The sequence below is a fragment of the Cornus florida genome, unplaced genomic scaffold, assembly GCF_030987335.1.
Source record: "Cornus florida cultivar Cherokee Brave unplaced genomic scaffold, ASM3098733v1 CherokeeBrave_3.0.0_Hap2_Chr08, whole genome shotgun sequence".
Taxonomy (NCBI): domain Eukaryota; kingdom Viridiplantae; phylum Streptophyta; class Magnoliopsida; order Cornales; family Cornaceae; genus Cornus; species Cornus florida.
The window spans coordinates 21,593,467-21,664,079 of record NW_026775578.1 but is presented as its reverse complement, the minus strand read 5'-3'; the positions used below and the strand labels follow the sequence as shown (position 1 = coordinate 21,664,079).

The 70,613-nt window shown below is 32.8% G+C and overlaps 9 protein-coding genes across 10 annotated transcripts in view; 6 read left to right on the top strand and 3 right to left on the bottom strand.

Moving 5' to 3' along the window:
• Positions 1-5,294: 5,294 nt before the first annotated feature.
• LOC132268497 (BTB/POZ domain-containing protein At3g56230-like) lies at positions 5,295-7,025 on the bottom strand. Its single transcript, XM_059769336.1, has 3 exons — positions 6,633-7,025; positions 6,025-6,201; positions 5,295-5,921 (listed from the first exon to the last, which is right to left on the bottom strand). The coding sequence occupies exons 1-3, from the start codon at positions 6,819-6,821 to the stop codon at positions 5,457-5,459; spliced, it is 831 nt and encodes a 276-aa protein (XP_059625319.1). The 5' UTR covers positions 6,822-7,025; the 3' UTR covers positions 5,295-5,456.
• Positions 7,026-11,425: 4,400 nt separating this feature from the next.
• On the top strand, positions 11,426-16,823 carry LOC132270736 (SH3 domain-containing protein C23A1.17-like). Of its 2 annotated transcripts, none has more exons than XM_059771933.1 (4): positions 11,426-12,068; positions 13,480-14,452; positions 15,409-15,481; positions 16,052-16,315. In XM_059771933.1, exons 1-4 carry the CDS (start codon positions 11,738-11,740, stop codon positions 16,106-16,108), a joined length of 1,434 nt encoding a protein of 477 aa, XP_059627916.1. In that variant the 5' UTR covers positions 11,426-11,737; the 3' UTR covers positions 16,109-16,315. The 2 variants fall into 2 exon arrangements, with proteins under 2 accessions (XP_059627916.1, XP_059627915.1); XM_059771932.1 differs by lacking the exon at positions 16,052-16,315 and adding an exon at positions 16,354-16,823 and having other exon boundaries at positions 11,428-12,068.
• Positions 16,824-19,849: 3,026 nt separating this feature from the next.
• LOC132268496 (peroxidase P7) lies at positions 19,850-22,395 on the top strand. Its single transcript, XM_059769335.1, has 4 exons — positions 19,850-20,123; positions 21,037-21,228; positions 21,343-21,508; positions 21,834-22,395. The coding sequence occupies exons 1-4, from the start codon at positions 19,899-19,901 to the stop codon at positions 22,223-22,225; spliced, it is 975 nt and encodes a 324-aa protein (XP_059625318.1). The 5' UTR covers positions 19,850-19,898; the 3' UTR covers positions 22,226-22,395.
• Positions 22,396-27,395: 5,000 nt separating this feature from the next.
• On the bottom strand, positions 27,396-29,193 carry LOC132270734 (LOB domain-containing protein 15). Its single transcript, XM_059771930.1, has 3 exons — positions 28,647-29,193; positions 28,108-28,360; positions 27,396-28,001 (listed from the first exon to the last, which is right to left on the bottom strand). Exons 1-3 carry the CDS (start codon positions 28,658-28,660, stop codon positions 27,564-27,566), a joined length of 705 nt encoding a protein of 234 aa, XP_059627913.1. The 5' UTR covers positions 28,661-29,193; the 3' UTR covers positions 27,396-27,563.
• Positions 29,194-33,619: 4,426 nt separating this feature from the next.
• On the bottom strand, positions 33,620-34,770 carry LOC132270735 (uncharacterized). The gene has a single exon (XM_059771931.1). The coding sequence runs from the start codon at positions 34,587-34,589 to the stop codon at positions 33,960-33,962; it is 630 nt and encodes a 209-aa protein (XP_059627914.1). The 5' UTR covers positions 34,590-34,770; the 3' UTR covers positions 33,620-33,959.
• A 10,893-nt stretch (positions 34,771-45,663) lies between these two features.
• LOC132270733 (WEB family protein At2g38370-like) lies at positions 45,664-49,257 on the top strand. The gene is made up of 2 exons (XM_059771929.1): positions 45,664-46,109; positions 47,599-49,257. The coding sequence occupies exons 1-2, from the start codon at positions 45,936-45,938 to the stop codon at positions 49,063-49,065; spliced, it is 1,641 nt and encodes a 546-aa protein (XP_059627912.1). The 5' UTR covers positions 45,664-45,935; the 3' UTR covers positions 49,066-49,257.
• A 2,768-nt stretch (positions 49,258-52,025) lies between these two features.
• LOC132268495 (high mobility group B protein 3) lies at positions 52,026-54,596 on the top strand. Its single transcript, XM_059769334.1, has 6 exons — positions 52,026-52,227; positions 52,561-52,648; positions 52,761-52,847; positions 53,475-53,519; positions 53,653-53,741; positions 54,093-54,596. Exons 1-6 carry the CDS (start codon positions 52,058-52,060, stop codon positions 54,130-54,132), a joined length of 519 nt encoding a protein of 172 aa, XP_059625317.1. The 5' UTR covers positions 52,026-52,057; the 3' UTR covers positions 54,133-54,596.
• Positions 54,597-55,738: 1,142 nt separating this feature from the next.
• LOC132270732 (5-amino-6-(5-phospho-D-ribitylamino)uracil phosphatase, chloroplastic) lies at positions 55,739-64,754 on the top strand. Its single transcript, XM_059771928.1, has 11 exons — positions 55,739-55,891; positions 55,982-56,110; positions 56,406-56,474; positions 56,662-56,766; positions 58,636-58,690; positions 61,531-61,604; positions 62,637-62,720; positions 62,825-62,965; positions 63,465-63,530; positions 63,838-63,947; positions 64,244-64,754. Exons 1-11 carry the CDS (start codon positions 55,793-55,795, stop codon positions 64,410-64,412), a joined length of 1,101 nt encoding a protein of 366 aa, XP_059627911.1. The 5' UTR covers positions 55,739-55,792; the 3' UTR covers positions 64,413-64,754.
• A 5,509-nt stretch (positions 64,755-70,263) lies between these two features.
• LOC132270731 (uroporphyrinogen decarboxylase) overlaps positions 70,264-70,613 on the top strand; it is a 5,209-nt gene continuing 4,859 nt past the window's right edge. The window contains exon 1 of the mRNA XM_059771927.1: positions 70,264-70,553. Within this exon, the coding sequence (XP_059627910.1) occupies positions 70,433-70,553 (121 nt within the window). The 5' untranslated portion in view covers positions 70,264-70,432. The remainder of the gene's footprint in view (positions 70,554-70,613) is intronic.

Genomic DNA, 70,613 nt, shown 5'->3' with positions numbered 1-70,613 from the left:
TTGGATCATGGCTGTTTTGTCTGAATTGTTATGGAATTTTTGTTGTGCACGGTGTTACTATGTTTTTGTGCAAGCCTCTTTAGTTTGATCTGGTTCTGATTTGTATATTTGGGGTTCTTATACTCCTTGTTATGAATATTTGTAATAATGTATCAACGTAATGGTCTTTGTTTGCCAGGGAAAATAAAAATAAAAAAAAGGCTGCTAAGGCAGCATCCAAAAAGAGCAAGAAAGCTGGCTCAAACCAAATAAACTATAATTAACTAACAAAACTGCCTCCCAATACTAAGCAAAGTCCAAGAACCATCTAATGTAATAAACAAAGCTAGCACACCGACGAGTATTAAGCAAAGTCCAAGAACCATCTAATTACATACAACAAACACAATAAATCGGCAGCTTTGATTTGGAATTAAAATTTTTTTAGTTAAATTCAAAGTCGTCGATTTTAACTAAATTTCTTTCGAATTTAAATTTAATTCACTAATATGGTGCTTCCAAATACAATATTAGCTCAAAAAAAATAAAAAATGAAAAATAAAAATAACACCTTCAACTGCCCTATGTAATGGAAATAAAGTTATTTTTGTACAATTACTTGGCTAATTAGCTTGCTTTACATATGTTCTGTTAATGCCTGTCAAGAAATTAAATATGAAAGAAATTCCATCTTATATACGAAGTTCAAATAGTGCAGTTACCCAAAATACTAAAAAGTAATACTAATAATAATAACATGAGTTAGATTAGGGTTGAATTGATTTGGACTTTAGTTATGTTTGGATTGGCCCAATAGGATTTAGCCCAGACCATGGACCTATCATTCTTGTGAGGATTCCCTAAATAAATTTTGAAACCGTCTTAGCCACGTCAATTAAATAAGCACATTTTCAAGAGAGTAATTATTTAACTAATATAAAGACAAATTTATCTTTAATATTCAACCTATCTTCATTACATACCTTTATATTATCTGTAAGATTCAACTCTATCCTTGAGGTCTAAAGGGAACTTTGATAACGAATTTTTGCCCTTTACCTATATTTTTTTTTCTCTCTTCATTTTCTCTCTAAATTTGGATCTAAAATTTTCTCTGTTAAATTCTCGCAACTTTCTTTATCAATCTCTCTCTCAAACTCTATTTGGTTTCTCTCTTTAAGATTTAGGAAATTTCTATCTCTCCTCTATCTATTTGTTATCACCATTACCACCATTCCTTTGTTTTCAATCTCGTATCTCTTTCTTAAAAAACTTTCAAATTTGTCCATCTACTAGACGGAGTCAAAAAATTGTGTGAGAGGGAGCAATAGTATAATTTTTTAATAATTTTAATAGGTATAGTAGTATAATTTTGTAGATATATATATCAAAAAATGTAAATTAACAACGTATATTATTAATAAAACAAATTTAAGTGGGGGCAATTGCCCCCACAAGCTTGTGAATGGCTCCGTCTCTATCAGTGGCATCTCTCTTGCACAAATAAACTCAAATTTCCAAACTTTATCAAAGTGGGTCTATTTGTCTATGTCTATTAATTGGTGATCTGTTAACTTAAAAAAAAAAAAGAAAAAAGAAAAAAAAGAATTCAAAATCGTGAGAAGTTGAAAGGTTTTGATATATTAGATAAATTTATGAATTGAGAGGATGGTCGCCAAATGGAGGAGATACTTTCGAAGAGAGATTGGATAAATTTTTGAGAAAAGAGTATGGACCGTATGGAAGACATAGGACAAAAATTAGAAAAGTAGAAAGTGGTCATATATAGATAAATTAAGTAAAAAAAGATCTAGCAAAAATTTTAGAGAGAAAATGAAGAGAGAAAAATGAATAAATTGTTAGAGAGAAAAAGTGAAGAAAATGTAAGATAGTTGAGCCGTAGAGAGAAAAAGTGAAGCTATGTAATAAAGATAAGGGTGAATATGAAGGGTAAATTTGTCTTTTAATTAGTTAAATAATTACTTTTTTTTAAGAATATACTTACATAAATGACGTGACAAAAACAAATCACGTTTCGAAATTTATTTGGAGACACATGTTCAGTTACTCTATCATTATTTATTTATATTTTGTTAAAGTTATCTTCTTATAAAATATATAACTATCACTCGTTTTATTTTACTTTAATCATTCATCACCCAATCAAGTCAAAAATACTTTACTTTAACCATTGGCTACCAATCAAGTCAAAGATACTTAAGAGGATATAAATTCAGTATATATTTAGTTATTTACCCTTATTACACCAATGCATTTAACCTCATCACACCCGTGCACGACCACTTCTGTAATGGTACAACCATTATTAAATTTAGAGTTGAAAATTTATACCCAAATTTATTAACTCCGTCAAATTCGTTCATTATAATTAAATTATATAGGGTATCAAATTTAAATAAATGAATAATTAATAGATAAAAAATGGATACATATTATAATTAATGAGTGAATAATAAAATAGGTTAAGATGGGTATCCAATTTAAATTACTCAACAAAATCTTAAAATGTCTGTATTTTTAAATTCCTGTATATTGTCATACATTGTTTGATGGAAATTAAAATTTCAGAGTGATATAATTCATATAGTTGAAGTGTAATCTTCAGAAATTTAATCTAATTCTGGAAGAGAGTGATTAATCTAATTCTGAACCTGGTTTTTGTTCCTCTGGTATTAGAAAACCATCGAGTGACACATAGACGATTGATTTTTCTGTTCGCGTCTGGTAGAGAGAGAAAGATGCAGCATTCAATTAGGTCTATTAAACACTCAAGTTATTCTTTTTGGATGATTTTAGACACACACAGAGAGATGCTTATCTATTTGATCTGTAATCGATAAATATATATATATATATATATATATATATATATATATATATATATATATCCGAAACAATATTTCGTCTAAGCATGAAAACAAGATTATAGATTATTTTTATTTTATTTTATTTCTGCTCAAGTTTTTTTTGTTTCAGTTTTGGGGCTTAATTGAAACTATGGTGTGAACCTTTCTCTACTGAATCTTGGACTTCAAACGCTCTGATTCTCCATTTTTCTTGTTTGGAAATTCTAGTTTTTTTTTTTTTACCCATCATGTTTATTATAAAAACCTGAAAGATTGTAGTTAGTATTTGTTATTTGAGAGTTTGTCCTCTTTTCTCTGCTTTTGTTCCTCATCAAATTAAATTAGGTTAATCTTTCTTATTTTTTAATTAAGTTGTTTTTTTAAAGTACAATGTTTTGATTTAAGTTTGATTTAAGTTTGTCATTATGAGAAAAAAATAATCAAAATCTTGTCATTTTGAATTTGTTTTTCAAAAATATTGTAGATTGGTAATGAATTATTAATTGTAACATTCCATTCAATACCAGCTAAAACTCACCCAATTGGCCTGCTAATTAAACCTCACTTAACTTTTACTCTATAAATAATGGAGAATGGTTTTGGTGTAACAAACCGAGACTTCAAACTAAGATTAATGGAGTTTTAATTAATTCTACCTGGTTGCACAAGTTCACTGATACCTCAGACGCATTCATCTAATATTAATTATTGGTAATTGAAAAAAATAAAAATCAAATATTAATGTGATAAAAACATCCTTAACTAGTATCTTCCTCTTACACTAATATAATATTTCTCACAGGTCTTGTAGTGGTTAACTAATATTTTCTATACTCTTGCAGCTGATTTGTTACAACCTTTATACAGGTATTCTCGTCACTAATTCACGGTTTGGATGTAATACAAATCAACAGCTAAAATTTAACTTCTAAATCTGTTTAACTAAAACATTCTAGATATTTACCTACACTCTACATAAATCTCTCATGTTCTAAAAATTTCTTTACTCCCAATCTAAACAAATTCTCCTTATTCTATAGAACTATCCCACTCTCAACATCTACAATTTCTTGTGATTCTAAACCTCTACTTACATATTTAAGTTCAAAGAATAAATCATACATATTTAAGTTCAAAGAATAAATTTCACTAAGCTAGTTTTGTTTGGTACAAGCCTAATCCCCAAAAGCTCTTTTTAAAAATTAATCAAACACTACCCAAAAGAGTTTTCAATGCCAAAGAAGTAAAAGCAGCATTTGAAAAGCCAATTCAATCAGGCCTCCATCCAATAATAACATATTTAATTTCGATGTAGGGGTTTTTTATGCATAAAAACATTTAAATTTATCCGTACTTGATATATACACATATGTTACATGTATAATACTATAATGTACATGTGTGTATATTACATAATCAGCATTCAAAAAGAGATTTAAAAGAAAACAAAATTGAGGAAGACGGTTTGTTTGTTTGTTTGTTTTCTTTTTTTTTTTTTTAGTTTTAAAATCATAAAATTCCCACTATTTTTAAATTTTGATTATAAAATTTCAATCTATTTCAAAAGATCCCTACACTTTTAAAAAGTGATTACATTGTCCCAATATCCGAATCCGACCTGTTAACCAAGTTATGAAATAATAAATTTAACCTTACTATTTAATATTAAATTTAAAATTTTGAAACAATTTTAAAAAATTATAAAAATACCCTTAAACGAGTTCGAGTCATAAATGGGTTGACACGTGAAGATGCAATAAATTGCTCTCTATATTCAGAAATTAAATTCGTTTCAATTGAATCCTTTACATTTTTGCTCTTTCTTTTATTTATAGAAGTCTATTCTTATCTTAACAATTCCTTGGACCTTTCTAAACTCTGAAATAATATGGCCTTAGTCCTTCCTCAACGGGTTCAACCTTGGCTTGGGTCGATGTCTAGGTCAAAACAGGTGTTACGTGAGAACAGATCAGAAAGAATGGACTGGGAGGTTGCTGGACCTCCTTCGGTGGGCCGGGCTGGATTTGGCCTAGTGAGATTTTATGCCTCTTCAACACGATTAACCCATTTACTTAACCGTGTCAGGTTATGGTTGATAGGTTCAACCCGTATAACCCGTTTATGACCCGTTTAACTCAACATGTTATAATTGTAAATATGACTTATGTAATATGTTACATGTTTAAACCTAATTATTATAGATAATTAAGTCATTTCAACATAAACCTTCTCTACACCTTATGAATTTTCTTCTTCTTTTGAATATTTGTGTTAATTATGACAAATTTTTTCTATAATTTATTATTTGATTAAATATTAAATGTCTTGTTTTGATAAAGAACTCATTAAATGGGTTAATACGTTTATCCATTTAATAAACAAGTTAGGTTAGTGTTCAGAGTTCTTGACACAATTTTTAAATTGGGTAGGATTTGAATTTACGTGTTTAATATAATAATCTTAGACAAGACACGATTATAACCTACAAACACGAATTGTCACCCATACTTGACTATATGCTTATAAATAAGCATTACTTGGATTGGATAATAGAAACATAAAATAAAAAAATAAAAAAGCTTGATTTTAATCTGAATGGAGATCATCAAATCAAACCACATTTCTTCTATTTTTGATGTCCATGAATGATGCCCTAGTGATCTGTACAGTCAAATGGGGGTTCTTGAGTGCAAATGCATCGAACCTAGGCGAGAAAACAATGTCCTCCATGTTCTTGACAATGAACTTAAGAGCAGTCTCTTTCAGTGCCTGGTTAGAACACACATCTGCAATCTCAAGCACATCAAGAGCATTGGAGGAGCTTAATGACCCCAACATTTGTTGCTCGCAGAACTTGTGCAGGAATGGTATGTCGTACTTATCGGCCGCCACCGACAATGAGTAGACATGCTTGTCCACCTTCTCTTTAGGCAAGCTTCCACTGTAGAGGAACTCCAGGAGTGACTCTAGCTCTTCATAGTTCAATTCTGGTAGTGCTATGATTGTGTCGTAACTTGGCGGAGCTTTGCATCCATCCGAGTCTAGCATGTTCTTGAATATATTAGACCTTGCTGCCTGCAGATATAAATATCATGTTAAACGTTTAATTAAACATGGTTTGCCATTTGTGTTTGTATTGTTGTGTTTGTGTGTGTGTGTGGGAAAGAGAGAGAGAGACCAGTAATGCCCTATGTGCAGGTATAGGGGGTCCATTATTGCCAGGCTTGACTTGAATATCAGTGTGAATTTGATCTCTAAAAGCAGCAACAAAACCACCCAGGAAAGTCAACTTGTCATTCAGTTCCTCCTCCAACTCCTTCATTTCCTTCAAACATTTTAGTGCATTTGCAAACCCCTGCATACAAAATACAAGGCCAATATATAACGATGTTTAATTGTAGCTAGGACGATTATTTTGGACACCTTATGAGTATTTGCTCTGTAACAATTTTTTGATGAATAATCATTAACTTTTTGACAGTCATACAATTTCAGAAGATGATTCGGAATTGAGTCCATTACGTTTATTTAGAGTGGACAACAGAATTGTTGTTCAGTCCAAAATTCATTTACGAATCATTATGTTAGGTCCTCATGCGTCATGTTTCAATTTTTCTGAAAATAATTTTCAAGAAGTCAAAAAAAAAAACACTACAGAAAAATAAACATGCATCACATAAGAGTCAAAGAATTCTATATAACTCAGAACCCAAACAAAATTCAAACCACAATTTCACACGAACAAATAAATAAAAAATTAAGAAAAAAAATGAAGAGAGAGCTTGCCTTGGACGAAATTGATGGAGAATTAACAGTAGTGGCAATAGTTGATTTAGCGAGGACTCCATTATCACCACCTTCAAGCTTGTTAGTGAAGGTGATTAAGCTTCTGGCTGCCTCGTAGCAGGCTCCGCATATCGTATTCCTCGGAGGCCTTAGAATGAATGGCATCGCGCTACAGATTGAGCAATCCATCTTCCAAATCTCTCCTCACCTTTCTGCTTGATCATCACCTACAACAAACCATCAAACACGCAGAAGAAGAAGAAGAATGAAAGAAACTATTAATTTAACTCTTTCCTTTTATAAAGTCAGTCCCTCCACCTTTGTTTCTTTTAATGTCTCTATATGCTGGTATTCATTACACCTCCTTAATTATTTTATATATCTCGTTAGAGAATTGAAAATTGAACTATTATAACATGCTTATATATATAATATATATCTCTGCAATTTTAAAATGAAACTACTTATTTAGAAAGAAAATGCTTTAATTCCTTTATTGTGAAATGACAAATTTGTCAAAATCAATACCATTCCATTATTTTTTAATTTCATTTTTCTTGGGCTTAAATTAACATTGTCTTTGTAGCCACCTTTATATATCTTTCATTTTTTATTTATTTTATGAGCTCTCCATTTCAAAGAAGCTCAAAATATGAGGGTATTTTAGATTTTTTGATAGCATGGATAATCTTTTTTATTATCATTTTTTTTTTTGGGTATATATAAATCTTGATTAATACTCCAAATTAGGAGGGATTATTGGAAAAGTGAGGCTGTGATGTCGTTTGGTGGGGGATAGATGGTCGACAAAGGGAAAAAAAAAATAGCAAAGTTGGTTGGCCATATCTTTTGAGTGGGTTTCAAAGAAGCACCTTAAAGAAAACAAAAGCTTGGTTAGTGAAGAAGAATCAGAAAGGTGGTGGGAAGGAAAGTTGAAAAGGACTTTCCAACCTTATAACAGCAAATATGTGCCACCCAACCACGTCTTAGGAACCAATACTAGACTTCTCTCTGCCAAACTGGCCAATTATATATTAATTTCCACACAACTATATATATATTTATATATATATATATATATATGTATGTGTAAATTAATGAGTTTTATTGGGATTAATTAGTAATAAAAGTTTTGAGACATTCACTTTTTGAATATATACTAGAGGGATCAAAATATCCCGGATCATTGGTTCCAAGTTAATTATTATTTAACGCTTAAACAAATGTGTCATATTTATTTAATATTTTATTTAAGTGTCACTTGATAATTAACTTATTATCAATAATTTTGAAACTATTTGATAATTTCTTCTCACATAAAATAGTGGAATTGGTAATCGCTATACCATACTTACTTTTCAGCTCAAATGCTTAGTTGTGTGAGAGAGTCATGGGTATCACATTGGAAGAGTAGAAGAATGTTTACTTGGATTTACCTGCTGTTCTGTCTAGATCAATGGTGGATTATTCTTCTTTTTCTTCTTCATCAGATTCTTCAAAAGAAAAATGACCAATAAATATATTCGGTCCCACTTGACGTCATCTCACCTTTCGTTTTAAAAAAAAACCAATTTTCATACATACATAAATATACACACACACACACATGTGTGCGTGTTTGGTAGAAGCAATAATGAAGTCTATGAAATGCTGTCCATGAGATGATCTGCATTAATCATGTATGCATTGCCCAATTTATTCTTTACGTAGACAGAAAGCTTATCTGATAAAAAGGGTTATCATTGATCATGTTCCATTCTAAGACCATTTGGTGGCCAACTCATGAACGGAGCACAACAGACTTGTTTTATACATGTTTTTTTACCCCCAAATTTATCCAAACATTTCTCTCCTACTTGGACATGATATATATTTTGTAATTGGTTAATTTCGGTGTCAAAACAAGTCCAATCAAATTATAATTTTTAAGTTACCAAATCAAGATTGAGATCGACTACTGAAAAGTTGTTCAAATTTAATAAACTAAGATTTACGAAAAAGGTATGAACAACATTTTAGAAAGTTGTTTCACAGTTATGACACTTTACATGCATGGTATGTTTTTCGAAATTACCAAAATAGGGATTTTTCCAAGTTTTAAACCTTCCTTTAGAAATCTGTCCTTTGGGAACCGGTAACTTTGGCTAGCGGTTCAAGATCCTGTGCTTCGAAGAATTGTTTGTTACCGGTTCAAGTTGTCTAATACAGTTTAGGTAATTTTATGTTTCCTATTATATCTAAACTTCCTATTTAGTATAGACTTCTTTTCAAAAGCCTTATGCACAAAATTTACCTTTTCCTATGCATATCTAAATCTTTGAAAGTCTATATAAACCTTGATTTACATATATGTTGATACGACTTTTGCATTACAACTTCTAATTTATTAAAAGCCTATCTTCAAATCTGTTTTTATTTCTTGAACACACACATAAACACAATAGTGATTTTAGAGTGTTTGTTTAAATCCTGATAGTGTTCAAAGTTTACGATCAGAGAAGCAGATCTATTTTTTCTATATCAAATTCAAATCTTGAAGAACGGGGTGAAGCAATCACACTTTGAAAGGGTCAAAGCATTCGATGAGTGTTGTTTAATTTACCAGCAATCATTCTTCAGAGATCAAGAGTAAGCTTGGAGTCAAGAGCTGTTGGACGGGACATTGCAAAGACAGAAGATTATCAGCTATTGGTGTTTGGTAAAACGATATGGTGTGAGATTGAGTCAAAGTCCATTGTACTTTGTTTCAAACATAGTGGATCGATTTACTTTGGGCTACACAGTCCACGAGATTTTTTCCACAACAATTGGTCTGTTCTACCAATTGGAGTTTCCTCGCTAAAAATTTTGGTGTTATCTCTTAAACTCTATTTGCTTTACTTTACTTTTATTTTGCATGTGATTAATTGATTAATTGCTAAATTAACTAAAACTAATTAAAATAACATATTTTAATCTTTTATTAAAAACTTAAACTTTTCATATTATCTTTCGCTGCATAAACTCACATTCTGCAGCGAAATAAATTATGAAAAGTTTAAGATTTTACCTGGAAATGATTTAATCACCTATCTTTTTATCTATTAGTTTTACTTAAATTAACAAACAATTAAACAATCACATGCCAAACAAGTAAAACAAATAAAATTTGAGAGATGACATTGGGATTTTTAGCGAGAAAATCCCAATTAACATAATAGACCAATTGTTATGGAAAAATCTCATGAACTGTGCAGTTCAGAGTAAAACGATTCACTATGTTTGAATTACTGACAATTTCTGACTTTGCGACGTTCCGTCTAACACCTCTCGACTCCAGTTAAAGTACCGTCACGAAAGTAAAGAAAAAAAAAAATGTTTTTCATGCCTACCATTCCAACCGAAATGATGAATGAAATGCGTCACCGTCACGTGATTCATTTAAGTGGAATCCATTAACGTTTTTCTGACGTCTATTTATCTAATCTTTCAACTTCCAGTGGCCCTGACATATGTTAATCAATGACATTTTTTTCTTTCTTCCTTAGAGTGGTTCAATGTAGTTAAAGTAATCAATTACACGATGCAGCAAACCGGAGATAATGTTTTCCATAATTTTTAATCTTAATGGAAGGACTGCACACACACACACACACACATATATATTTTGGCTGGATATGTTTGTTTTTGTCTTCTGACAGAAGGATGTGACAATTTAGTGGAACCCAACAATGTCTTTTATTAACGTTTTAGACTTAATTTTAGTGAAATCATGATTAAACTTAGAACTAGTAGTTTTCAGCTAATGTTCACACTTCTTTGACCCCCTTTGTTCCGTCTCACTCTCACAGATGGCAGACTCACCTCAAGCCCAAATTGCAGGACAAATTTAAGTAAAGCCCATTTCAGAAATAGGATAATAAAACCAAATTTATTATATTATTATTTCAAAATGTGTAAAATGCCCATATAAAACACTTATATATATATATATATATATATATATATACACACACACATATTAAAAGGTTAAACAAAATCGCACACCTGGATGGAGGCTCCAACCTCCTTTGGGACATGTAATATGGTTATCCAACATTTATATCAACACGTATTTATAACAATAATGCAATACACATAAAAATGTTGGATAAGTAAACAAAATCACACACCTGAATGCATTCTTAAATTCCTAACTATTTACATGTAATATGGTTGAATGTGTATTGCATTATTGTTATAAATACGTGTTCATATAACTGTTGGATAAGTAAATTGAGTGTACAAGCTATATGAACACATAGTTATAACAATAATGCAATACACATTCAACCATATTATATGTAAATAGTTAGGAATTTAAGAATGCAACTCCTTCGTATCAAAATTTATGTTATCAATTTAATGATATTGCATATTCGATATAATAATATTGATCAAAACTTTTAACCCAACGGATCAAAATCCGACTTATGATTCCAAACCTCTAACACAAAGATTTAGTTCGAACTCGGATCAAAATCTGACTTATGATATTGCATAAAACCTTTAATAATAAGTCAGATTTTGTGAACTGTATCAAAATCCAACTTATGGATCAGTTGGTGTTTGATATTATATAGTATTTTTTTTTTTTTCTACTCTTCTTTCAATAGTGAAAAATATCAAAGTTTATGTTTATGTTTATGTTATTTTATGTTCATATTTTTTGAAAATTGTTGTGGGAATTTTTTGACAAGGTAAAAAAAAAAATACTATATTTATATATATCAAACACCACAATATAGGATATTTCTTTTCATTAGAAAAATACAGTACATTCACTGGATCAAACTTCCTAAAAAAATAATAATAATACACCGGATCCGGGTTCTAGGGTTTGGTCCTGGGAGTGATCGTTTCCTGACCAACCGATCCATAAGTCAGACTTCGGACCTCTCGAGCAAGATCGTCGCAGCCGTCTCTCTCACCCTCCTCGAATTTCAGTTTCACCAATCTCCCGCCATTCTGAACTAGCGTCTTCCACACACTTCTTAAACTTTCTCTCTCTAAAATTGTATAGTTTCTCTCACTAGGAGTTTCTTCAAAGAGAGATCGAGCCAGATGTGCTGAAGAAATGGGAAGCGATGGAAGTTGAAAGAATTAAATCAGTGAAGAGAAAGCCCTTATCGGATCGAACTAACCTCATCCCTTCCACCGATCTCCGCTATGTCTCTACCTCCTCCGTCGTCAAACTCCAAAACCCTAATCCAATTTCAAAGCCAAAACCCAAACCAAATCCCAAACCCTACAATTCATCCCCCAACAAGCCACCCACTAATTCCTCCAAATCCGACACCAGCGTCGGATCATCCAACACCAACAGAAATGCCCCAATCGGTCCTAGAACCATCCCACAACCCCAATTTTCAACCCCTCCTAGCGCTCAGTCACCACATTCTTCATCTACCAATCCTGGTAATCTCTCTCTCTCTCTCTCTCTCTCTCTCTATATATATATATATATATATATATATATTTATATTTATATTATGATGTTTATGTATATGTATGTATTGTTAGCTTAAATTTTCCAATGAATTTATTGATCGACTTAATTGTTTGGGAACACTGGGGTTTGTGGTTAAGTACTCTTCATTCAACGTCCCTGACAATTGCTTTTTTGTAATGATATTCAAATTTGTTGTTTATTGTGGAATAATAACTGATTTGTTTAGTTTTCAGTTTTGAATTGTATAATACTTGTTGATTTCTTCAGACAGTGACGAACCTAAAAATTTGTTTTAGTGGGGGACTTTAAACAATAATAAGGTAAAAAAAGATTTCAACTAAAATAATATTAAACGATAATATCTTCGTAAAATACATTCACAATTGTCCTCAACTAGTTTCATCATTTAAAAATGTTGCAACACTGGGTAGTAGCTAAGTGGTATCTCCTCTACCTCTCAAAGCCAAAGGTTCCGAGTTCAAATCCCCGCAAGGGTAAAATGTGTACATGTGTTATTTTCAGGAAAAAAAAAAAAAAAAAAAAAAAAAAAAAAAAAAAAAAAAAAAACAACAACAACAACAACAACAATCATGGCTGAATTTGTATTTCTCAATCTCGTATACTCTTTTCTTTTTTCATCTCAAATCATAAATTAATTAGGACTTTTCTTATTGCCTTAGGAGACTTGCACTTTTTCCATGAAGAGATAGATTGCCAACGAAAAAAATAAAAATAAAAATTATTTATCTAGTAATTCAGAGAGAGAGCCGTGGATAATGCAAGAGGGATAGTCGAGAGGGAAATTAGGGATGGAGTTCTTGGCTACTGTTTATGTGCATGGGTGTGAGCGAGAGAAGAGAAAAAGTAATGGGAGCAAAAGATAAAAGTTATGGGGGCATAGATGAAATTACCCAAGAATTTATAGGCAAAAATAAAGTATTTTTAAAATTCAGTGGGGGCGAGTGTCCCCACTGGACCTCACTTAGGTCCGTCCCTGCCTTTGGATCTGTTCTGCTCACTTTAGTGCTTATAGATGGTTATTATTTTTGTCTATATGTCGTTCAATGGTTAATTGGGAAACAGTGAAGCTGGCTGGGGTTAAATGTTTATGATGACTTTTCAATTGATCTGTGAAGTATGTAATTTTCTCAAGCCCTAGCGTATACGTTTTCTGCTTTGAAGGGAACTAGTATTTATTACTACTCTTATCTGTATGTGATTTTAAAATGCCCTAGCGTATACATTGTCTGTTTTGAAGGGGGAATAATATATATTACTACTCTTATCTGTTTGTAATTTCTAAAACCCCTAGTGTATATATATTCTGTTTTGAAGAGGACTAATACATATTACTACTCTCATATTCTGTTTTGGCAGATGATGGAAACAGTGAGATATTTGAGCCTCTTGTAGTTTATAAGCGAAGACAAACTGCAGAGAAAAGGAAGGCAATTTCTGTGCCTTTTAGTTGCCCACCTCTAAAAAAAGTGGATGACAAAGGAAAGGCAGTTGCAGTGCCTTATAGTTTCCCTCCTCTGGGCAAAGTGAATGACAAAGGAAAGGCAGTTGCAGTGCCTTTTAGTTGCCCTCCGCTAGACAAAGTGAATGACAAAGGAAGGGCAGTTGCAGTGCCTTTCAGTTGCCCTCCTATAGGCGAAGTGAATGACAAAGGAAAGGTGGTTGCTGTGCCTTTAACTTGCCGTCCTCTAAACAAAGTGAATGACAAAGGAAAGGCGGTTGCAGTGCCTTTAATTTTCCCTCCACTAAACAAAGTGAATGACAAAGGAAAGGCGGTTGCAGTGCCTTTGATTTGCCCTCCTCTAGGCAAAGTGAATGACAAAGGAAAGGCAATTGCAGTGCCTTTCAGTTGCCCTCCTCTAGGCAAAGTGAATGACAAAGGAAAGGCAGTCGCAGAGCCTTTAATTTGCCCTCCTCTAAACAAAGTGAATGACAAAGGAAAGGCGGTCGCAGTGCCTTTCAGTTGCCCTCCTCTAGGCAAAGTGAATGACAAAGGAAAGGCGGTCACAGTGCCTTTCAGTTGCCCTCCTCTAGGCAAAGTGAACGACAAAGGAAAGGCGGTTGCAGTGCCTTTCAGTTGCCCTCCTCTAAACAAAGTGAACGACAAAGGAAAGGCGGTCGCAGTGCCTTTCAGTTGCCCTCCTCTAAACAAAGTAAATGACAAAGGAAGAACAGTTGCAGTGCCTTTCAGTTGCCCTCCTCTAGGCAAAGTGAATGACAAAGGAAAGACTGTTGCAGTGCCTTTTAGTTTCCCTCCTCTGGAGAACACAAAAAATAAAAGGAAGGCTGTTGTTGTGCCTTACAGTTGCCCTCCAAGGACCAAGAATATTCGGTAATTCTCTTTCCACACACAGTAGATCTTTTTGGGGTAGATTTGTTTAATTCCTTGTTCATGTTATGGTACAATATATGGTATGCTCTATGGATACGTAACTTGTCACAAATTCACAATGGTATCCTTTAGTGTTGAAATTTATGTTTAAGGTATGATGGAACTTGCATATGAGAGGGAAAGAAAAATATGATGGAAGTTTATTACGCATTTGAATTATAAGCCGATCTTCTCGTATTTGTCTCTTGATTCACCCAAATGGCATTTATCCAATTGACATGCAAGAGGTTGATATCCATTTACTGTGTTGAACCTTGTGCTTTTTCTGGTCTGCAATATATCTCTCTCTTATATTAATGATGATACTCTACTTGGTCAGTGGCAAATTTTATCCTTATTAGTGAATTAGCTGTACTTGGATATGTATTGCAAGGGACATTTCGAAATGGGTTACATTTAAACATGATTGTATTGATAAATATGCGATTGGAGTCAAATGGGTTGTTGGGTTTTTGTGAAAAATAAATAGTTCCCCTGGGTGCCATGTCTGATGCTTCTTCTTCTTCTTCTTTTTTTTGGCTGTGGGGGGTCAAGTATTTTCTGGAGGGAACTGTATTTTATAATTATTTTCACTCCTATGACAGCATTTCATCAAACCTAGTTTTTCTCTGTGCAACCCGAAAGGAAACATTAATACTGAGTCAATTTGTTGGAAATAAGGACAAAAAAATGTTTAAAGATGAAGCGTAATGGTATATATCCGTTCTAGTAAAGATGAAGCCTTGTTTCTTATGTGCCTATGGATGTTGTATTGGTGTGCGTTGGTTGACAATAGAAATTCTGGTTTCTTACAAGCAATTAGTAATTTAGGTCAAAAAGTGACTGATCTTAAATCTCTTTCCTATTTGTTCCTTGCCTATTTTACCTTTTGTACTGATTCCTTGTCTTCTGAATAGGGGTGAACATATGGAAGCTGGAGATGTTGGTCTCTCCAAATCGTGTTCATTTCCTCTTCCGAAGTGTCAAAAGGTTTGTTTAAGCATTTCTCAGTTCTCGTATGTTTTTGTTTCCAAAATAATTTTTTCATTTTCTGACTTTGAGCCTTATAATTGTTATATCTTTGTTTCTTACTCTTAAAGTTCTGTTATGGAAGTATCATGTGTGATTTCTTGACTAATTTGATCTTCTATTCATATCTGGTTTGCTACTGAGTGATTTCTGTGGCACGGTGGCTTGCTTCTTTGATTTTAGGCCGAGTCTGTGGGATTATACTCTTACTGTTCCCTTGCTCTCGTTAAAAAACCCTGCTGATCAAGAGCATCTAGAAACCAACACTGTATATTATTGCATGGAACAAACTAGCAATTCAGAAAAGATTTGTCTGGAAACATCATCATCCTTGCCTTATTCCCATATGAATGGGGCCGGCCTCATGAATTCTGTGTCTCGATTACTTTCTATTACCCACCATATCACCTACTATGTTTAACTTTTTTAAGTCATTCCTAATAACTTCATCCCACGTTATTTTTGGTCACCCTCTCCATCTATTAGCTTTTATGGAAATTAAACATCGTGTTCTCACCAATGCATCTATAGGTCTCTGGCATGTGTCCACAAACCATCTCAAGCCTACTTGGGTGTAACAGTTATTGAAAATAAGGTGGGCTTTCTATCAGTCCCTATAATTCATTATCTGTGAGAAGTTCTAATCTTGTAAAGCCAAAAACGACTTAACATGGCACAAATTTTCTTACTGTATGGGCAATGTATTTTGCTATTTACCTTGCATAATCCCCCATATGCTTCCTCTATGCTCTCGCATCTGTTCTGCTTACCCGATATTGTCTTGTACCATCATCCTTTAGTTGGTTTATAATTTTCTTGCAATGCTTTTGCAGAAGAGACGTCACTTACTGCCAGAGGAAAATGTCTCAAAACCGGTAGCCTTGCCACGAGATTTTGTTGAGCAGCAGAGAGCCTACTTTAAGGAAGTTGATGAGTTTGAACTGGCAGAGGAGGAGGTATCTGATATCGAGTAGAATCAGTAGAGCTTTTACACTTGAGATGTGTAGGGGCTCCCTGACCCATTGACCTTTTTCGTATAGTTACAATTGTTTTTACTTTACTAAATTCTGGTACTATTAGTTACTGACACCAATTAGGTTGATGCAAGCCCTTGGCAATCCTTTTGAAAATCTACTGTACATTGGTCTAATATTCCCCAAAGTACACATAATAGCATTGGGTCTGTCCCAAAGAAAGCAGAGCATTGGTCTGCTGTGGAGATCATAATGTTGACTTCATTTATCTTGTATTCTTTCTTTATATTTTTATGTTGGTTTTTTTATGAAGTAAATAGCTTTTGTTCTGCTACCAGTGTTTGAACTTGTTCAGTGGATGACACACAGACACACAATATATATATGTGTATATTGCGAGAAGTCCAAGCTAGTTGAAACAGAGCAATCAAAGTATTAATTGAGAGAAAAGTCGAAAATTGAGTAAGAAAAACAAGAATTTAGGGTTAGAGATTGCACCAGCTATCCAATCAGTTGCGCCTAAACAATGAAATGGACGTATATGTTAAGCTTTTGGTCCACAAAAAATTTAATAAACATGGGTAATTTGACTTTACGGTCATTTTCTTGACAGTGAAATGAAAATTTGTTTGTGTTCCATTTGATGCAAAGCACTTCAAAATTGACTCACTGGTTAGAAATCTTACAGTTTCTCAAGTTCCAAGAGCGTCCATTACTTTTCTTCCCGTAGAGAAAACTTACCCAGTGAAGGATAATGTCTCACTTTGGTTGTCTCCCAAGTTTATTAACGTCATGTTTGGTTACATGAAATTGAAATTTCCCGGTTATATAGAATTAAAGTTTTAAAATTAAAAAATAGTTTAGTTCAAAGTTACAAACAATTAAACTATATTATTATTGTTATTATTTATAATTTTAAACTCTAATTTTATTAAGTCAAAAATATACTTAAATGCTAAAATGTTCAAAATCATTAAAGAGATAATGACATTAAAAAGTCATATTGGCACAAAATTTCCACGTAGTTCACCAAATATGTACGAAATTTATCGTCTTATTCACCAAACTTCCTCCCCCTTCTGGAAACGGAATCCCTTCATGTGGCCCACAATCTCACAACAGTCTTCAATGGTTTGGGTTTCAACTAGCAAAGGCTCTATCTTCTTGCATAGTTGCATTCCTCATATTTTCAACCATGATATTTTGTTGTTTTCGGTTATTTTTAAATTAATTTTTATCTTCTTCTTTTTCTTTCTTTCATTCTTTATATATATATATATATATATATATATATAAAAGTAATTAAAAGTCAGATGTACTCTTTATTTTTATTTTTATTTTTATAATAATGGTAGTGTTAAGTGTCTCACAACATTTTATAATCCACTAGTGTGTACATACAGTCTCTTCATTTTACATGCACTAAATAATTATCAGAGAATTTTAATTTAAACTCCCCGCCACAAAATGTGAGGTGGAAGTTTTGTCATTACACTATCCCAGAAGTTTTTATCTTTGAGAACTTTTTTCTTGAAAAATTATTTTTAATTTTTAAAATTGAAAAACATTATAGCAATAAGCAGGGTTTGAAACAAGTGATTAATAACATTCACAGTCGACCAAATTCGAGTGAGGAACACAATTGGGACCCGATTAGTTAAGAAGTCCCTTTAAGACCATATATGTTAATTGTTTGATTTGATGAATGCGACTACTAATCAATCACCTTATTTCTAACCATTTATTTAGCATATGATTGTAGAAAATAAATAATGAAAATGATGGTGAAGGAGACGCAAAAAAAAACAGATTGCCGCAAAGGCGGACCTTTTAGACAAAATTGGTATTGACTATATATGGACTCCACTATCCTCTCCATTTGCACAATAGTTCATTTATTTTATTTTTGTGAGTAAAAATATATCTCAATATTTTGGTATTGTGCATTTTAAATATGAGTGACGTGATCATTTTTGCACCATTTATTTCAAAATAAAGAAATGACACACTATTTAATTATTTTTGCGCCTGACTGAATGGAGGGGTCCACATTATCTGATATTCTCAAGGGGTAGAGTGTACCTTCCTTAGAGCACAAGGGCCTGGGTTTGATTTTCATCTGTCAAAAAATTTCAACCCCACGAATAGGACTTTGGTGGTAAGTCATTTCAGTTTTGTGAAGTATAAATGTAAGATTTAACTTCTTTGAAGTGGAAATAATTTAATAAAATTACGTCCCTAAATAAAAATTTAAACTTTACTTGATAAGCATAAAAGGAATGTTTTGCACGATGTAATGAGAATTTAGTCGAGGCAAAGCTAAATACTTTCGTTACCTAAAATAACAACTCATGATGAAACAGAGTGGCCGACAATTGGAGTGGGGTTATTTTTCAGTGCGAACTTTAAAACTAGACGACTTTAAAATTAGACTTTTTAGATTGGATTCTCATATGATGTAAAAAAAAAATACTTATATTTAAATAATACGTGTAGTTTATAAGTGATTGCACATATTCTTGATGATTGAGTCGATGATTATTTCTTTTTCTTAAGAAACCACTTAGAAAATGTATTAGCATTGAGAAAATGAATTTCAATATTATCATTCCCAAATATTAAAATTCATGTAATCAAATAATTAGAGTTAACTTACGAAAAAGTAATTAGAGTTAACTTATGAAAAAATAATTAGAGTTAATTTCATCTGCTACTTTTTTTTTTTTTTAATTTCTTCCATAATTGGCGTGTATAGTGTAGACGGCAACCACTTAATGTAATTATGTAAATAATGTCCACGTTGAAAAAATGATAGCTATATATATATAATATATTGACATGTAGTGCTTTTCTTTTAATAATAACTTAGGTCCTACTTTAAATAAAAATTGCATATTTTTAGTAGCCAAAGACGGTTTCAATAGAAAAGTCAAATATTAACACTTATGTATAAAGTCGAAAAAAATCCCATTTTTAACTGCCTTTATTGGTATTATCCCTCGAGTCATCACCAAATCATAGATTAAGTTGGTTTATTGGGGCCCTTTTTGACAAAACATAAAACTAAATGTTGGTGGCATATCTTTTCTAAAAGAACATACTCGTAACAACCTTTATTTTATTTATTATTTATTTTTTTAAATTTTTATCACTTCACACTACATCAATTAAATTAATCAGTCAATCACTTATTACTTATAGCTTTTTCCCGCTTTCAACGTAGAAATGCCATGCAAATTGAGTCATTGAGTTAGGTAACCTGCCCAAAGCCAATACCTTGAGAGATTGCACTCTAGAAAAACTCTATATATACTATTACTTGTTACACTATGTTCACAACACATACATCACACATTGATCTCTCTAGCTTTCTCTCTAGCTATTGTTTGAATTGTAATACAACAATGGCTTCATTTTCTTCTTCTCCTTCTTTCATGGCCATTGTGACTCTGGCTTTTCTTGTGCTCTTTATTGGGAGCTCTTCAGCTCAACTCTCAACAAATTTTTACTCCAATTCTTGTCCAAATCTTTTTACCACAGTCAAATCTGCAGTGCAATCTGCAATTTCAAAAGAAGCTAGGATGGGGGCTTCTCTTCTTCGCTTATTCTTCCACGACTGTTTTGTTAATGTAATTTTACTTGTTCTCACACTTGCTAGCTACTAACATTTTTAGTTTTATAATTTACCTAAATGTCACCTGACCCTTTTTAGGTTATGCAATGACTGGAGTCTCGTGCCGTGGGATTAGCCCTTAACTTACCTAAATGTGTTATGCCACGATAGTCGTCTTAAATTCCATTTTCTTTCCTCAAGGGTGAGATCATTAGGTCAAAGAGTTTATGTGGGGTCACTCTCACAAGTTTAGCCCCACTCGGATTGAAATGTCACTAGTGTTCAGAGTAAATTAGTCTTGTTAAAAGAATATATATATATATATATATATATATATATACTCTTTCTTTTTTAAAAAAAAAAAAAAAACAAAGAGAAGGAATTCTCCTTTTTATTGTTTTTGTTATTATTATTTTTGTGTGTCTCGAACTTCTTAGAGTATTTCATAATCCATTACTGAATACTTATAGTCCCGTATCTCACATACACCATACAATTACCCAAAAAAATTTCCTAAGTGAATTTTAATTCCTGACTATTTATTTGTAAGTAAGACGCTGAGCTTATTTGCTTTGCCACCGTTAGTCACAGTTGTTCATTATCTTTTTCCTATTCAGAGTAAGCAATGGAGTCACTATCATTATTTGAAGGGGTCATCTTGCTGAACAATATTGGGCAGTTGGAAACTTGAAAATGCCCAATAATACCCAATATAAAATTGATGGACCTGAACTTGGCCCAAAGGTTTGGGAAGCGTCAAGATTATAACACAGATAGGTCTAAAATTATTGACCAAAAAACAGAGAGAAAAGGACTAACTGATTCTTAATTTTTATGAGGTCCAATTACTAATACATTCATGTTCTGTTTTCCATGGCTAGCTAGAGTTATGTATCTAAACCTTATCTGCTTCTTCTTGACTTTGTCAGGGATGCGATGGATCCATCCTCCTCGACGACACATCTTCCTTCACCGGAGAGAAGACGGCAGTTCCGAATTTGAACTCCGCCAGGGGATTTGATGTCGTTGATAATATAAAATCCGCTGTTGAAAAGGCGTGTCCCGGTGTAGTCTCATGTGCTGATTTATTAGCCATTGCTTCTCGAGACTCTGTTGTTATAGTAAGTTCCCTCGAAATCCAAGTGCTACATCAATTATTGTATTTATGATAGAGCTCTCTTAATAGCATTACTCATCATTAAATCACGTAATTTCTTATGTGATATAATTTTTAGCTTGGAGGGCCAAACTGGAATGTCAAGCTCGGAAGAAGAGATGCTAAGACAACAAGCAAGTCTGCCGCCAATAACGGCATTCCTCCTCCGACTTCTAACCTCAATAACCTCATTTCAAGATTCAATTCTCTTGGCCTTTCTTCTAAGGACATGGTTGCTTTATCTGGTTCGTATTTTATTTATTATTGTGATATTTTAATCTTGAAAGTTCAAACAAACGGCAACAAGTTTCTAATTCTCAACCCTCTTCTATCATTTGAAATAATGCTTATTGATAACTTTATCTGATCGATTATCTCTCGAAAGATGTCTTATTCATCTTCTACTAAGCAAGTACTATATTCACATGACAACTTAACTTTTTAATTTAGAATATGTTACTATTTCTAAATTGGTTCTTAATGTATCAAATGAGTAAAAACTCGATTACACTTATGGATGATTAGATTATTAAGTCTGAATGACATTATTGTCCTTTATAAAACTTGTAGGTTCTCACACCATTGGACAAGCAAGGTGTACTTCATTCAGGGCACGCTTGTACAATGAGACCAACATTGACGCTTCATTAGTTCAGACAAGGCGAGGGAATTGTCCAAGAACCGCAGGCTCAGGGGACAACAATTTGGCACCTCTTGATCTTCAATCTCCCACAGCTTTCGACAACAACTATTACAAGAACCTTGTCAACCGGAGGGGGCTGCTCCACTCCGACCAACAGTTGTTCAACGGCGGATCAGCCGATTCGATTGTGAGATCCTATAGCAACAGCCAGAGCAGCTTCACTTCTGATTTTGCCGCGGCCATGGTTAAAATGGGAGATATCAGCCCCCTCACCGGATCGAATGGAGAGATAAGGAAGAATTGCAGGAAGACTAATTGAGGGTCAATTAGCTTTGGGATTGATAATAAAATTGATTGGTAGCTCTCTATTTTGCTTTGATGATCGATAGAAATGTGTGTGTTTTGAATTGTGTGTTTGAGGTCCTTTTCCTTCCTTAGGTACCAATTAAGGCCATGACCATGTCAAATAGTTGTGCTGCTTTTTTAGACTCGGTTGAAAATTCAGATTTTCATTGAAAATCTTTGTAGGATTTTCTGTGAAAATCCTAAATAAACTGAACACTTTTTGTTAGTTATCAATATATGTGACTATATTTATAGTTTTTCAATATATGTGCCTATGGTTTTATTTTATTTTAATTTTCAAAATTCAGTCTCAATCATAATTAGAGGATTAGTAAAATCTGACATTCCAAATTGTTTAAAGGGTAAATTGAAAGGGAAAAAAAAATCTGTTATATAAAGAATTTGCAAATATTCTATGGTGTTTAAATAATAATAAATAAATAAAAATGACTTACAATTTCTAAATTGAGCAAGCAAAAATATTTTGTAAAAATACCCTTAAGACAAAATAAAATCATAACCACTTATTTCAATTTTTAAGAATATTTTGAGAATTTTATTTAAAAAATTTATCAAAATTAACAATCATCAAATATCAAGGGACAATTTGGACATACTTTGAAATGTTAGGGATCATATGTACGTGTTAAATAGTATAGTTTTTCTATATATTTTTTATATAGAGGTTTTTTTTGGTTGCACTTTGTTTAAATACTTCTAACATTTTTATATGAGAGTAAAGGACAATTATGTCAAACCAAAAACTAATCTGACAAAAAGCAATCATAAACTACAAAATAAAATAAAATAAAATTTTTCATATAAAAAATTAACTTGTTAAAAATTAACGAGTAAATTATTTTTATTTAATTTTAATATCTTTCAATAACAAAAAACTAAAAAATACTTTTTAAAAACTATTCTACATCCAAACCAAACAAACGGAGCCCTTAGAAATTTCGTCTCGTTTCGATAATTGTACCTTCTAGTTCTACGGTTCTGCCCATTAGACCCCTATATGGCACACGAACCTGACCTTATCCCTGTTGATTTGATGTATAGGTTCAATCCGAACATTGGGCTCTTCATGATAGAATCTCTTGAAGCCCAACTATAGTGGGCTCACCCATGAATATTATTGATAGAAGGCCAGTCCAGAAATGACTTGCATCAAATTTCTCAAGAACCCGTTCATCAAAAAACCCAAGTCTTATCTTTACGAAATTAGGCCAACACTTCTTATAAAAAATCTAGTACGTTTGGTTTCACGATTTAGCAAGTACTGATACCGGATTACTAGGGGTTGGATAAATAATATGAGAATTTGCAAATTCAAGAAAAATGAATCTCAGTTTAATGTTGAATGATGTCTGTATATGACTAAACTGAAGATGGAATATCCTTATATCCTCCATTAAATTCAAAGTTGATTCATTTATTTCATAATCCCGGATTAAATTAAGTTTTTTTTTTCTTAATTTCCCTTCTTTTATAATTCCTTGGAAGACAAAAGAGAGTGAACACCTATGAATTAATCTGACTTCTCCTCTTATCATGATTTTCTCATCCTATGACTTGGGATACACATGCCCAATGAAAAAAGACTCCCCTCCCATTGGATAATTTATCTCATTTATGCCATAATTATTTCATTTTAAATAAGCAGGCTATTTAGTGAGTATTGCACATCCCCAACTTATTATAATTTAGTGATACTATCTCCCCATTTAAAGTAAAACCTTGAATTTAAAATTTTAAATTCTTAAAGGGACAAAGTGAATGTATGAATTTCTCACTCAAAAGAAAAAAGTTCACAGCTAAATATTAGAGCGTATGAATTATATCGAAATAGAAGAGAATGATAGAGTATTTATGGTGGGTGTGGTCCTCGTGGAAGAAAATTAGAGTAAGATATCGGAAATGCTGACATTATTAATCTGAAACTGAATAAAAAGATTGAAAAATGAGATGTAGAAGAAGCCTACACCAGATGGTCTTTCACAATTATATTTTATAAATGGTTTATGATATTAATTTATTGGTACTTCATATTGATTATTTGATAAATTACTCTGGGTTTAACTAATATCATCCAGGGTCAATCATATATTTAATTCAGCACCTCGTATTATTTATTTATTTTTTTCTTTTCCAGGAAACATTTGTATGACCTCCCATAGCTATTAGCTGGATGTGGGTCATTAAGTATTTGACTATTACCATGTGTTTTGCTTCAGAATCTCTAGCTTAATATTTGTTCATAACATATACTACCATTAAAATATATATATGTTTTTTTTAAAAGTGTTTTTTGTTAATTATGTTCATAGAAGATAGTATTTTGATGCAATATGGACATAGAAAAAAATCTACTAAGCCTGCCCTTACGTTAACAATTATATTATTTCTAATTCTGAATATACTATCATCTTGGAATCTTTGATTGGTGTGTTTTCCCTTAAGATCAAAGTAAATTTTCACATAAACAATCCCAGATGATTATTTTAGTATTCACTGGAAACCCATTCAACAATTTCTAATCTCCTAGCTGACATCCGAATCCGTCAGAACTGGTCAACTCTACATGAATGCCAATGTAGTCAAATTCTATCATGTTACTATATATATATATATATATATATATATATATATATATGACAAACGCAACGAATTAAAATAGAATCAAGAACTACGGGAGAAAAGTAAACACACAATATAAAGAATACAAAGATTTATATGTGGTTGGGCAATAGTTTACGTCCACGGTTAGGATCCGATGAAAGTTTTTATTATATGTAAAATCGGAAATTATAAGTTTTCAACCCTTCACTCTGTTTCTGTACCAATTTCAAAGTCTCCCTCTTACACCACTCCAAACCCTAAGTGCCCTTATATATCGAGTTACAAAAGACTAATTAGAATTCACGAACCATGAGCAAAAAACGAATTAAAAATTTTCCTCATCTAATAGAAGCAAATTCGGACCACAACATCACAATATATACTATATTCTTCGATAATTTCCAAGATCATAATGGGCAGGAGGATTCCTCTTTTTAAATTTTCCCATCTTAGATTAATCTCAAACTCTTCTTTGAAATACTACTATTCTGGTTTGGTGACATGAAATTCATGGCTTGAATTTTAAACTAAGTAACTTTGAACTAATTTTGTCACCAATTTGGCTTGAATTTTAAACAAAGTAAGTTTGAACTAATTTTGTCACCAATTTCAATGCGTGAATTCCATATTTCTAACGAGTAAAAAATTACAATCTATGTATTAAATATATTCTTGCGAGTTTATGCTGAGATTCACGCAAATAAATAATCATAAAATAAATAATGATGAGCAGCAGCATTTTAGAAATCATATTTTATGATATTTGTTTTGATATTCTTAAAACGGTTACAAAGTGATTTGTCAGTTATATAACTAAAATTTTAGTATATCAACCGTTTTCATATGATTATTTGATAATTTTACATTTTTTTGTTTTCTTTCGTAGTACTAAAAAGTTAAATCAACACATGAACAAGCGTGAGAGGATTGGTTTTACTTCACTTTGTTAAATTCGGCTACACAAAATTTACATTCAAATCTAATAGGTGAATACATAGCAAATAGTTTATTATTCAAACTTATCCTTTAACTTGTTTCACTAATTCACTACTAAAACTCTCAACCTCACACTAGCAATTTAAAGCTTGTTGTTACAGATGTGACTTCTACTTATATATACATCCTCCTCCCTCATTGATGGTTAGGATGCATTATTAAGATTTAGTTTGCAAAGTCCTCCTCTCTCTATTTTTTTACAATCATCTCAAATCTACAAATTTCTATTAACTTTTAGATGTTCTAGAATCCTTATATCCTACATTTACTACCACGTATCAAAAAATACATTCTGACCGTCCCCAGAAAAAGAAAGTAGTAGAAGGAAATAGACAGTGCAAAGTCTGATAGTACTAAAAACATTTTATGGGGAGTATATATATGAGTATATTCGAAATTTCACACTTGTAGTGTAATCCTAGTTTTTTATGTAAGCTAGGTTAGTGTAATCCTAGTTGTTTATAAGTATAGTGGAGGCTACGTTGTTGAAACAGTCTACAATTCCTTTTGTTTTTCCATTACATATGGTAGAATCTCGGATCATTGTTTGAATTCTTATCTAATATAGTAAAATCTCCCATTAAAAATTGAGTTTTCTTGTTTGAAAGCATTTTAGAATATATCTTGTTGCATAACGGTGGGCAAAGATGAGATTTTGGGGATAGAAAATGCATCGGTTAGTAACATGAATTTAATAATGCAATTATAGTGGAAGATGTATATAGATAAGTAAAGATGCCACTATTTCAAGCAACCACGACATAGGACCAAATTCTATCACATCTCTACATATAGGTTACAGTGACTTGAATGAGAGAGACGTTTATATACTATATATATATATATATATATATATATATACTTATACATATGAGAGAGTAAAAACAAAAAAGAAGATGCGAGATAGCGAAAGGAATGAAGTTAATTCCTCATAACTTGTAGGTTTATACAATTAGGTTTCTCTTTCTCCCTCACACTCAGGTTGAACTCTGCACGCCAAAGATACCCAATTTTTTTAGCAAAGTAATAGTAGCTGGCAAGACCTCTAACAATCCAACTATACATATATACACAACACAATATACAATTGCTTAATTTGCCAAATAGCAAGATATATGGCTTCATTTTTAATTTCACATTTGACTGAGATACCCTTAAAATACTCATTCATTGCCATTCTGAAGATTGATTCTACATATATGTGTGTGTGTATCAACAATTATATTTGAATAGTACATCATTCAACCTAATAAATCAAATTTTATTTCATATGTTTCAACAATTGGGAAAACCCTAGAGGCTGATTTTCATATTCATTTCGAACAACTACCACAACAAATTGTTGAAGTAGAAGGTTGAAAATAGCTATTTTAGTGGGCAGAAGCAATGCTTGACATATATGTCGTAATGATATAATTATGTTGGCATTTTGTTTCATTTTTGGGTCTACTCAATCACCATTCAAGAAGGAAAAATAGTAAAAGTAAAGCAGCCAGTGAAGAATTCAAGATAAGTAATAATGGGAAATAAAGATACATCTTAACCAATAATATCTTAGGATAAATTAATGTGGATTTCTATCATAGATTAAGACAGGAACCAAAATAATCAACGACTCAATAATTCCAATAATCTTTTAGTCATCCTATTTCACTTGATACATAATATTTGATAAAATAAATTACTGAAAAATTTCACCTAGGAATTAAATCAAAGTAGGATACATTTGCATTAGAAATGGTGCTATAGTGGGTGGCGGCTGTACTAGTGGAAGGTGGGGTGTACAAAGAAGAAGATGAAGAAGTGGGAGGAAAAGGAGGAGGTGGAGGAGGAGGAGGAGGTGGTGGTGGTGGCGGCGGCAATGGCAATAGGGCTGATGGTGGTGCAGCAATTGAAACAGCCCCAGAAGAAAGCAAAGCTAAATGAGATGAAGGAATGCTAATATTAGTGTCCCTATATGTGTATCTCAGTATTTCAGACCTTACTACATTGAGCTCAGCTTGTAAAGATTGAACTTGTTGTTGCAAAGCCGAAATTGCACCCATGCAACCATAAACTGGATCTCTTAGCCTCACATTAGCCTCATAAACAAGACTATTTGCAGCATCAGCTCTTTGGCTCTCCGGGACCTCCTGAATTAATCAAAAAACACAAACAAACTATCAATTGATGACAAAAAAACAGACTATCAGTTCCGGTAAGATAACTAGTCACAATAATTGGGGAATTAGGGTTTACCATCAACATCTTCGAAACATTACTTGCACCAAACACTTTGTGAACAGAAGCAAACTTTTGTGGTTCATGTGGAGAGAAATAAGGAGAGAAGGGGCATTCTTGAGCACATCTTCTTCTCAAGAGCTTGCAGGCGGCACAAGGTGTGATTGTGTTTAGGGTTCCAGGAGGCCCCAACATATGTCTCCTTCCCACCATTTGAGCCGAGGCATCGGTTTCTCTCTTGATCTTCTTGCCTATATCTTCAAATCTCTCCCTGCCAAAGAAGCAACACATATATGGGGAAAATATATATATATATATTAGAATTGTTCTGATATAAATCATATAATAGCCTAAAATGGATCTATTTTTGAAGTAATTAGGGTTTTTGATGCATGTTACATACAATTTATGAATAATACCATATGAAAATTGTATTTCCATCTAACAAAATAAAAAGGTTTTGGAAGCTGATTTTCTTTTCTGTATATATATATATTTTTTCCCTCTCTTGGAGGTTAATTATAACTTAAAACCATGAGAATCTGTCGTTTTATTACCTTTCTCTGGACATTCAGATCTGTCGTTTTATTACCTTTCTCTGGACATTCAGGCATGCTATACGTAGAGCTATAGTTGTATGTGTGTGTGTGTGTGTGAGAGAGAGAGAGAGAGAGAGAGAATGAACTTGGGGATTGGGGAGAAGAGTGCTTAAAAGGCAAGAAATATTACAGGAAGAAGAATTTAGCAGACAGAATGGTGGGATACGAGTAGGGGCTGAAGTTGGAAGATGATTTGGTTTGTTTATTTGTTGTGCTGTGGACCTTGGTTTATATATGTACGAGGATTTATGTTGCAGAGAAAGCAGTGGAAATAGAGATTATAGTGAGCATCTGGCACACAGAGAGAGCGAGAGAGAGAGAATGTGGTAATCTATAATTAACAGTTGTGTCAAATATTGTTGACTTTTTGAAGCAACCATCTAATTTGGCTTAACTGGATTGCTTAATGCCTTCAGTACTGCTAGCTGCATATATATGCATGTTGTCTTGCTTCTTTCTAAGGAAAGAACTAATTGCAAGTTTAATTATATGTGTGTGTGTGTGTGTATATATATATGAATTTAATTCTATTGTTGTTAATGAACCATAGAACATACTTATAATGGCTTGAGCGCGCAGAAAATTAAGATCACTATAAGCTGTATTTGTTAAGGCAAGAAATGTTAGTTTCTTGTCAGTATCAAGAACCCATCTTTCTTGTCAGTATCAAGAACCCATCTTCATTAAGAAGACAATCTCTCGTATATATCTTGTTTCATCAAATATAGATGCACTTTGTTTTCAATATTACCTAGCTCACTGTAGGACCGGGGTGAGTAGCCGGGGGTTTATCTGGCTACAAGTCCAAAGAGCGAGTGGTTGTGAGGGTTCTCACATTATCAAAAATAAAAAATAAAAAAAAATTACTACCTAGTTCATATGTATATATCAAAGGGCAATTTATATATTTTCTTTGAGAAAATTGGCAATACAGTTTCCAATTTTATTTTTATTTTTTCAATTCCAGTGGACTATTTTCTTAGTCAATCCCAATATATATATATATATATATATTGGGTATTACTCCATTCATTCCAAAATTCTTATTCCACTTTTTATTTTTGGTTGTCCCAAAAATCTAGTTCTAATTAAATAGTCAAGGTAGAAAGAAAATTTACTTCCCATAACTATCTCATCCTTTTAAAAACTTAACTCTCCAATTAGGATTCACTTTAATGGCTAGTTTTGTAGGTAAGTTAAAACGTGTTAATATAACAATTTTGGGATGGAGGGAATATTTTTCACTATTTTATAATACACTTTTTTCCTATTTGATACATTACAATTTTGTCAATTCATATTTCCCAAGTTCTTGCTGCTAAGTAATGTTTGATTGGGCGGCTTCTATATCTAATGTTCATAGTTGAAGTAGTACATTTTCAATGTAGGTCATTACATGTTCACTCAAAGTTCAGAGATAGGGATTGTTGTTTTGGCTTTGAGCTATGAAATTGTGGAGTGTTACTTCAAAGTGGGTGGTGATAGGGAGGACAAAATAGGAGAGAGAGGGGTATATTTGGAGTGACATTAATTAAATTATGCAATGAAATTTGCTTAAATTGTAAGGAAATGCTGCACCATCCTCTTCTTGTTTGACCCGTATTTTAAGGCAACTAAGTCGCCCCGTTGTTCTCTCTCTGCCCCCAACCTAATTAAACTCTCTCACTTCACTCCATTCCTCTCTTCTCGTTAATTTCACCCAAAACCAAAACTAAAATCACCCATTCCCGCCAATTTATACACTCCAATATGGGTTCGTTTGATTAGATGAAAATGAAAAGTAGAATTGAAAGAATGTGGAGTGAATGAAAATAAAATAAAATATTTAAAATTTAGAGTATTTGGTTAGCATGATTTTTTTTAAAGAAACTTGTGAGAATATCTCATTTCATAAGTTAGACATGAAAGTTAATAGAAAATAATATGATTAACCTAAATTGTCCATTTCTAATTAAATATGACAATAGGTCTAAATAAATTTACACTTAATATATATTTTATTTTTAAGAAAATAAAAGTAATATAAGAATCTAAATAATAAAATTTTGTGATACGCAGAAAGAGAGGTAATTATTATAATATTCTTACCAAAACTCATGCACAAACATAATTTATTTTAGAAAGTGCAGAAGGGGTATAATTGGAATTTCATATAGTTTTCTCAAGAAAACATAATTTTTCTTTTCTTGCTAACCAAACTCTTAAAATTAAAGTTTGAAACTTTTCATTTTCTTTTCCTTTCTTGTCTTAAAATTAAAGTTTGAAACTTTTCATTTTCTTTTCCTTTTATTTTCATCTAACCAAACTAAGCCGAGGTTCTGATTTAGTTAGAATAAGCGAGGCCAATGTGGCTTAGGGTCTATTTGGTTAGATGAAAAATTTTATGGAAAGTGAAAGTAAGGAAAATTAAGTTTCCATTATACATTTGGTTAGCAAGAAATTTTTTAAAAAAAGTTGCGAGAAAATATTATTTTGTTAGTTTGGATATTATGAAAAGGAAAAGAAAATGATTGTACTTACCAAAAATACCCTTATAATTTTAAATAGTAAATAAATTTATGTTAGATGAATATTATTTCTACTTAATTATTTATTTTAGCAAGGAAATAGTGACATATGGAATAGACTACTACGTGATATCATAATACAATTTTTTGTATTCTTCTCTTTCTCTATATATATTCACTTGTTAATTCCTATGTAGACTTGAATTCTAGATCTTTTATTTTTTAAGGTAAGAAAAATAAGCTATTTGTTACCTCCTTATGTTAGTTTTGTTTTTGTTATTTGTTTGTAAATAATGTAATTTGGATACTATATATATAATTATATCTAATTACAACTAATTCTCACAAGACTGAGAAAATTAAAAGTCATGACGGATTATGTAGACTTTTTAAGAATCATCAATTATTTATTTCAAAATAATGTTTGATGCTAGGTATGAAATGAATTGTGTTAAATATGTATACATATAGTAACTCTTAATCATTACTTACTTATTTCAGACCTTTCATAATAATAATAATAATAATAATAATTCAATAATGAAAGATGTACACATAAAAATACAAACAATTAAATTAGTAATATATGATTGTATAAATAAGCAATTTACTGAAGAAAAAAACTCCCATTTTCAATGAAGTCTGTGTAATTAAGTAAAGAAAAAAAGAGACAACCAAATAATAGGAAAATAATATATAAAGTGCACAACTTTTGAGGAAATTGAATTTTGTGTATTTTATGCACGAAATTTTTTGAGGAAAATAAATCCTACTTTCTCAAAAACTTTCACTTTCTCTCTAACCAAACTTCCAAAAAGTTTAAATCTTTTCCTTTTCTTAATAGTCACTAAAACATAGAATCTCTACCCACAAGTCACAACACAGTTTTTAAGCTTCATGTAAAAGTTTTACTAAGCTAAAATTGTTTTTAATAATTACCAAACATTTTTAAATGTAATTTTTAAAAATAAAAGCACTTTTAATTAGAATGAATTGTTGTACTTCATGGATAATTCAAAATAATATGAAGAAACTAGTTTTAAGATTACTGACCACCCAAAATTCCTAAGAGACTCGGAAATTAGAGACCCGGTGGTCCGTTGCCTTAGCAGCCCATTAAAGAAGGCTAGTCCACTAATTGAACGGTTTTTGGGCATTGCCTACGATAAGTTATTACGCATCAGATATTCTGCGTGAGCCCCAGCGCCCATGCATTTGTGCCTCCTGGTTAAGTAAAAAGTTGTTCATTTGTGTGAGATTATAATTTTCATTTACGTTTTTTAGAGGCCCGATAGATGTGGGACGGAAGACTGAATGTGTTTGATAATAAATTATAGAGTGTTTTGAGAGATCCGATACCATAATATATATATATATATATATATATATATATATATATATATATATATATATATAATTGAAAAAATTTACTTGTATTATTTATCATTTCTACAATTAAGATGATGACCAAATCCCATGCCAAATATTATTGATTTATCTAAAAGTTACAAATCACCCCTTCCCAGTAAATCAGTAAATCGTCATCAACAGCAATGAAAAATTATTACAATAATTTTATTTTTCAAACTACAAATTTAACAATTTAATGAAAAACTAAAATGATGGAGATTATTTTTTTAAAACAATTGGACAATGAGTTTGGGATTGAGCTAAAATTAATTACAAGAGCTAGCCAAGTGAGTCAAGTAACGAATAATGTTCTCACCGATTGAACTCGAGTCAAGCAATAAATAATAGTCTAACCAAATTGAAACATTAATACACGAGCTCAACTCGAACTCAAGCTCAAACAAGCAAAAGCTAATTAAGAAGCTCAACTAAGCTCATTTAATCCTTGATTTCATTTATAGTTTATCAACTAATTTCCTTTTTCCAACGAACATGCGTGGAAGAACCTCCACGCTATGGCAACTAATGATGATGTGAATGTGAATGTGAATGAAAACATAGCATTAAATATCCCATCCTAAAAGGGTCCCAAAATGGTGAATGCCAATTAGCCCACACACCCCTTAAGTGTATGGACCTCATTGAAGACAGTGCCCCATATTTATACCCTCCACAATTTAATTCCACAAAATTAATGCCACTGTATCTAACTAACCCTTCCTCCTCCTAGTTCCGTCTACATCGAGAAATTATTAAATATTCTAAAATTATATAATTCCGGTCAATTCTATTATTAATTTGGAATCACATGGTCCTGAGACTCTTGACATATATCTTCTACCTTCCATTGTTACATTGTTAATGGCAACATTTGAATTCAAAACATTGTGTCAATGCATATATAATGTGTTTACATGTGCACAATGAACTTTCTACTACTTGGTCACATGTTATGCAGAATATTATATCTATATGTAGAGGGAGAGAACAAAATGGCACCAATATGAAGCAAAATTAATTAGAAAAACAGATTATGGATTTAATTCAGCTTGGGATTTATCTTGGTAATACACGCATATTTTGTTTCTTTATGTGTTTAGGTAGCCAAAGCCCAAATTAAGCAATACAAAATATTTGAGAACTCAAATTCTCTCCGACAACGATTTTCGCTGTTTACATATGATCAGTGAATTTTACTAATTTCAAATAGTAAGTAGTAAAATTCACTGGAATAATAAAAAATCGTGACAAGGAGAGGATTTTGATTCAACTACATTTCACACCCCCAAAACTCTAACTAATTAACATGATAAATGATATACAAAAATCAACATGAACACACAGAAATTAATCACTAAGCCCTACCATGGCCTATCATGGACAGCAAAGCCTTCTTTACTTTGATTTTGGAACATTGACCTCCAAACTCTCCGGAAATCCCATGTGTAGGACCAAAACACAGAGTCGAAGTAGGCGACCCAACGGCTTGCTTCTCGTTGTCCTCGATCCCGAAATGGATGGCTGCCCTCGAATGAGAGAAACAACGGCGAAATCCATGCACGCCTGGATTCACCGGAGTGGATGGAGACGAGTACGATGACGAGCACGACGAGGAGATAGAAGAAGACGACAGTGCTGACAGCGATGGTGTCACATGGCTTTTCCTCGAACCCATCCAAGAAAAGATGGAGTGAAGAAAACTGGACTTGGGAGGTTTTCGAATTTGCAACATTTTGGAAGTTGATTGATAGGAAGGCGGAGGAGTGAGAGGAGGGAGAGGAGTGTGTGAGAGTGTGTGTTTCGGGGTACCTGGCCGTGACTCCCACAAGAATGGTATGGCACTAGAGGCACCTCCATAGTAGAGGACTCTGAAAGATGACTCTGGTTTGGTCCTTTCCTTGGACAAAAGCCTATTGAAGAACTTGTCTTCCTGCTTAATTTGGAGAAAGTTTTGGGGGTGTTCATGCCGACCACTACTGAACATTTTTTTTTTTTGTGTTGTGGACCTCTTGAGTTTAGATCTACAGATGAAGTAGATCTGTGTGTGTGGCTCTAGGGTAGAGGTCTTTGGGATTGTGTGTGTTAAATTGAGGTACTATTTAAGGGTCATGATATATAGCAGCATGAAACATGCAGTTTTGAATTTTAGTTGCATGATTTGTCTCAACACGATGATATTGACCCAAAGTTTAGATCTATAATCAACCATAACTTCATATATTGATAGGGAATGGATGAGAGATTGAGGCCAATTATTTCCACTTAGATATTATATATACTTGTTTTTTTTTAAATTAAAATCTCCAAATTTTGCAGCCTTATTAAATAAATATTTAATGTGATAGCTACTGGCATACTAATAAATATATATATATATATGTGTGTGTGTGTGTGTGTGTGTGTGTGTGTAATATTTATATATTTGATGGATCTAGATCATTGATGACAACCTTTATGTGGGCTTGTTTTGGCCTTCCTTATCAATTTCGATAGGAAAAAGCAGTTGAGAAGTGATCAAATTGGTTAGAGATGAGGTTTGAATAATAAATGAGAAGTGTGTGTGATTCATGACTCCATTGAAAAAGCTGGTTTCGTGGTTAGACTAAGCCAGCAGCTCTCTGTCAAAATGGTGTATATATATTTTTGCATGTTTGATGTTCCCTACCGCCTCATTAGTCAAAACCAGCAGATTTGCTAAGACATTGCAAATCGAATTATCAGTTTTCTTATCCGATAATAAACATAAAATTACGGATCATTATTAGATATAATGATAAACACAAACTTGGTACAAATTCCAATTCAAATTTTAGATTCAACTAAGCAAATTAATATTAGACAATTTCAAAATCTGTGTGTGTGCAAACTGCGCAATTAAATAAGGAGTTATAATACGGAATTCGATCGTCGACTATTTTAATGTGGATGAATCATTGATATTATAATGACGTCAACCTTTACTCGCATCAAAGAGTTAAATTAGTACAATAGTGACTACACATTATTTTCTTTTTCTTTAAAAAAAATATGTGTCTAGCTTACGGAATAAGAATTAGAATTCAAATCTCACTTGACAACTTTTGTATATTAGTGTTTAATTGATAATGAAGATTTATTAGTCATATTAAATTTGAGGAATTGAGACAGTGAGCCTCAATTTAGGACTATGAATGACCTAATTTAAGAACATATAGACTTAAATTAAGCTGATCTGATTGAGTCCGACCGACCACCAATTTAATTCATGCGACATAAATAATGAAGGAATTTAAACGTCCAACCACTCATGGGTGTGTACTTTGAACTTCTCAACGAGTGTTCAGACACAAACAAAATAAGGTTACAGGTTTAATCTCTGGTTTTAATTGAATGGTAAGAGGTTTGAAAATTACAGTTTATTTATTTTTATTTTATTTACTATTTAATTTTTGAATAAATTATACTAATCTCTTCTTAGATTTGTTATTATTACACATATCTCCCTTATGATTATAAAATTTATTCTGACCTAATTGATAAAGTGCTCAGCTTCTTGAGCAAGTGTGCCTGTGTTTGAATCTCTCCTCTCTCCCTAGTTTACTAATAAAAAAATTAAAAACATAACTATGTTATTTAAATTTTTTAATTTCACTAATTTTCATGTTATTTAAATTTCTAATTACCAAAATAACAAAATCTATTATTCTAATTTTTATATATTTGTTTATATATATATATATATATATTGAATATATTTAGGATTATAATTAGTTGGGAGACGTGGGATCACGTGTAAGGATTGTGAACCCTCGAATAGTGTAACAAACAATCCTTCCTAAATGTTGATATCACTAAAAACAACCTAGTAACGTGGAGGATGTCATTATTTATATTTTGTGTCATTAAATTTTAGTGTTGTATCATAAGTGTCTTATTGAAAAGCAAAAAAAATATTGTGATTATAGTTTTCATACGGTAACTTTTATATGTTTCGATATCTTAGTGAATTAGTGCATTCACTTTATTTTAAAGTGTCGGATTTCAACTATCTGCATCTATTAATCTAACTTAGTTAAAAACGACTTCACAATAAGATAGTTTTTAAAAAATAAAAATAAAAATTTGTGGATCATTACTTTCCTAGTTTTATTTTTATGTTTTTTGTTTACAAATATTACGAAGCATGTAATGGACTCTGTTCCACTGTATCATTGATCATAAACAAACTCATAATATTATAGTTAATCACATGCAAATTAATTATCACCTAAGGTTAAGTAATACTGAATCTTGGGGGCGTGTCTTCATGCGGATTCGACGGCTATAGAGACTGTCTGTAAATCACATGCAAGTTTCTTGAAGCACGTGACTTTATCTTCATCTTCCTCACCATATGCATCATCAAAGAATTTCTTTCTTTTTGATATCACAAAGCAAGAACAATGAAAACTTAAGTTAATGATGTTTGATAAGAAGGGTATGGCCAACTCCATCCATATATAATTCAAAATTTAATTTTAAGCACCGACAATAAGAGTTGAACTCAAAAGCTGAATATTTTTTCGACTCTTGAATGCATTAAGGTGAGAGTTTGTCGGTGCATATCTAGCACCACTCTGATTCAAAAAATTTAAAATATCAAATATTGGAGCAATGTGAATGTACTTCACTTATTAAATCAACTAATTTCATTTAATTTATGATATAACTAATGATTCTTTTTACCTACTGCTATTAACTTATCAATTTGGAATACAACTTTTTATTTCTACTTTTAATTTTGTTGTTAAATAATATGTAATACAACTTTTCTCACTCTTCTGATATCTAGAATAATACTTATGATATAATTAATAAATCTTCTAACCTACTACTCTGAACTTATCAATTTGGAATAGAACTTTTCATTTTTACATTTATTTTTGTTAAATAATACGAAAGACAGGTTGCCTCACTTCTCTGGTATGTAGCTAGAATAATAATTGTAATTCTATAATAAATAACAAATTTGTTAAAAAATAATAATAATAAAGACAATATTAAAAAAATTACCTCTTTAGTGTATTTTATAATTTCCCGAAAATTGATCTCATTTACAAATTACAAGTGGCCAACGTACACGTGATTCACACCGTATTTGATTTTGGCTGTAAAACATATAATATACTAAAATAGGTATACAAGCTGTGTTGGACAGGAAGATGTGTCAGAGTCTGAACAACTTGCTTGGTCAAATGATATGATTTTGTAGTGTTGACCCGAATTTTGTTTAGGTCCGTAATCACATTGAAATGCGGTTTTGATTCATTTTCTTATGTGAATTGCGGACTTTGTTCTACAACTATTTTGTAGCTTGACATAAAAGTAAGTTGCTACTTGAAACGAGCGGGCAACACATGTTTCATACAGGTATTTTCTAAGCCTCCATCGTTAGGTTTTTTACTTGAGTTTGGGTGTAAATATATAAAAATAGAATTGAATACTTATAACTGATCGTGTTCGTAATTTCTATCGAATTCTTTGTTGAATTACGTAAATGTTTGTGTGTAATATTTTTATTTTTTTTATCGATTTCTTAATTGTATTTGTAACTTGTGGTATTCAACGCAACAAAAGTCGATCGCTTGTGGTTTAATACTGATATTTTCTAAGCCTCCATTGGTGGGTTTCTTACTTGAGTTTGGGTGTAAATATATAAAATAGAATTGAAGACCCATATCAAATAAGTGTGTGCTAACTAATAGTAGCTCACTATATGGTTGGTACCATTTAATCATTTCTGTAAGAGAGATCTTTGTCATGCTTGAAAGACTAGTCACATTTAAGAATTAAATTCTAGAGACCATCCCATGTTAAATTTACTCATTCTAATGCGTGAACATACATATATAGTCATTGACATATTTATCCCCACACACATATACGGACCCAACGTGAGATCAATGGGAGTGGATCAATTTTTTATATTCTCATTTTATATCTTAATTTTTTTAGAATTGATGAAGATGTCTCTATTAAAATTACAATTTATTCTCACTGGATTTTTTTTTTTTTATTTTATACTTTAAATTTTTAAGAATTTATGAAAATTCTCCAACTAAAATTACAATTCGGCCCCACTAATTTTATTTTTTTTTTATTTTTGTATTTTATACTTTACATTTTTTAAAATTTATAAAAAAATCCAATTGAAATTATAAAAATGGACTCACTGTATAAGTTTGTCCCCACAAATTAAAAGTCCGCTCCCTCTTCATAAAATTTTTTGAATCCGTCACTGCCTACACATACTTAAATTTTTATACATTTATACATAAAGGTAAAGATTTCTTAATATGTACTTTTGTTATATATTATTATTGTATGAAATTGAGTAAACTGTCCATGTTGAACAAGCATGTTAAACTATAAGGAGGCGTTTGTTCGTCCCTCAAAACTCTTAAATGAAAGGTACTGCATGCACATTTATATATACCACACTTTACTTCTTGTTTGAATACGGTGTGGGACAGCTCATTAATGTATTAGGTACCGGAATTCTTTCTTTGCCCCCACTATTTTTCGTTGGGGGAACAAAGGAGTGGTTTCAAATATATATATATATATATATATATATATATATTATGTCCCAACGTTTCAGATCACATTCCGAAATTCAAACCTTAGAAGTCACATGTTTTATTATAATTTGGATTGCTACGGAGTACAAAATGGCTGCCTGTGGTTGATTTTTCAATGACTGGGGTCCAAGGCTTTGTCTGCTACACTAAGGAGGAAATATAAAATACAGGATAATATTAGTTATAAAAAATAAAAAGAAATGAATTTTGGGTCGATTAATGAGAGGAAAAAAATGGGAAAAAAAAATATATTAATCTTGAGTAAAATGATAAGAAAATCAGTATACACAAGAGGCTAGTACGCGCCTTCTTTGTCCCGCTAAATCTTGTCATTTCTCTCCATTTCTTTAAAACAAATAGAAAATATGATTTTTTTTATTTAATATTTCCTTTTACTGTTCCTCTCACTTCCATAAATTCTTAATGACAGTGATAATGAGTGCTTTTAAGGTTTCCTCCAGTAATATTTCTTCGTCTTTCTTTTTTTTTTTTTTTTTTTAATGTAATGTTATGTTTGGGAACACTCAATCGGTACTTTTAATTTAAAATTGAAACAAATTTGAACTAAATTTCATACAATTCTAAATCCAAGCTACCAATTCAGTTCTCCAAATGGAACAAGAAAAACTAATTTCATTCACATTATCTTTTTTTTCTTTTCTCGCTAAATCAGTAAGTCAAATAAAACTTCATGAATTAAGTAGAGCTTCATATTTCACCTTATTATTGAGTCTTGTCTATAGACAACTTTCATGGGATGCCATTGTTGAAATTATCATATGGTACCGAGATAATTAGTCCCGACTAACACAAAGTTGGCACGTTTATTTATATATTCGATCACATATTAACACATAATGAAAAAGTGAAATAAAACTAACACAAAATTAACAAATTTACTTGTGCATCCATAATAGTGATATCGAGATCGTGTAATAATTTATCATTACCCTAAAAAAAAAAAGTGTTATAAGAAGAAAGGGAATGGTCTCAATTTCCCAAGGGAGTGAAGACACTTGTCTTTTAAAAAGAAAAAGAAGAGAGAATAGAAACCCATTAGGGAATCACTTATTTCAAACTACTTGAATTTGGGCCGAAGCTGAGTTAAATCTTAATATTTCATACAAGGCCCAAACCATAGCCAGTTAGGACACAAGTTTCTCAGTCGACTTGGATCAAAATTGAATTCCATTCAAAATTGGCGGTTCAACAAACTAATGGAAGGCCCAGTGATTCACACCAAGGCAACATATCTCGGAGTATCGTATCCCCAAATCTCTTAGCCGTTGAATTATTCATTAGGTAATTCCACCACCAAATTCAACAACTGGGACACCCAGTGGTACGTTATCTCGGATATTTTAGAATTTTTCCAAAACGGAGAGAGAAATGATATATAAAAACAATATGTCTTTTCCCGTTTTTTTTTTTCTGTAATTCAGCAGATAAGAGAGAAATGGAGTAAGGCCCCTCTTCACGGTGGGTTTGATTAAAGGAAAGCGAAGTATAAGGAACACAGCTCTATTATTTTTTCACTTTTTGTGCAGAGTGATTGTCGCAAAAAAGTTGAAAAGTATCGTCTTTCAAATCATTTCCTACGTTCTGTATGGATTTTTCTATTTTTTTCATTTAATTCACAACAAAGTAAGAAAAGTAACTTCTTGTACTTTTTACTTTTTCTTTCCTTCAATCTAGTTTTCTCGAAAATTAAAATGTTCACGAAGGACTCAACTCCTATATTTTCACTATGTTGACAATTCGAGTTCAAATAGGGTTGTAATAGTTTAAAAACCAAATAACCGCTAAGTCAATTTTCTTGCAAACATGTAAAAAAGAAACACTCTTTTATTAGGGTTAATTAGGCTTGCTAATCGATTTTTTGAGCTCGAGCTTCGCTGAACATGGAGCAGGAAGCTTCTCAAGAATTACTTTGAGAAACCATTATTAAAGTATGTAATACACGCACTGTTTTTCTGGTAAATTGGGAAAGCATTAAAGGACTAAAATATCATATTAGTGTGTGTGTGTTTTTTTTCACCTTGGCAGCAAAAAAAAAAGCTCACACCCATTTTACTTTATACGGAACTTGAACGAGGATTTGTCAAACTCGAGCTTTGCTAATCATGCAGCAGAATGATTCTCAAGAATTACTTTCAGAAACCATTATTAAAGTATGTCGAAACCAGTTATTATGTGAGACCTGCACGTCCTTTCCTTTGAACCATTCCAGTTAAGTGCTTTTACTTACCAACAAGCTTGAGAGCCGTCCTTGCACCCAACGTCGTACAATGTTTTTGCCCCTGTAACGCTAGGCCCCTACTTCTCCAAAGAAAGGTTAGAAATTTGAGTTTCCGTGAAAACATGTGTGTGTGTAAATATCATCAAAGAATATATATATATATATATATATATATATATATATATTAGTGTTTTTTTCTCCAAAAACATGTGAGGGGTTTAAGCCTTCACGACTCACGGAGCATTTTAAAAAATAAGAAAGTATCACGGAGTGAAGATCATATTAAGGGTGAACAAAGAAAAATGATGGGATTGAAAGACAAGAAAGTAGTTTCTCAGAGTGGCATCGACCATCATGGATCTCATATGCGTGGCTCCACTCTAGAAAAGGAAGCCAGAATTTATGGAGCAAAATAGTCCAACACCAACCATCTAAACCTCTTTATATATCTCAATCAGATTGGTTGCTAAGCTTAATAAAACTCACAACTACTACCTTTATACTCATCGTTTCTCCATTTGTGTATTGGCATTTGTGTTCGTTCCTACAATCACGCAAAAGCATTTGGCAATCAATTGGGCCCCAAAACATTGTTGGGATTTACTTTTTTTTTTTTGTAGTAGACTTTTCTTTTATTTGGTCAAAGGTTTGTGGGGTGTGTGATTGTGTGTACCTACCAGTGTTATGTGCCCTTTAAAAGCATGAGTTTCCCAACCCCCTCCTAAAAAGTTAAAAGAAAAGGAAGTTAGTGGATCCAAGGCCAACTTTCTGCATTTATTTTACTCTAGATTTTTGTTGAATGTTATCAAATTTATCCATTCAATTCTCTCATTTCCAAGCCTACCAGAAATAAATGAACATAACACCCAAAACCTGGAATACAAGAAACTTATTATATAATTTGTACGGCCAAGGGAAATTTTTTTTTTTGGTAAATTATATTACCTTTCTTGAGGGTTGGAGTCATTGAGCGTTTATTACTTTAATTTCCTTAAGACTTAAACATCTATACTCAACATTTAACATTCAACGACACCTCTTAGCATTTTTTTTTTCTAACATATCAATTGAATTTTTTTTTGAAAATGACAATTTTATCCTTCCCTTGTTTAAAAATCACAAAACTCGCATTTTGCCAGCGAACAAGTTTGAAGGAGGTCAAAATAACAAACACGAAATAGTGTAGTTGTGTGTAATTTGTCCAAACCCTCGGTTGATGTTAATGTAATTTACTTAGAAAAAATTCAATACCCTCGAGATACCTACTTTATAGTATCCCAGTCAATCAAAACTCTCACGGTCTGCTTGGTTTCTAAATTGTACCCAAAAAAAAAAAAATGGCTTGGTTTAGTTTTCAGAAACGATTTTATGAAAATTCGATTATAAAAATGTATGTTTTTAGATAACTATTTTTTACCGAACTGTCTCACGACGTTCTGAACCCAACTCACGTACTACTTTAATGGGCGAATAACTCAACCCTTGGAACATACTTCAGCCCAGGTGGCGAAGAGCCAATATCAACATGTTGTCCTTAGAGTAACTTTTATCCGTGAAGCGACGACCCTTCCATTCGGCATCGTCGAATCGCCAAGGCTGATCTGTAAACAATTTTTATTTTTTGAGTTCTTAAAAAAAAATTTGAATTACAAATCAAACATGTCCTCAATAATCATATGTGGGAGTACTATATTCGGCCCAACAACCATTCGTCCAACTGGCTGTATAGTAAGAAAAGTTACATTAGAGAATAATGTGCTTTGTTGTTGCCCAATCACTTCAAAATAAAGGACCTTGATTGTTGCTTGCAAATTTCGAAATAGATATAAATTTACTGGATATAAATTCTCTAGATCAACTCTATTATGATGAGAATGGGACGATGCACTTGATGCAAGTGCACTGAGAACATCGTCATGTAACATTTTATTTAGGGTCACAACACAAATTTTAGAAGTAGATATAGAAATAAGATACTATCAAAATGTGGATTTCACAACTCTTCTAAGAACTTTATATATATATATATATATATATATATATATATATATATATATATATATGTTAGAAGTAAGAGAGTATGAAATAGAACTAGTCCTCAAAATAATTTGTGTTAGACACAGTTTATAAATTGGTGCATTATTTACAGCTCATAAAAAGTTTTCTCACACTTCATCTGATTTTTTAAAAATAACAAATTAATGAAACAATTGTAACTTAAGTATTCTCTCATGCATAGCTCTCTAAAAAATACTTTTTACGATCCACATTTAATAGACAACTCTCATTTTATCACAAGAATGTGTATGGCAAAGAAGATTTATCGAAGATCAAATGCCCATTAATTTTCATATTAACTTTAACTACTTTAAACAATTGGTAATTAAAATCTTGTTTTCTTTAAAACAAAAAACTTAACGTAGAATCCTGGAAAACAATGAAGAGGCATTATACGAGGGTTAATGGGTTGAACCTGTTTTGCGATAAGCAATAAGTCACTACATGACTTAAAATTTTGACTTCTTTTGAGCTGTAATTAATGTTTTTATTAAACATGCTGAATTTTTTAAATTGCTTACCATGTTTAATCTAATAATCAAATTATCAAACCAATGCTATGTATCTTACGAGAAAATATGGTACTCTAAGGAATCATTTTCCCATATTTTTCCATGACCACTTAAGCTAATATTTGAATGAAAATTGCACATCTTAATTTTTAGTTTCAAAATAGAGAAAAAGAAAATATTATGCAATGAAATATTAAGTGTTACTTCTTCTTCTTCTTCTTTCTTTCTTCTTTTCTTTTCTTTTCTTTTCTTCTTCTTCTTCTTCTTCTTCTTCTTCTTCTTTTTTTTTTTTTTTTTTTTTTTTTTTTTTTTTTTTTGTTACTTACCATCTAAAGAGTTTTATTCATCAACAAAATACTCTAATCATTACATCTAAAGTGATAAGTGACCCGGTAAACAATGAACAATCTCACGAGCCTCGCAACATGATTCAATTGGTGATTAAAGTTTTTATTTTTGCTTTTTTTAAAAAAAAACTACGCCAGAACCTTGGAAAATATTGAGAGGCATTATACTAGGGTTAATGAGTCCAAACGTAAGTCATAACCACGTTTCGCGATAAGTAATAAGACACTGCTAAATTTTGGCCTCTTTTTAACGGTAATTAATTTTTTATTAAACACGTTGAATTCTTAAAATTGCTTATCATGTTTAAGCAATGAATTATATTATTAAACCGGTCCTATGTATTTCACAAGAAGATGCACAAATGTAAGGACCAAGAATGTATTACCAGAATATTCATTAGTTGAGATATCGCATAATAAGTATTTTTTCATGTCTTAAACATTGTATGTAGTCATGGTTGTGGTGTAATAGATTCGGACAAATATTAATATAAATTGATTAAATTAGTCTATTCATGCAAGTGTGTAGATGGCAATTTGTCTCGCGATGACGGGTCCCAGCCCCATTTCGCCCCGTTTATAACGGTTTTGGGGGACCGTTTAGCTTATTTGGGCGGAAATGATTTTTATTACTGAAAATCCGGATGGATTTGGGACGGCAACGGAGGAAGTCACCCCACCCTGTCCCGTCCCGTTTAGGTAGGTAAATTACTAAATTACTCTTATTTTATTAATATATATAGTTAACTCTAGAAACTTTAAGTCAAATTCACTCACTTTCTTAACTGTTCTAGTGAACGACAGAGCTCCACGAACTAAGAACGCTTATACCCTTGAATTTTATGTTAAATTATTAATTGTCTATTTTTTATGATTTTTTTTTAAATAGTTATATAATTGTATTTAAAGGAAAAAATTAAAAAATGAGGAGAAATCTTAGAACTAAACAGGACAGGAGCGGATGTCCACGGGATAAAAAATTCTCCCGTTTAAGCAATTTTGAACAAGAACGAAGGCGAAAACTTCTAAACTATTGTAGAAATAGGGAGGGTACACCCATCCAAAATTGCCCCCATTGCCGTCCCAATAAGTAATGATATCAAACTCTTGAAAAAGAGTTAGAAACCGACAATCCAAGATGCCACTTGAGGGTCTAAATATTTGAATGAAAATTGCACTATCTTAATTTTATTTTCAAAAAAGGAAAAGAAAAAAAAGTAGTAGCTCCTTTACTACTTTTACAGTTTTACGCTTTTGCTTTGCTTGTCATGCCACTGCCCCCCACACTGATGATCATCATTCACACACACACACACACACACACACACACACAAAAACTGGACAGTGTTAGTCGACACTGCATTTCTTCTCCTCAGTAGTCCCAACCAACTTGCCTAGGCCCCAACAACATCACCGTTATCACCAAAGTAAATGTCCTATCAATCATCATCATGGATATTAAATACTGCCTCTATATTAAACCCCAATCTGTTATCTTCTTCCACTGAAATTCACACTTGAAAGTAAACTATCCATCCCTAACATTTTCTATGCACGTTTAAAGTCTGATCGAAAATGGAATCGGACACAAAAACCCGCTCTGCCACTGAAATTGGGTCCAAAATCATCAACCCCAGAGCCGAAATCGACACTTCGCTGCCGTTCGGGTCGGTTGAGGAGGCCGTCACCCATTTTGGTGGCCGCGGTTCTTGGAACCCACATCACTTTCTCCGACTATCTTCTCATCATGTGAGTTTTCTACATTTTTACCTCTTCTTTAAAAAAAATATTTCCCAATGTTTATTTTCTGGTTCAATATTTCGATTCTTTGTATAATATATTAATGTTTTTGTATAATTAATTAATCTTGTCAGTTATTTCTATATATTTTTTCTTCATGAAATGTTGTTTAATCTAGAGAGGATGAATGATTACATAGGTATAAATTTCAACAGCAATACAGTTTCTTTCATTTTCTACCCTTATGCTATGTTTGGTAGGAGGGAAAAGGTAAAGAAACAGAGTTTGCTTCCATTGTTTGGGAGAAGAGATGGAGAATAAGGAGGAAATGATGTACGAGACATTTCTGAACCTAACCATTTTCTTCTGTGGAAAAGTGGACAAAAGAGAAAAACGAAAAAAAGAGAGTATTTATTGGATAAAATTGCAAGGATGTTGTTACCTTCATGACTTGTATAACAAAGGGTATGATGCTACTAAAAAATTATTCATAATCTCTTTTTCTTCCTTTTGATTAAATAATAGGTCTATGTTGTTATTATAATAATAATCATGGAATTACCAAATCAATAGAAAATTTAATGTCATTTATAAATATATGGGAACAAGTCATATATAATTAGAACAATTACTTAGATTTTTTTTCTCTATCTGTATTATATACACTAATATATGAAAAAATAACTAATATTCGGGCTCTTAGACGTGAGCACGCGGATTTGAATCTTGAGAGCAACCACTTTTTATAATAATACCAAAGGTTAGGTCGGTACCCAATCTGCCATTTCCACAACACATTCGATTAACGGGACCAGACATAATGTCCCTTTTTTTCCCACCAGCTACCCGAAAAAGTGATATCATTGAATCACATGACCACTTGAGATAAGCAGCATGTTCATTAATGACTCACATGACATTTATGATACAAAATGGTCCATTTCTTTGGTGTAGAGATTGTACAGAATTTCCATTTCAGATGCATGTCCACGTTCCTCCTTGAAGGAGGGACCTTAAATTTTAATCTTTTGGATGTCCCAAAAGATACAATTTTGGACCCAATTAACCCCACTGATAATGGTCTTAAACACTAGTTGTATGTACCTTTCCATTTGGTTTGTTCGGATCTCGTTTGATCTTTTTCACTTAGTCTTTACAAAGATTGCATACATGGAAAATGAAATTTATTTACAGTTGTTGTTCAAAATTAGGAGGATTGTCAAGAAATCTTTTTATTGACATCACAATGATTGTATGCTTCGACTTCTTCAATTCATATCAATTTCTTCATCCAAATGTCCGGCCTGCCCCTAAATAATATCAACAATTGAGGTGTTATTGGGGGTTGAGGTTTCAAGTTATGTTTAACTATACACTTTATGATTTCGTGCATTAATATTAAGTTTAATAGCATAATGTTGAAGGATTAAATTTATAATTAATGCTATATAGTCTCTTGTTGATCCATAATTAATGTACAAAATGTCATGATGAGCAGAATGAGGTTGAGGAGTTTGACATAGAAAAAGTGGAGGAAGAGGCAGCTGAGTTGGAGAAGAATCTTATTGTGAAAGAAAGGGAAACACTTGATGTCTTGAAGAAACTGGAAGCGGCGAAAAGGATTGTGGAAGTGTTGAAACAGAAGCTAGTGAAAGAAGGGTATGAATGCATGGCAACCCCTGACTTAACTTCAGATAGCCAAGGATCAACACCTGATGATAAGTCCGCGGTGAGTGTCAGCTTGTATCCTGCTCCGTCTTCCGGTTTAATCTTAATGGAGTTGAATGAAGCAAAATCAAACCTCGATAGAACTACAAATGATCTTGCTGCTATTCGATCTTGTGTTGAGTCTCTAAATAAGAAAGTGATTCGAGAGAAAATTATGTCGGAGAAGAATGAGAACAGGCAAAAACCAAATTCTGCTGCAAGGGTGTTGTCTGTTGAAGAGAAGCTTAATAGAGAAGGAGTGAAGCTGCAGATAGCCAGTGACGATGCAGAACCTAAAGGCGGTCCTTGGCATTCTACAAAAGTTTCGAGGGAGCTCCAACAATTGAATTTTGAGTCTGACCAGTTTAGGAATATGGCGGAAGCTGCAAGATATGAGGTTATGAAGGCAATGTTGGAGATTGAGCAAACGAAGACGAGCATTACAATGGTTGAAATGAGGTTGATTGCTGCCAAAAAGATGGAGGAAGCAGCTAGAGCAGTCGAAGCTGTTGCTGCTGCTGAAATGAAGGTTCGATCAAACAACGAGAGCTCATTTGGGGGTTTCATGCAAAGGCCTGAGGGAATCACTCTTTCATATGAAGAATACTACACCCTTACCCAAGAAGCTCAAAAAGCTTATGAACTTTCTAAGAACAGAGTAGTGGACACCACACGGCATATTGACGAAGAAGCACATGTATCTAAAGTTGGTACTCCACAGAAATTGGAGGAAACAACCAAAGAATTTACACATGGAAAGAAGTCTCTAGGAGAAGCTCTCGGTAACATTGAGGTTGGAAATCGAAGAAAAGTTGTTGATGAAGAGGGCTTTTATAGAGGGAGATCAGAGCATGGTAAAATGAGACACTCAGGGCAGAACCCTACCAAGTTCAAGTTCAAGAATCCCTATCCATCTTACAGTCACCGGAATTCTCAGCAGCTTGACGGGAATGAATCAGATGTCTGCAAGGACAAATCTGAGCCGGTTTTGAGGTCAACTATTTCAATTGGGGATATACTGAGCAGGAAGCTGATTCTGCAAGATGATTTCGTGGTGGGAAAGCACATGGATGGTCATACTGATAGACAAGCGGTCTCTTTAAGTCAAATGCTTCGCGAACAAAGTGGGCTTATATTTTCTTCTACAAAAGCTGTAAAGGATGAAAGTGTTCACAAACAGTTCTTTGCACTAAGGAAGAAGTTTGGATTTATCCATGTATCATTCCCCTCCGCGAAACAAAGTAAGAAAAAGGCGTGAGCTTTAGACCTGAGGTAACTTGGTTGATAAACAAATAGTTCCCGGTCATGTTCTAACATATTCGTTTTTATTTTACTTGTTGGATTTATGTTTGCTAGTTTATGTTTCTGGCTTCAAGGTCTTGTTTTAGATGCTTTCATTGTAATGGTGTTTTGTGATTTATTGATTTATATATATTGTGCTGAGCCTTAACCAGGACTGATGTTGAATTTCCTATTACATGTGAGATGGCTCTGAAACAAAATGATGAAGTGGGATAATTCATAATTGTAATGAGAAGTGAAAATGGATAAGAGGAACTGTTACTAAATTTCTCTTTTATAAGGTGATAAGAAAAAAAAATGGTGGCAATGTAAAAGCTCTTATTTGGGATAGTCTTGAAGATGTGAGAGTACTTTAAAATCTAAGATTTGTTTCCCTTTCTGTTCAACTCTAAAATGCTTGCAAGCCTTTTTCTCTTCAACCTCCAAACAATCAGAAGATAATTAGACATCAACCGACAAGAATGTGAGATTTTATGATATGGTGGTCAAATATAACGGGTAGGCATTTACTTATTTACCTAAAAGCTCAATCTATTGGGTAGTGTTGTATACTCACTTATTTATATCCAATCACTTTTCCATCCGAATCCGATGTGGGACAAATAATCTTTGTAACATTAAACCTGAACCAAATGGAAGGCCACTCTTATATTTGATATTAGAGGGGAGGTTCCTGATATTTAGTCAATATGCAGAGAGATACGCGTAATTATTACTTATGCTCCGTTTTGGTTGGAGGAATAGAAAAATGGATGGAAGGTAAAGGGGGAGAGATAGATAAGGCATCTTAGGGAAAGGAAGGTGTATCCCTTGTTATTTTTTGGAATGTAATGAATAGTAGAAAGGAAAGATGGGATAACATATTTTTTGTTTAGTTGAAAGGAAAGGAAAGGAAATAGAGTTTTTATATTATTTTTGTCAATATACCATTATTGTAGGACTTTAACAAAAGAACTTTCATGAACAATTTTAGAAAAATAATTATATGTGGACGTCTAAACAATATGGATCACCTATATGTTTAAAAAATAACATTGATCACACTTGTTAATGTTGACTTTTATCCGAATATATTAAATGATAATTATACTCATTGTACTTCTATTAGCCCAATAATATAACCAAATGGTCAATACCCCCAAGCAGCGGGTGCAAACTCACCTTTTCAAAGGTGGTTGGGAGTTTGATTGCTTTCATATACTCATTTTGTCTCCCATGGATTTACAAACATGTGACTCACCATGATGCTGCAACCAAAAATCCAAATGACATTATTGATAATAAGTAGGATTCTACTTTTACATATTCTAGTAATTATGAAAAAAAAAAAAAAAAAACCAACTTTACATATTCTAGTGGGGCTTGGACTTCCTCCTTTTCTTACTTTTTATTTTTATTTTTAAAATTTTAAAGTTTCTTAAGATCACTGTTTATGTCGTCTCAACGAAAGTTTTATACAAACTGTCAAGTTAATTAACTCAACCCTCTTAATACATGGCAGACCGTAGACATGGATTTGGAGATAGAAATGATGATGTGGAGGATACCTTAAATTTTTCTTTGGAAATTAAAAAAACGACAAAAGAAAAAATCTAATCCTAAAGTTGCAATTTAAAAAAAAAAATAGAAAAATATTTAGGATTCCGTTTGTTTGAATGTAAAATATTTTTTAAAAAATATATATATTTTTTATTTTCTGGCTTGATTGTCGTAAAATATTTACGAATAAAAAATATATTAAAATTTTAAAGAACTTATTAATCAATTTTCGACAAGTTATTTTACTTGTCCCATTCGATAGACTCGACCTTAATCTCAAAATAGACATTTTCCAAATACCAAAAAATAAATATAAAATAATATTTTACTAGGAAAAAAAAAATTAAAAAAATATATATATTTTACTAAACAAACGACCCTTAATCCTGATTTTTTTTTTATTGCCCTAATTTGATAATCAAACGTTCATTTGGATCAACATCTACACAGCTGCAGTGCAGACTACAGATGAAAGACCTACCTAGTCTGTCCGTCTTATAGAATTGAATGAAGCTAACCTCCAAAACTTAATAAGAACATCCAAACAAAGTAACTCCACCGCCAAACTTTCCAGGAAAATTTTCTCTGTTTGGGCCAAGATCCATGTTTTGTTACCTCAAGGGGCTTCAAGCCTTCAAATCAATCCAACCCACATCAACTACAGTGGTCTTCTTGGTTTGTGCTCTATATCTAAATTCCAAAAATGCCCTCGAACAGGATGTATCTAGCTAATCTTGAAAATACACATGTTATGTGACCCTTAAATGCCCAAATTAGTAGTATGACTGGTGGTATGTTCAATTCAATTTCAAGGGCATTTAGTCCACTATGTTTCCTTTAATCCACACATATAGTGACACGTGTCCCACCGACGTTCAGTGAGGTTTACTTGTCATCTTTCTATTGGTCAATAAGCATTTTCAACTTTTTCACTTAAATGCGCGGCACTTTTTTTTGGCCTTTTCTAAATCTTTTTTCAATTAGCATATAAAAGTGCACGTTCCGCGCTAAAAATGTTAAGCGCAAGTTAGCGAATAAGCAAGCGTCGGCTAACATGCGCCGTTGTGTTGTCTCGTGTCTTCTAACGAGAACCGAACAATTAAAAAAAGAGAACCACAGCTTATCGTACGCTTGAGGCGCATGTTATCACGAAAGAGTAAAGTGAACTCCTCTGCTAACTTATGTCCCTACCATATATAGATACATAAGCGAAATTGAAAAGGTTACAGAGCTTTCAAGTGTTGCTTTCAATGGCGAATCCGCCAAGGACTCGGAAGAGGGTCCACGCAATTCGTCGAGCTCCTGATGGAAGCGCCTTCGATAAATGGTATTTACTTTCTCTCTCTCTCTCTCTTCCCTGTTGTGGGTTCATGGATTTTGAGTTCGTTTTGGGTTTTGGGTACGTTTGCATGTGTATTTGCAGCCATTGCTGTGGAGTTGTAGTGGCTATTGCTCTTGCTGACATGCACGAGTGTGAATCCGAAAAGGGTGCGAAGAGAATCAAAGGAGAAAGTGGGAATCAAAATTACACAGACCAGAGGTTTCAAGACCAACCCAGATCGCCTTTTCTCTTTTTCATGTACACCCTCTTCTTCTTTCACATATATATATATATATATATATATAATGTAATGTTGGTATTTGTAATACATGTGCATATGAACATGTGTGTTTGCATGTATTTATGTGGTATGTATCTATTGATTTGAACATAGTATTTTAAGTCCTTCATTGCATGAAGCCATGTACATTTGCGTTCAATCATAATAATAGGTGTTTTTATTTTTAGGTCTAGCTATATTTTGTTGCCAATCATGGTTTTAATAGTTGCAATTTAGTGAAATCCAAGTGGAATTGAGAGAAATGTTGTGTATTTTAAGAAAATCATTTCTAATCTAGTGTTGTTTTGTAGGGAAAGCTTTGTGAAGACATGTGTGGATGGAAATTTGATTGATGTTGATAGGAAAGGGGTTGAAACATGGAGGAAGATGTCAAAGAAGGTTTTTTTTTTTTTTTTTTTCCCCTTAGGAGTTCATACTTGTCGTGGCTAATTATATATATCAGTGCATTGATTTTATAATCTTTTTACTTGTCTTCTTTGAAATATGTTAGGAGAGGCTACCATATGTTCTTCAGGCTCAGAAGGTGAATTCAGATTACGAGAATGCTTTGCTTAAAGAGGTTGAAGATATGTCGTGGGTAATTTGACTACAATCGATATTGATGTTGCAAATTTATGGATTTTAAAATTTGATAAACTTCTTTTGGTTGCAATTGTACAAGGACATATGTAATTTTAATTCTAATCATGATGTAGAACTGTAATTGTTATTTATGTGTCGTGATTCACAATTTACGCGGTCATCTAAAATATAATTTTGAATGTACATTGAAAGCTTTGCTTGGATAATGATATGTAAGGGGCTAAATGATGGAAATCATGATACATACATTAGTTTCTATTCCAAGAGTCCTTATTTACGTAGTAGATTATGAACTCATTTGTTTCTGATTTATGTTTATGAGGTACTTAATAAGAAACTTGTAAATTCTTTCTGTTTTCTGTGTTGCATGGTTTTTTGTGATTAAAATGTTTGTTCATATTCAGCAATCATGTGATCACTGCAACTGGTAAAATCTTCTAGTTTTTCTTTTTTGGTAGATTTGTCTTTGCTAAGCCCTTATGTTTTCCGCAATGTGCATTAGTCTTTTTCGTTCCTGACCTTGTAATTCCCAAATTTATGTACTTTCAAGTTGTTGGCAACAGAAACTTTGCCCTATTTTCTAAATTTGAGGTTTCTCAAATGATGAGATGATATTTTGTAGGTAGATGATGAGGCAGATTCAGCAGAGGTTGGGAAGCATGATAAGGTTTGTCTATGTCCTATGCTTTTAATTCAGAATTCTAATCTGCTTGTTTGTTGGATTCTTAGTCTTTTGGCTTTGATTTTCTTTTAATTTGTTTGCCTGATTTTCCAATTATTTGTGTTTGAGTTGATAATAGGGTTACAATGACTATCAATACTATGATGATTCTGATGGCTATGAAGGCTTCTGGTCAGAAAGTTGTGAGAGCTTGAACACCTATGAGTGGTACTCCTCTCTCTCTCTCGTGTGTATGTGCATTCGTTGATGTGTTATTGTCTGCTATAGCATTTTATTTGGATTTGATGACTGGTGGTTTATTTTACACCAAATGATTTCACTTTGTCAAGATTTCGTTTCCTTCATCTTTATGATTTGATATCACATTGTTGTTCTACATTCTAATATTTAAGACGCTATTACTCAGTTGCCTAATGTTGCTTTCTGCCAATGCTGCCTAACTTCTGGTGTTTAGTTTAAAACAGACCTGCTCTAAACTCGAATTTGTATGCAGTCTGAGCTTTCACAATGGTGCTTGTATTTTAATACTAGTATACTGAAATTTTCCTCGTGAGACAGGGAAATGTTACGCCCATGGATTACTGCTAAATCTCGCTGAGGATTGAAGATCACACTTGATGTTCCACTTTTTTAAGTTCAACATTTTGGACCAACTGGACCATCCAATTGGCAATGGTGAAAATCTAGATGGTGACATGGTGAGAGATTTTTCGCCATTAGCTACCGTCTCAGAGGCAAGTCGTTTGGCTATCGTAAAGTAACATTAGAAGTTTAGGATTCTAACCGATGGTTCCCTGTTTTCCCTTTTAGAATTCACAAAGGTTTTTTTGTATGTTATGGTTCTTGCCTAAGTGAATTCTCCGAGATTTGTGAGGAGACCTGGTTTTTTCAACAGATGCTTTTGTTAATGTTCTTGTTTTTGGTACGTTGCTCTCTCCTTTAGTAATATGGTCTGTATGTGGAGCAAATGATGTTCATGACCTACCCATGCATTTAGAAAAGATGCAGTGACTCCTATTGTAAATTGTTATGGACCAAAACCTAACTCTATATATCAAGTGTTTGAACAAATTCATTTGACTTGAACCATTGTGCTGCAAGGGACAATATCAATGATCTTGTTAGATTTCACTCTAAATTACATGGCTGGACCCTTGGTCCTTCTTGTGTGTTGTGTGTGTGGTTATGTTGATTACTGACCTAAATTAAATCCTGATATTTGATACGGAGTATTAAAGCTAGGCTTAGGAGTTTTTTCTCGGTTCCGATTAGTCATTTTCGAAGACATGACAACGAAGTGGTCCACATGATGGCAAAATTCTCCAAACCCCATAGTAGCAGTAGTTGAGTATATTCCAAATCATATTCAGTTACGTGTTGTTAATGATTTATCCCTTTGAACGTGGTGGGATGTTTGTTTGCCAGGAAAAAACAAAGAGTTGGTGGATGGGAGGCATTCAGTTCATTTTCGCAAATCTTGCTTCATGTGAACTGCAAAACCACTTGGACTTTATCGATAAACTTGAAATGATCAAAATGGAGGGGGAAACAAACTAGTGTTTGTGGACAAAGTTATCTGGATAATACAATTAATTTGGTTAGTTCATCTAATTGAAGAAGGCAAATCAATCAGCATACTAGACCAAATACTTCTAAGAATTAAAACAGAATTGTGTGCATTGTTGTCACTTGCCTCTATAAATATTATTGTTACATTTTCTTTTTTTTTTTCTTCCTTATATTCCAATTTTGGACTGGATAAGTTTATTTAACCAAAAGATCTAAAATTAAACACTCACAACTCATAAAATTAGGTATTTGAGAAGACAACCAAAAAAGGTTGGCTAATGCCTATCCAAGCTTATCTACATGTTAGTGGATTTTCTTCACTCAAAATATTCAAGTTAAATTATCGAAAAAAATAATAATTACCAAAAAAAGAATTCAAGTAAATGCCGAAGGAGTTAAATCTGTATTTTCAGAATGATGCCTTTTTTCATTAATATTAAAATAATTATCAATTAAAACACTTTTCCCTTTCTTTTTCTTTTATATATCTTTCTTTTTCACATGCATGCATATTAAATACAAAAATAAAAAAATAATAGAGTACAATGGAGCCCCTGAATCGGATTTATTTTGGGCTTTTCATTTTTAGGAGCAATGGTAATGGGCTGAGGCCCAGACCCAAAATATAGAGCTTCGCTGCTACTGCTGCTTCTACGAGCTTCTTTGCAGAGAGTTTTCCTCAGGAAGAAATGGAGTGTAGTCTCACAAACTCGTCTCTCATACCATTCAATCCGCCGTCGTTTCAACCGCTTCGAGATTCTCACTTCTCCACAAAGCTTCGATTTCCGGTTGGTTACCCTTTCTTTTCTCTTCAATCTTTTATTTGTATATATCTTCTCCGATTACTTTTTAATTGTAGCTTTGATTTTGAAAAACAGAGATTAAAGCGTTCAAGCCCGTCAGAGCATCGCCATAATCATCTCCATATATGTTACGCTTGTGGGTCTGGCGATAATGGGTCAGTTAACGACTTTCCAGTCATCCCAAACAAAATTTTCATGGATGAGGTACTTTGTTTTATTTTATTTTGGGTATGCTGAAAGCTAATTATCTGATTTTGATTTCTGGGTTGCTTTTGAATTGCACTCTTTCTTTTCCCCCTTTTTGAATACATATAAATTGATGAAGTTGGTGATGCTTAGGTGACTAGGGTTTCTGTGTATTGAATTCTATTGTTGATGAAGTTGGTGATGCTTAGGTGACTAGGGTTTCTGTGTATTGAATTCTCTTGCTTACATGTATTTGTTTTTGGAGCTAATTTTGGTCAATTGAATTCTTCTATATCTTCAATTGTATTGTCAGACAATTGGAGCTGAATACGGCGAAGGTTTTGAGACTTTCAGACCTGATGGACCCCTTAAGGTTGATGTGGTAAGCAATGAAGATAGTTTTTGGGTGCATTAAATATACATACAAATACATAATATATATAAATACACTTATATTTGTTATGCATATATTCTGTAAGGTTATATATTCTGCAAGCTATTTGTTATCCATGAACCCCATGTATTCTGTAAGTTTGAACCCTGTGGACATGGTTGTTAACTTGCTACAGGATTTTCTAAACGATAAATTGCAAGAAGGTTTTCTCAAACGAATTCGCTACGCCATGAAGCCCGACGAAGCATATGGACTTATTTTTTCTTGGGACAACGTAGTGGTAAATTTCTCAAACTTTATTCATGTAGGTTCAACTTAATTAAGATAATACATTTCCTAACTAAATTAGGGATGGTCATGTGAGTTTGAATTTTCAATTAAGACTTGATTAAGACCATATTTTTTCCTACCTAAATTGCGGAGGGTCATTTGATTTCGAAAATACAACCCTAGCAACCCAAACAGTCATAAGAACTATGTTGTTGGCTCTCTCTCTCACTGTGAGAGGTGGATGGTTAAAAATGAGACATCTTCTTAACATCTTATCTACCTTCTAGAACTCCCTACACAAATATCTACAACCCTACAAAACGCCCTAAACTAGTAGAATATTCTATACACTCTGCACATATCTACAAGCTCTCCAACATTCTAGAATCTTCTAACTCTCTCTATTACTTTATAATCCTCTACACAACACTGGAAGACTCTAGAACTCCACTCTCCTCACGTCATGTACATGCCATGTAGATTCCTCCTCAACACTTATGTCTTGCCTGTGTGGCGGAATATCCCTGCAAATTAAGGGGGCGTGAAAAAATGCTAGTCAACACTAGCCTTTTCTTCTTGCCTGTTGGCCTTTACTTCACCACAAGTAGTTAATGCCCAACAAGCAGCCAAATAGCATTTTGGCAAATTTTAAAAAGTAGGACACAGACACGACAGGGATTCCTCAAAAAAATAATAATATAATATACTATTATATAAACAAAAAATGATTCAAAAAAATAATAATAAAATATACTATTATATAAACAAAAAATGATATTTTTTTTTTTTTAGTTTATTTTATCTGCATTATCATGAATGTAATCACTAATTTACAACTTGGAGTTATATTACTTTTGTTTTCTAGAACTTTATATTAATTTTCTAATTAACCTGTTATATGTTTTAAAATTACATTGGAATCCCCTTTTTCTAAAAAAATAATTGGAGGATTGTCCTGTCAAGTCCTGAAAGTGTCTCACATGTGTCGTCGCCACGTACTTGCCATGTCCAAGCCAATATATATATATATATATATATATATATATATATATATTAGGACACTTCTAATCGTATTGAACACATGTCGGGCCACGACACCCCCAGAGGAGTGTCCGTGCTTCCTAGACGTTGAGTAGATACTTCCAAAGGTCACCACTTGAGCTTCTTTCTATCCATTGCTTACAAACTTTCAATAGCTTGTCCACCAAATATCCAATCATATGCAGCACTATCCTTAAGCTTCTTACAAGGTTGTTCAAATCCAGTTTCACTTTATTAATCTTATCATTAGTGCTATAATAACTACAAGGAGCCTTTCTAAGACATTGTAAGTTGCATTTAGATTGATTGTTTTTTTTGTTTTTTTTCAAAATTGGTGTTTGAAAATACCATGCCTTATATTAAATATCTTCTTATTTTTTTCATTGGCTAGATGCAAAATGCCTAAAGGCGCGTGAAGAACCCGAAGTACACATTTATTACACCTTAAGATTAACACCTTGTGAATTAAAGGAACTGTGACTTTTATAACAGACTGAGGAACTACAGCCCATGTATCATTTGCTTTTAATTTTCACATTAGGTGATTATAGGAGGAAAAACCACTGCTATAGATTCAGTCCAATAGGACAAGAAAAGTACCAGAAAAAACTCAGGTTCAAGCAGTTGATGAAGATCCTAGAGCTCTCAACAATAGCAGAAGATGAATAAGGGACTTTATGTTGTATATAGATAGAATAACATTCAATACGTCATATAGGTACATAGCTGGACAACATTGATAAGTTTTTGTATTTGTTGTTATTTTATATTTTGTATACATACAAACTACTCTATCGGGATTTTGAGACCATGTATTTGCATATTTAATGTGTTTCAGGCGGATACTCGAGCTTTGAAGGTGAAAGCTTGGGAACAACTTGCCTTTGAAGAGGGTATGTAGCATGTTCACCCCTTGAAATGGCTTCACTTACTAGAAGTAAATATTACTAGATCTTGTAAATCAATGGATGTGCATATTTTAAATTTTTACATAAGCATGTGTTAGCAATTGTGAAATTAGGTATTGTTGTCTTCATTGCTTGAGAAATAGTAAAACTTGAAAAGGTTTGCCCGAGCATGGTTGAGATCAAACAAAAAATTACAAATCTTCATGCCGAATCCACATTCTTTGGAAGCGAAAGATCCCGGGCCTACAAGTATTATAATCTGCTAAGGAGATTACCAGAGGAAAAGTGATCATATGGTTCTCTAGGCAAATGGTCAAATGCCATTCATATAGAAGCAGTCAGTCCCCATTCAAAAGGATTTTGTCTAGTCTGCCCTAGATACAATGTTGACCAGTTTGATTATAGCTCCAAGTCAATTTGCTGTCATTGAAAGCCCTATTGAGAAATCCACACGAGCAAATCATAATTTAAAAGCTCATTACTTCAATAAAGGCACTGAAGTCAGAAGGCTGCCCCCCTAGTGTTTTTTTTTTTATTTTTATGGATCCACATGAATCTTTTTATGTAGATTTGTCTTGGTCCAGTTACTAAGTTTGTTGTCAAAATCCAGTATTCAACATTAGAGTATCAAGAGTTGTCCGTAACAATTTATAAATTCTTCATTTGTATAAAGTTATTGTCATTACATTTGATCAATATATATATTTTTAATTGAAATATATATCGACTTTAGATTATATTTTTGCACAGAATGTTAAAGGGCAGAAGCGTTATTTATTTATTCATTTATGGTCACCAGGGAACCTGGTATTATTTTGGTATAAAAAATGGAAGAGTTATAGAAGATTCATCTTAAAGTGTATGGTCACATAAAATAATTAAAAAGGATGTGATTATGAAGAACGAAGGCAGACAGCAAAATTACTCAAACACTGAAGATTATATCTAAGAAATTACAGCAAGAAAAGAGACCACAAGCTGTTCGCTTGACTTTTTTACTTCAATTGGATGTGCATCGTTCATGTGCCGATTGAGAACACATGTATGGTGAATTTACCAAAAATGGAAATGAAAAATATATAAATAAACAACAGAAGAAAATAATAACAAATCGAGTATTTTCCTTAAATTCTCTCGTATAACTTTTGGTTGTCCCACTGACCACTAGAAAATAGGTGATGGCACTACTTGTTAGAGACACAGAGACAGGAAAGGGTAGAATCTTCTTTATTCTATTAAATTGTTGGATTACGAGGATAGCTGTGGTTTGGATCCGCTTCTTCTTTTTTTTCATCTTTTTTTGGGGAAATTGTTTGGATCCCCTACTGTTTTTTTAACTGAAATCTTAATAGGATCTTTGAATTTTTATTAATTAAAATGATTAGAAAAGTTTAAAACTTCATTTTGCATAAAAGTGGTATATTTAAAAACTCTACCACTGACAAAAGATAAGTTCCAAATGTTTGGCGACAAAATAGATACTGGTTTTGTATTCATAAAATAGGAATCTCAACCTATTCACATCTGACTTCAACATACTTCTTTCTCTTGGCTTCTTTTCTTCCTCTTCTGCCCGATTGCCTCCTAGTTTGTTCTTCAAGCCATAGATCAGAATCAACAAATTGTACTCATGTAAGCATTCACTTTAATTTGTGACAGCTTGTTCAACTGCATCCAAGTCACACTGTCTGGGTCGACCGGTTAGCTTAGTAAATGTGTTTTCTGATGGCAACTAATCAAGGTACTTGGGCACTTCCTATGAAGAAAATAGGTGGTAAAGGTCATAATGATGGAATTTTCAACTCTCATTTATTCATTGGTCCATCATGTGCATGCGCTTATGCACAATCTTGCATTCTTTTCTTCCTCAATCATCACCAGCTCTACTGGACCAACCAACTTGCCAAAGTTTTTTCCTTAACTGTTTGAATTAGTGACATGAGTTGTTTCTGTGCTTCTGTCCAAGGTCATTGTATTCACAAATTGGTGTTGTCTATGACAATGTCTTCCCGTATTCTTCTTTCTATTTTGCTCTGTATTGTACCATCTCCATCATTAAGTCATTGACCGCAATATTGTCTCAAACCTCACCAATTTTGACTTTTGTTATCCTCATTGTCAATGTCGAACCTTCGACCAAAGTGACATTCATTGCCAATCCCCTTATGCAATATTTATATCACCACTCCATAAAGTAAGCTTGGAAAATGTTAACTTGACCTCCACTACCTATGTATTAAAGCATGTTCGAGCAATTCCACGTCTAGCAAGGGACCTTCCACCTGCATTTAGCCATAGGGGTCCAGCCGTCCAGTGCTAGCCTAGTGGTGACTTTCCAGGAAACTTATAATAAAGCAATTGGCTACCAAATTCCCTTTTTGTGTTGTTTGACTACGTCGGACTTAAAAACATTATAGATTGTTAAGCACTTAATAACCTAGCAGTGACTTGCTAACCTACGTCAGATTGTGAAGCATTTATAGCATTGTTTAGACTCATTAATGGATGTTCCCCAACCTAAAAATTGTTTGTGCCAATCTTCATTTTGATACAGTACATCCATATCATTTTATATTTTATATTTTTTTTCCTTTTAAAATTTGACTGTGTACGATTTTTTTTTTCTCGTGAATGCCGAGAAGTCAATTTGTGAAAATAATTTTGATGCTTAGGTTTTTATCCAAACCACTCTTCCCAGCACCCTTGATTAAGGGGAGCGTACTGGGAAATGACTTTTTATGATTTTTCTTTTACACACACCACCCCCCCCCCCCCCCCCCCCCCCCCCACCCCCAAGTTTGATTGTCTTATTGTTTCTCATACAGGTAAGAAGATTCCTCAAGATGGTGATGCACAAAGACTGTTGCTTTATGCGGATGCCGATCATGTTTTCCGTCAGGTTTGGGAATTAATGATCATTATAATTTTTGGTTTATTTTTTCTGTTAAAATTATTATGATTTAGTGGGTTGTTTCAGAAAGAAACTTTTTGGGAGACTGAAGTTCACTATTTAGCAAAGTTCTACAAGATCTCTAACAGCTAGTCTTTCAATCTGTACTTGTATGGTTATGGGGCGTCTTTGGTCTATTAAAGCTACATAAATGATCATTACTATTTAGATTTTGCTATGGCAATATTAGACATTGCTATGGCAATATTAGACATTGTTTATTTGAAGAAATTTAATATCATATTGCTCTCAAATTAACATTTATAATGGATGACAGAGAAGTAAGAAAACCTGAATAAGCTTATCAAGCAATATTTATAATTATAATTATAATTGTAATAATTATTTATTATTAGTACTATTTTTTTTTTATAAGTATTATTAGTATTATTATTGTGTTGTTGTTGTTCCTGATCTCTTCCCGGTTTCTCTCTTGCACGACATATTTTCTTCATACTTTGATTTCTCCTCCCGGTTTTTATCTATCATAGTTATGCTCCTGATCTCTTCCCAGTTTTTATCATGCACGACATATTTGTTCTTACTTTGATTTATGTATCGTAGATCATATGTATAATGTTATAATTTTTTTGTGAATAAAAAGGCCTGTTATTTTTGGATGCTAGATTCGATTGAGTCACACGAACCGTGTCCTGTTTATTTATTGTGCATGCATCACCACTGTCGGCTTGTGTAGTTATTTTCCTCCTTGCTTTTTGGCTATATAATTTACTCATTAATTTCAATTAAAAAGAAAAGGAAAATGGTTTCATAGCAAGTTCAATCTGCAATCAAAGTACTGCAGATTGAAATATAAATCTGGAATTCCACTTTCCTTGCCAATACCTTGTGATGCTGCTATAGGAAAGACCTCATCTGCTTCTTTTACTTTTTCGTCATTTATTTAAGAATTTTTTTTTCCCAGTCAACCATTGCTTTTGTAACCGATCCCAGATATCACTAGTCTTCAACAACTTTCAGGTTTTGCTCTGGGAGAATATCGAAAGTGATTTGGATAGATTGAAGCTGAGGCTTTCGCAATTATATTATGACAATCTTCTGAAAGTGAGAGCTTGCCTTGGATGATTATATGGATTTATGTTTGCGACTTAAATACAATAATTTAATATTAATATTAATGATCTTCTTCACCTCCTCTCCTTCTTCAGCTTTCGAGACCCATGGAGGGGCTGGAAGAATGGCTGGATGCAGTATCTACAGCTCGCATCCCTTGCGCTGTTGTTTCAAGGCTTGATCGGAGCAATATGGTCAAAGCCTTAGAGAGGATGGGGCTTAAGAAGTATTTTCAGGTTGGTGATTTTTTCTTGTCGGAGTTGGAATCTTTTCCCTATATATAATATTCTTGGAATTGCACATTATGATGGAAATGTGCAACAGTGTAGAGCTATGTTGTCCCAGAAAGTTTTCAGATATTTAAATCATGAAAATACATCTATCTAATTGCTTGTCACCATTCTTCTACTTTTACCTACCACTTAAAAACAATGGATTGTACCTTTATTACTCACAATTCCAACCGCATTCTGATGCTTCTTGCAATGTTAATCTTAGATGTCGCATCAAGCACATTATTTCTATAACAAATATTCTATAACTATAAGAGATCTGGCGGGTCAAGTTGACTATTGACTGATCTGATGGGCTGCAGGGATCCTTAAGATGGATACAGATGGATCTTAAGAAATTGCTAGACCAAATGGAGCTAACATAATTCTTTGCTAGTCCACGTGCGTAGCACTTAAGCACACCATTTATGCACTTGCTGACCATTCTCTTTTGGAGTTGCAGGCAATTGTATCTGAGGAAGATGGCATGGAGTCCATTGCTCATAGATTTCTTTCTGCGGCCATGAAGGTATGATTTAGAACATGCCATAAAAAACATTGCATCATAAATGTCTTCTGTTGGGGAAAAAACAGTTGACTGCTTGTAAATGTTTTCTTTTTTCTTTTTTCCCTAGTTGCTTGCAAATGTTAGTATACTTGATTTCACTTGTTTGGAAATGGATAAAGTACCACTAACTTAATTCTTTAAATATAGATATCCTTGATTATGAAAACATTCTAGAAAAGGAATGTTGTCAAAGTTAATATAACAGAGATAATCAAAGATCTAACTTTTGAAGTTAATTTTATTTCTTGTGGTTCTTTGACTCTTGCAGTTGGACAGGAAACCATCCAAGTGTGTTGTGTTTGAAGATGATCCTAAGGGTGTCACTGCTGCTCACAATTGCACAATGATGGCAGTAGCACTGATTGGTGCTCACCCAGCGTACGTACTTGCACTTTTAGTTTGAGGTGTTTGAATTTTCATTGAAATTGAAACGCTCAGATATGTTTGATGATGCCCCGTGTTTCCCTTGGTATACTTGTGTAATGAATATTCAACAAATGATTTGTTCATTTAGATGCTTTGGAAAACAAAATGTACGATTCCCTTGCTATTTGATGTCCAATGGTGAAATTATTGCTCGAAATTCTTTTATGGGCTTATTATAGAATAAAGAACGATTGTGAAATTTTATACATCGTGTTAAAAATTTACATTGAAAATATTGAAACATGCAGGTACGATCTAGTGCAAGCTGATCTCGCGGTTGCCAGCTTTAATGAGCTTTCCGTGATCAATCTCCGGAGGTTATTTGCTCACAAGGGTTCCTCATTCATGGATCTGCAAAAACAAATAGTTGAGAAATCTCCTCGAAGAAGGAAGCTTACTATTGACACCATTTTCTGATTCATTTCCAACCCAGCATTCTTTTCTCCCCTCTTATGTAATTTCCTCCTTGTAATTATGCAGCAAATTATCTTACTAATTCTTTTTCTGTTACTTTTTTGTTTTTTTTCACATTATAGACATGAGTGAGAATGTGAGATGAGATGAATACAAAATTTGTCATGTAATTAAATCCCATTTCTTAATTTTAGTCAGAATGCCAACAGATGTTACCATAGCAAACAAAAATCCAGATTAGTTATTAGATTTTTTGATGTAAATTTACTGACTGACGGATATCATTTTATTTTTGGGGTGGGCAGTGCAGACTGGAAAGTAATGTTATTGATAAAATTTATTCTTTGTGAGTTATCATGTAAAATCGAGTGAAATTTAAATATATTTGACATTCCATCTAGGTCTTAGTCTTGTGGTATGAGGATTTTCAGTTATCATAATTTATGCATTACTTAATTCATAGTCATTAATGAGATGCTGAAACCTTGGAGCATCAAACAGCAGATATTTCCAGATTCTGAAAATATGGTGCTTCTTTTGTTGTTGCTTGGTGATAAAACTCAAAATTGATTTGCATTGGCAATTGTTTATGTGGTTAGGGTGAGGGTGGGTCTAAGGATGGCCGAGAGGTTATTCCATACAAAGCTCGAGGTTCTGCTCGTGACAACCCAAGTCCCGAGGAATCCATTGTTTCTCAACCCGATTGCGGTGGAGAGAAGAGAGTTTATAGTTGGAACTGGCCTTATGGATTCATGTTTATGGGAGGGAAAGGGTGGAAGAAAGAAATGTGTGGAGGGAAAAGAAGTGATAGGGTTTGCGTGGTTGGTTGATAGGAGAGAAAGGGAGGAAGGTGGTATGAAGGGATAAGGGAGCTCATCATATGGAAGGGAAAGGGGAAATGGGTTTTTGGGGAAAAAGGGAGGGAAAGGAAAGCATTTTTTTCCTTTTCAATGTTTTGGTCCTTACAAATCACCTTTAATATTAAAGCTATAATAATAAAGTTATAGTAATATCTTTTTTTTTTTTTTTATTTCCTTCACATTTAACCAAAAGAAGAAGAATATAATGAATTAACCTTTACCATTTTAGGTAAACATGACTCAACCTTGAACCTTTACTTAAAAGGTCCACACGGCGTCGGTTTGTGTGAATTAAATTTCACACATAATTGACATCAATTTTTTTTAATAATTAAACTTACAATAAGGAGGTAGTAGAGAAATTTAACTTGGAGGATAATCATCTTTATTGCAGACTTAAAAGAAGCATATCATGTTTTGATCTATAATTCACGTAAACCGATGCTGTATGGATCTATGGTAAATGTACACACACTTATGTATAACTAGAAAATCGCCGCGTGCAATGCATGTAAATAAAAATACATATTGAATAATTAATTGGTATTTAATATATAATTATATCTCAAAATAAAATAAAATTGACTTCAATTTTAAATCTTTCAAAACAAAAAATAAAAGAAGAAATTTCATCATGGAAATGTTGACTAACTAATAAAAATAACTTAAAATTGTATTTAATTACAATGACTCTTTTTACCAGCAAAATTATTTTGAATTGATATTTAATATTTATTGTTGAATTTTACTGGATGATGATGTGACTTTTTCTAATGACTCATTTGTTGATATCATGTTAATGTTGTTATTTACTTCATGATCATTTAGGTTTAGTAGTTGAATTGAAAATGTTAGACAATTGATATTTTAATTGTTTTATCCGACATTTATGTCCTTTGTGAAAGGTTGTGTTATTTGCATGAACGGTTGTGTCATAATTTCATTTGATAATTGAAGTAAATTTATTTAAGTTAGTATTAAATTAATAAAAATGTATACAAATAGAAAATAATTTAATGTGTAACTATTAAAGTATTAGAAGTGTTTGCATTAAGAAGATGACTTTTAAAAAGGGTTATAACTTTTAAGTAGTTTTTTTTTTTTTTTTTTAAGTCACGTAATTTGTTTATTTAAAATTAAAATAGCTACTTTAAAAGTGTATGTAAATACAATAAATCCAATTGACTTTAATAAAGAAATTTATAGATATAAAAAGAAAGAAAATCTGATGACTCCAGCAAATTAAAATTAAAATTAAAAGTTGGCAACACCCCAAATATGGTAATTCCAACAGTTTATAAGCAACTTTTATCCACTTTAAAAAATTTTTATAAAAGAAGTATACTATATTAGTAGACAACAGACTTGAAACTTGAAAATAGAATGATATATTCAAAGAGAACATGAAGGAATTTTTTTTTTTTTTTTTTTTTTTTCTTCTTCTTCTTCTTCTTTCTTTTTTCTTTTCTGAAATTAATTGAAAATTTTGGGACTCTCTAATCATTTGTAGAGAAAAGACCAGTGACAATTGTAATCTTAATAACTGGTGCATTTTGAAAATTATCGTTGTGGAATGTTAACGTATATAATTTTGTAAAACAGTTTTAATTAAAATGAAAAATTACGTTTATGTCGATGATTAAAATTAAAAAACTGTTTAAAATGTATAAATTGATAGCATGTTGAAATATATATATGTGTGTGTGTGTGTGTGTGCGCGTGTGTGTGGCCCGTGTGGGGGAGAGATGAACGTAGAAACCGTAAGAATCGTTTCAAATGAAAGAGTTCACAGCACCAAATTTTTTTTACTCCAATAATAATAAAATAGAATAATATTTTTACAGTATTTTTTTTTGTCCTAGAAGCTTAAAGTATGGGACTCTCTAGACACGATAGACATCTTAACCGCTGAAAATCGCCGTATTAATGTATAGACTTGAAAATAGAACAATATTTTTGCAGAGTCTTTTTTATTTTTTTCACCCTAAAATCTTAAAATATGGGATTTTGTAGCCATATATAGACGAAAAACATAACATCTTAACGGCTAAAAAATACCGTATTAACGTATATAATTTTGTAAAACTATTTTAACATAAACATTTATTTCTTATATTAAAATTGGGCATAAAAATGTTAAGGAAAATAAGAAAAAGAAAGAAGAATGTGAATCGTTTCAAAGAAAGAGTTAGGCAACACCCAAATCTCATGACTCCAACAATTTTAACAGCAACTTTTATAAACTAAGAATAACATTTTTGCAGAGGGAAAGACGATTTTTTTTTTTTCCTTGTGAAATCTTAAAATATAGGACTCTCTACATATATATAGACCACAGATAACTCTTGACAAGAGGTATCTTAACAGTTGATGACTTTTGAAAATTATCGTTATACTTTTTAATACGCAATGGTTTAAAGAGGTGTTAACCAAATGTCAATTAACTTTTCTTTTAACGAAAAATAACTTTATAAAATGTATATAAATATTATAAATTGAATACACTTTTATAGGGTATATAGATTAGGGGTGGCAAACAGACGGGTTGGGTCGGGTTTGGGCAAGGTAAAAAATGGGTAGGTTAAATATGAATTGTAACCCATATTCAACCCACTTATAATAGGTTAAATATGAGTTGGGTTAAAATGGTTCAGGTCAACTCGTCATAACCCATCAACCCATTTTAGGGAAAAGAAATGTCATTATTCTAAATAATCTCATTATTACGGGAGTAGTACTGTTTTTTCTTTTTTTTTCTTTTTAGACGGATAAAAGCTTGTAAAAATATGTATTAATAAGTGTAAATCTTCTACTTTATTTTGGAAATTTTTTTAAATTTATATTATTTTATTTTATGACTAGATATACATGAAGGTAAGAGAGAGAGATATATATATATATATATATAGGGTAAAGTGCATTAAACCCCCTTAAACTATTGGTCATTTGCAAGAAATCCCCCTGAACTACAAAAAACCTCCCTGAACTATGATTTTGTTGCAATTTATCCCCTTGAACTATTGGTCATTTGCAAGAAACCCCCCTGAACTACAAAAAAACCCCCTAAACTATGATTTTGTTGCAATTTACCCCCCTGAACTATGATTTTGTTGTAATTTACCCCCATGACATCAGCTTTCGACACCAAAAATTTTGAAAGATCAGTTTACCTTTATAACACACTGCGTCGTTTTAACTTATACACTTCTTACATTTTTTTTCCTGCCAAAAGATGTTTTTCACCAAATACAACCCAAAACAGAGAGCTAGAGAGAAAGAGAGAGAAGAGACCAAAGAAATCCGAGGTCGGCAGGATGGCTCGGTCTCAAATGATGGCGGCTTGTGCGCAGAGGACTCGGCCGTGATGAGAGCTCGGTTGACTCGGTCGTGAACTGTGGAGGCTGCAGCGAGCTTAAGGGGGCTCGGCGGTGAACTGTGGACGGCTATGTGCTTGAAATACGGACGGCGGTGTGCTCGGCTATGGAGATGGCGGAATGGGCTGGCGAGCTTGGAATGGACGGTGGACCGGCAAGCAAGGTGAGTTAAACGGCGGGCAAGGCGGTAATGGTGATGGGCTGACGCAACGATGCAGAGAAGTGTGATATATATGGCCGACGGATCTGGCGGGTGGTGCAACGGCTATAATGGAGCTATGACAGGAGACCCACCATCCCAACAACAAATTCCTCGGCTTCATCGTCCCTTTCAGTCAATCAATTCGCGCGAATAGGGTAAACTGCAAAAAAATATATAGTTCATGGGGGTTTCTTGCACATACCCCAATAGTTCAAGGGGGTTTTGTACAACTTTTATAGTTCAGGGGGGTTTCTTGCACATATCCCAATAATTCAGAGGGGTTTTTTGCAACTTTTATAGTTTAAGGGGGTTTCTTGCACATACCCTAATAGTTTAGGGGGGTTTAATGCACTTTACCCTAAAATATATGAAATCATCTATTAAGCTTTTTATAGAATAAATAGTTAAATGAATAAATCAGGTATTCCTACTTTGAAATACAGATGTAAACATATATTTGTTTTGAGCAATAGTATTACATACACGAAGAGTTCATGATCTGGGAGATGCTTAAGTAGATTAACAGTGTCCTTTATTAGAATTGGGTTGAACAATCCACTGCTTGAGTTGCATAATTGACTTACAATTATCTTCAATGTCAACCTATTTGTAAACCCATTGGGCTGAGAGATAAAATGATTTTATCAAGACAAATGCTTTTGTTATTTTTGCAGTAGACAAACCAAAAAATAAAAGATTGATGCAACTCTAACACGTCTTCTCATGGAATTCCCGCCTTCTCATGGAATTCCTTAGGATCATTTACACCTTCCCTTTCTAGACCATCGATGATAAGAAGTACCCATATTCAATTTCAACATCCTATATATGTTTGCAAATGTACATGCACATGTAGCGAGAAAAGGGGATGGACCATTAGATATTGTGGCAAGAATTACCAAAAGAAGTAACGGATATTGTTGGTAGGAAAGCAAAACATATATAATATAGAATATATTGTATATGTGTTATGTGTGTAATAGAGTAATACTATAATACTATAAAGAATTTTAGAGAGAGAAAGAGGATAATACAGAGAGAATCTTAGAGAGTGTGGGAGAGAGAGAATTTGGGATCGTGTAAGAGAATTTTATGGAAGAAGAAAAGGTAAATTTGAGTCAAATAGAGGATGTAAAATTGCGTCCCTTGTGTAATAGGTGAAACATGGGTCAAAATAGGTAACCCATATTTAACCCATTTAACCCTCTATAAAAATAGGTTGAATATGGGTCACTAATTTTGACCCATATTTTAAAATAATTCAACTATATTTATTTTAAAATAAGAATATAAACGGGTTGATGCCCCATGACTCATTTTGCCACCCCTAATTTAATATATGTCTATTATGTCTGTATAAATAAATACAGTACTATATATGTATATTTACGTTTGAAGAGGTCCGAAAGCTAACAAGATACATTTAGCCCCCTTATCTTTTATCCGTCACTTGTCCATCTCAATCCCCATCCCCATACCCAACCAGACACACACACAGAATACTTCAATAACAGATTTAAGAGATTTTAAGAAATGCGAACTATTCCCAGACAAGGGGAGGTTTAGACTTGCAATTTACCGGCGAACATGTCGTGTTTTTACAGTTCTTGTTCCTTCTCTTCTTTCTCTGCTGTCTCCATCTCTCCCAAATCAACTTCCACTTCCGTTCGCCCAAATTTGAGGCCTAAAATCCACTGTGCCGTTGCAGGTAATTTTCATTTCACTTTTATCTACACTAATTGTTCATACTCTACACATTATCTGTCTC

Excerpts from the sequence above, each read along its gene's own strand:
- LOC132270732 (XM_059771928.1), top strand. The coding sequence starts at position 55,793 with ATGGAGTGTAGTCTCACAAACTCGTCTCTCATACCATTCAATCCGCCG. Across the intron at positions 56,475-56,661 it reads GACCCCTTAAGGTTGATGTG|GATTTTCTAAACGATAAATT; the intron begins GTAAGCAATGAA and ends AACTTGCTACAG. Across the intron at positions 62,721-62,824 it reads ATTATGACAATCTTCTGAAA|CTTTCGAGACCCATGGAGGG; the intron begins GTGAGAGCTTGC and ends CTCCTTCTTCAG.
- LOC132268495 (XM_059769334.1), top strand. The coding sequence starts at position 52,058 with ATGTGTATTTGCAGCCATTGCTGTGGAGTTGTAGTGGCTATTGCTCTT. Across the intron at positions 52,649-52,760 it reads GGAGGAAGATGTCAAAGAAG|GAGAGGCTACCATATGTTCT; the intron begins GTTTTTTTTTTT and ends GAAATATGTTAG. Across the intron at positions 53,742-54,092 it reads AGCTTGAACACCTATGAGTG|GGAAATGTTACGCCCATGGA; the intron begins GTACTCCTCTCT and ends CTCGTGAGACAG.
- LOC132270736 (XM_059771932.1), top strand. The coding sequence starts at position 11,738 with ATGGAAGTTGAAAGAATTAAATCAGTGAAGAGAAAGCCCTTATCGGAT. Across the intron at positions 12,069-13,479 it reads TTCTTCATCTACCAATCCTG|ATGATGGAAACAGTGAGATA; the intron begins GTAATCTCTCTC and ends CTGTTTTGGCAG. Across the intron at positions 14,453-15,408 it reads CCAAGGACCAAGAATATTCG|GGGTGAACATATGGAAGCTG; the intron begins GTAATTCTCTTT and ends TCTTCTGAATAG.
- LOC132270735 (XM_059771931.1), bottom strand. The coding sequence starts at position 34,589 with ATGTTCAGTAGTGGTCGGCATGAACACCCCCAAAACTTTCTCCAAATT.
- LOC132270734 (XM_059771930.1), bottom strand. Across the intron at positions 28,002-28,107 it reads ATGTTTCGAAGATGTTGATG|GAGGTCCCGGAGAGCCAAAG; the intron begins GTAAACCCTAAT and ends TGATTAATTCAG.
- LOC132268497 (XM_059769336.1), bottom strand. The coding sequence starts at position 6,821 with ATGGATTGCTCAATCTGTAGCGCGATGCCATTCATTCTAAGGCCTCCG. Across the intron at positions 6,202-6,632 it reads CTCCATCAATTTCGTCCAAG|GGGTTTGCAAATGCACTAAA; the intron begins GCAAGCTCTCTC and ends TTTTGTATGCAG. Across the intron at positions 5,922-6,024 it reads CTGCACATAGGGCATTACTG|GCAGCAAGGTCTAATATATT; the intron begins GTCTCTCTCTCT and ends TTATATCTGCAG.
- LOC132268496 (XM_059769335.1), top strand. The coding sequence starts at position 19,899 with ATGGCTTCATTTTCTTCTTCTCCTTCTTTCATGGCCATTGTGACTCTG. Across the intron at positions 21,229-21,342 it reads CTCGAGACTCTGTTGTTATA|CTTGGAGGGCCAAACTGGAA; the intron begins GTAAGTTCCCTC and ends TATAATTTTTAG. Across the intron at positions 21,509-21,833 it reads GGACATGGTTGCTTTATCTG|GTTCTCACACCATTGGACAA; the intron begins GTTCGTATTTTA and ends TAAAACTTGTAG.
- LOC132270733 (XM_059771929.1), top strand. The coding sequence starts at position 45,936 with ATGGAATCGGACACAAAAACCCGCTCTGCCACTGAAATTGGGTCCAAA. Across the intron at positions 46,110-47,598 it reads TCCGACTATCTTCTCATCAT|AATGAGGTTGAGGAGTTTGA; the intron begins GTGAGTTTTCTA and ends CATGATGAGCAG.